Here is a 72,089-nt window from a genome sequence, read left to right as displayed (position 1 = left end):
TGTTGCATTCATGAGCTATAGGGATGAATGAAAATAGGTCCAATTTCCTTATTAACAGTACTTGATTCTCTCACTGCTTGATAAACACAGAGTAACCCAATCTTTATCACTCACCATATTCACGCTACTTCTGCATTCAGATAGCAGCCATGGAGCTCAGTTTCCTCTTCCATTTCCTCTTTGTAGCAACAAGTAGCTCAACAAACCTGTGAGAGTGATTTGTCTCTGTCAATGCCATTTTCCAAATGGCAGGACCATTTCATTTTCACAATCATCTGTCAGACTGTGTTGTATGTCACCCTAACAGGGGTAATTGCAGTTCCCAGCATGTGTCTATGTACTCTCTAGGTGATTCACAAGTGCATACAAGTTTCCAGCTCTTCTGTACATCAAATTTACTGCAAACGTTTAGGCCATTGGTGCAAAATATTTTCAGGATGTCCAACACATCCAGGAAATCTAAAATGTATTTTGCCCTCTTTAATCCATCCTACAAGTATGGCAATGAGGAGATGTGACATGCATATTGCACACTTGGTGCTTCATTCATGATCATGCCTGGGCACCACAAATTACAGTGTGAAGTTTTCAGATTCCACCTGGAAAATATTTCTTATCAGGGAAAAAGACAAGCCCAGAAAAACCAACATGCCTGGCAGCGTCAGCTATATCAGGAATTGCTGTTTTCTACGTTGAAAATAGGGACAGAATGCACTGTGAACAGTTACCAATGTGGCACAGTGCTTAGTAGGCATGAATAAGCCTTACTGACATCTGTGTTTGAGTCCAAGAAATCTTGAATTATTCAACATGTGCCGGTGTAATTAGTGTCATACACATGAGTTAAATGTGGCACACACTGTGAGGGACAATCCCTAGCCACCAGCAGAAGCTGTTGTGAATTAGTAATGCTTACTCACGAGCTTGGTAATGGGCATGTGGTTGGCTAGTTAGAGAAGATTCATTAATTACCCATATATGGATCCTGTAGAACTGAGTACAGCCTGGGACATAAAACTGTTCAGTGACAATTTTCTGGAGAATATTTTCATATATCTGCTATGCAGTAAGGATTAATTTACCTAAATTAATAACTTTATCCTGTGGTTTTTGTTATTCCTGGTGCCTAACCTTATAAACACTAAAAATACTCTGAAACAAGAATTTTCATGGCTGTTAATATCTTGCTATTATGATATCTACATAACAGCCACACTTTCTACATGTAAAAACAATGCCCCTGCTGTGGTTTCGGAATGGTATTCTCCAATTTAGTGCTCCCACTTGAAACTACTCCAAACCATATGCCACTCTGACTTCTCCTCTACCTCCCCTTGCAGTGGGTTGGAGAGGAGAAATGGAGGCACAAAAGGTTAAGATTATGGGCTGAAATAAGAACAATTTACTGGAAGCAGCAATGAGATAAGAAAATGAACAGTAACAGTGATACTACTAATGGCAGGGGATACAAGTAAAGAAACATTATTGCTCAGCCTGTGGAAAACCCCTGACAATACCCAACCCCTCCTTTCACCAAGCTGTCCTGACCTGGAAGGGAGCCCTTCTCTCTGTCCCCCAAAAATGTGAGGTGGTATAGAATAATCTCTGATATGTCCCCTCCTGTCTACTGCAAAAATCATCCTAGCTGGAAAAAGGAAATCCTCATATTTGTAATATAATTCCCATGCATGTCATAAGCCCAAAACACTCAGCTGTGTCAGAAGTAATTTTTGTCTCAAATTGTTGGAGATAAATGATTATTTTACAACCAGTTCCTGCAACCCTGTAGTTACTGCGACCCTGTAGTTATACAGTAGGCTGCCTGATCCTAACCCAGTACTACTGCTTGATGTCCATACTCTCATGCTCTATTAAAACAACCAGGAAACTGATCCAGATGGTTTTCACTAAGGCTGTCTTGAAAAGTCTCTAGGAAGCTGGAGCAGTCATGGAGGCTTGCAGTAATCATGAGGGACAAGACAGAGCTGAATAAGGAAGGTCAAATATCCTAAAGTGACTGATATTTGAATTCTAAAACAGCCATCACACAGCTGCAATACAGGCCTGAGACAAGGGCAGCTCCTGGGACAAGGCGCAGAAGCTCCAGACAAAGCTTTTCACATCTTTTTCTACCAGCTTGGAGGTTTACACAGATCAGTGTGATCTGAGGTTGCACCACTGTGTCACATTGGAGCTGGCCCTGGAAGCAGGCAGTCAGTGCCCCAGAGGAGGCACTAAAGGAGAGGCTGCAGTAGGGTTGGACAGAGACAGCAAATCTCTCTGACATCTCCTGCTCAACAAACAACTTCCTGCAGTATCTTCTGGTTCCTTCTCATAGTTCACTAGCCTTAGGAGCATCATGCCTGTAGCACAAGCCTTTCCCTTGCTCTATGCTCCAAACAGGGTACATTTTTAAAACTTTTATATCTGGAATGTCTGACATTATTTGTTTTAACCCAATCCTTGTTGTCCTATTGTCCAGGATAATATTTTGTCCTGGACATCTTTTAACATTGCTTGGAGACACAGGAAATTGCTGCTTCATGGTCAGGGTTAACAGGAGAAAAACATGTTGTTGCCTGTGGTGCTTTATGAATATCCATACCCATGGGCCAATAGTTTAATGTTATTTAACACCTATGCAAATTCAAGTTTATTTTTATAGAGTAAAAGGCATTGTGGAGTGTATGTGGAGCTATCATTTTAAAAAAAGTTTACTGTGACTCTGGATTTCTGTCATACAGATTTTAAGTATTTTCCTACTTTGTATTAAGAAAAAAAAAAGGCTTTAACAGGATGAAATAAATCAATAGGAAAGCACTCAGCTAAGTATGTTTTTCAGGCTTTCATCTTGTTGTTGGTGGTGGAAAAACAAATTGGAGAAAGCATCTTTAAATTATATCTGTGATTAATTTCCAGGAAAGGTATACACTGGCCAGGGTTCTATAATTTACTGTGCAAGACAATGCATATAATTGTCTTCCATGAAAATGTGCAAATTATGTAGTTATGTGGTCATTTGCAGATTAAGAATCAAGAGGAAAATGTGGCTGACAGTGCAGTTTTGTTTCAATCACTTTTACTTTTCTGCCCTTTGCTGTTCTTTTCTCCAGGCTCTCTTTTCTTCATCTCTAGCGCTGTCAACTTGTCTTTGTAGGAGAAGTGCTCCAGCCCTCTGATCATCTTGGTGGCTCTCCTCTGGACCTGCTTCAACAGGTCCACATCTTTCTTGTGCTGAGGAGTTCAGAGCTGGGTGCAGTTACTCCAGGTCGAGCTTCAGGAGGGCAGAGTGGAGGGGCGGAATCACCTCCTCTGGCCTGCTGGCTACTCCTCTTTTGACACAGCACAGGATCCAGTTAGCTGCCTGGGCTGCAAGCACACATTGCTTGCATGTCATGTCCAACTTTTTATCCATGAGAACCTCTGCATCCTTCTCCTCAAGACTGCTTGATATGTATTCTTCTCCTAGTCACTATTCATGTCTGGGATTGCCCTGTGTCAGGTGCAGCACCTTGGCCTCGTACTTTTTCAACTTCTTGAAGTTCTTGTGGGCTTACTTTTCAAGTTTGTCTAGGTCCCCCTGGGTGGCATTCCATCCTTCAGGTGTGTCAGCTGCACTGTTCAGCTCCATGTCGTCTGCCACCTTGCTGAGTGTGCATTCAGTCTCACTGTCCATGTCATTGATGAAGACATTGAAGAGCACCAGTCCCAAGACAGAGCCTTCTTACCAGCCTCCAGCTGGACACTGACCACAGCTCTCTGGCACTGCCCATCCTGACAATTTCCTATTCACTCAATAGCTGACCCTTCAAATTCATATCTCTCCAACTGGAGATAAGGATGTTGTGTGGGACTATATTTAAGCCCTTAAAAGGTGTTTGTATTATCATAGGACACACACAAAAAAAGTGATTTGTTTTTGTCTGTTTCATTGTAGTGAGTTTGTTTTGGTTTATTTTGTTTTGCTTTGCTTTGTTTTCTCTCCCCTCCCATAACTGAATTTCCTTTGTTTGACTTTCACATAGATTGAGTTTTGCTGTTGTCCAGGATCAATTGAATAAAGACCAGGCAGCAAACTGACATTAAATTCAAATAGAAGACGTTTTGTGTCAACATTCAAGTGTTGCCTCAAACAAGAGAAAGTGCACATTAGGTTTGAAAAGAAGGACAGAGTGATAGAGCAGGATGAAAATGTTCCACTGTACATGAAAACCAGCCTCATGGCACCTTTTAATGGAAATCTAATGATGTTAAGCTAAACGAGAGATAGAAAGAGTGCTTCATTCTCTCAGCAGCTGACTATTGGGAGTGAAGATGTTGAAATTCAGGAAAAACCTCTGATTTAAAACAGATGGGAGGACAAATTGTGGTTACAGCATCTGTCCACAGTTTGTCTTTACAGCTATCAATACCATAATATTACAGCTGTCCTCTATTATATAGGACAGGTATGGTGCAGTTCCTTCACTTACAAAAGCCCACTTTCTATAACAGAAGGGAAACTGAATGGCAAAGAGCAACCTGAGGTGACAGCGTAAGCAGATGTTAATGTTGCCAGTGATGTCTCACTGATACACAACAGACCCATGTCAAGTTTGTGTGGAGAAACCCCACTGAAGAGGCCTGTTGGGTTGTCCAGCTCTTGGCAGATTGTGCCACTGGTCATTGTCTCCTCCTGTTTCCCTGACCCCGGCAGTTTCCCTGCAGCATCTAACAGAGCTGTATCTGAGAATCTCACAAACAGCCTTCTTCCTCTCAAGTCACACATAGCAGCAAAGGTTAGAATATAATTTAAGTATAACTCTGCCAAACTGCTTTGTATTTAGCACTTCAAAATGGCAAAAACAGAGCAAATGTTTTCAAAGAATGTTTCAGTTTTGTTAAAAAAAACCCAAGAAACTAAAAACAAAAGTCAAAGTCCTATTTCCTTTTGCCTCCTGCAAAGAACATGAATGTTTCAATGCTTGCAGTTGAATAAATCCTGAAATATGCTCCTTGCATATGCCACTTCATGTACTAAGCCAAGTGCAATAAAATAACTCATTCATCACCCATTATACAGTGAGTTGGTTGTTACAGCAAACCATTACAGGCTTCTCAACTTATGTTCAAGAGCACAGCAAACAGGGCAGAGTGAGGATCTGAATCCCATACATCTTGAAATCCTTCCAGTCTGCACTGCTGCTTAAAAACAATCTTACGGTAGGTGCCAATGAAAGGTGCAAGACCTTTGTAATGGTCAAGTTGTATAAAATACCTTTGTGTAAAAGAGAAGCTGGGATGAGATCACCATCAGTGAAACTTCAAAGATCAATGCAGATAAAGCCAGATGTTGGAGATGCTATGAGAATTGCTGCTCTGGCTTCAGTGATGTGATGTCATCTTTAGATTATGAGTGTAACTCAACACTTTATGCCTTTTTCCACAAGTCCTTCCTCTTTGTGAAGGGCTTTCTGCCACCTGCCACTGAATCTGATGTTACGGTTATAAATCCCCTGTTTGAGTTGCCGACAAGTTAGCCAAAACGTAGCCAAGTGCCCTGCCTCAGAGATATTAGTTGCACATGCAGTTCAACTTATACAGCAAGTATGATCTAGTAAGACATCTCAATGAATCACCAAGCCCATAACAAGCTGCTATCCATGTAAATTGTTTATAACAATAAACAGAATTCAGTGGAGGAATCCATTTCTACTACTCATGCTGACTGTGTACTTAGTCAGCATCTATTATGAAGTCTGGCTGTGCTTTGGGGAATAGTCCTGGCAAAGTTGATTGCTGCTGTATCCCTGGATGACTTCAGATAAATCATACAGCTCCATCTGTGCCTCAGTGAAATAGCACTCTGGAAAGCTTACATTTCTTGTGTGTGCCTGAATACCTGTGATCATCTGCGCCACAAGAAATTATATTTAAAGTCCCCTGAAGCAATAACTGAATGTTGCAGGAATAAACTGCTCTCGGTAGAATAGCTCTCAGCATGTCTATACCATCAGTTAAGTACATGTTCTCGAGACAGATTTCCTCACAACTGCACATTATAAATCCCCCAACTTCCACTTATTATTGCTCATCCAAGGCAAAGCTTGGCTTTTTCTGCACACAGGCCCCTAATTATAGGTGTAGGTTTCCACTGCAGTGTCCTGGATAGACTGAGGTGGTGCAGGGCAATATGTTACAGCTCAGTCAAGTTTCCCAAGTCAAGCACAGATGCTTTGGCTCAAGGCTTTAGCCAGCAGAGCAGACTGAAGACGCTCCAGTGTTCTCCTCTGTCGAATGGAGACAGAGTCCAGAGTGTCCAGAAACCGGAGCCTAGCTGCTGCAAACTTGGTGCTAGTGAGAGGAAAATGGAAGATACTTGGAAAATGGCAGGAAAATATTTAAGTGGGGGGAAAAAAAAGAAATTTCAGCATTGTGAATGTTTTATAATTCAGTCTTTTGCAGAAGTGCAATTGTGCACATCTTTAAGGCTTCACCACATTCCCAAGTTTGAGATTCTGGGAAATGTTTTAAATGCCAAGTATTTATTATTGCTTTTGCATGTATAATCTGCAACTGTTTAAAAGGAACAACTAAGAAAATAAGTTGTTAGGCTGTGACCCAGAATTTTGAAGTAGCAGGCAGCAGATAACTCCCACCTCCCAGTGTGTTCTCACTCCTGCCAAGATCTAGACAAAGTGATCTGAAGAAAAAAAAGTTTAAGAATCCATGGGATTATTTCCAGCTTTATCAACTCCTTGGTCTGGTTCACAGCGAAGCCTCTTAGGCAGCTGTGCCAATACTATTGAGGAGATAACGTGCTGTGTCAGGAGTCACTGGTGCTGAAGGCTTTGTTTTATGAAATTGGTCTCAAGTCTGTCTACACTTTGAGCAAGGATTAACTCTAAAAAGTCTAGTCTCTTAAATGATCAGTGAATGAAGTCTCACTTCATAGTGAGCAGGGTATCAAAAGGAGGGACTGTGAGCGAAGGATTTATTTTTTTAACTTGTAACTCTTGTTTGATTAGCTGTTATTAGGTTGATTATCTGTGAAGTTTTGGTCAATTAGTGATAAATCTTACATTTGTAACTGATTCCTATCAACCCGAGTCCTGTTTCCACTCTCACTTAGCAATAGTAAAGTGCAATTTTACCATCTATTTAGAATGTTTAGTTGCAATTGCATAAGATGTTTTTATAATTTAATTTCATAATGATACTAAAAGTTTATAATTACATCCCAATTTGATTTGTGGTGTAGATTTGAGTTAGAGTGGTAATTTTTAAATTGAATAATGACAACTCATATTTAAAAGTGAAGAGAAAATAAAATAAAACAAACATAAATACAAATGAAACAGCTGGGATTTCATGCACCCTCAGCAAGTTTGCTGACGACATCAAGCTGTGTGGTGCAGTTAAAACACTGGAGGGAAGGGATGTCATCCTGAGGGACCTTGACAGGCTCAAGTGGCTCCATATGAACCTTATAAAGTTCAACAAGGCCAAGAAGAAGGTCCTGCACCTGGGCCACGACACTCCCAAGCATAAATACAGGCTGGATGGACAAGGATTTAGAACAGCCCATAGGAGGAGGACTTGGTTGTATTGGTGGATGAAAAGCTCTGTGTGACTTGGTGCATTCACAGCCCAGAAAACCAAATATGTCCTGGGTTGAATTAAAAGCAGCATGGCCAGCAGGGCAAGGGAGGGGATTCTCCCTCTGAAACCCCACCAGGAGTACTGTGTCCTGCCTGGGGTTCTCTAGACTGGAAGGGCATAGGCCTGTTAGAGTGAGTCTAGAGAAGAGCTGCCAAGATGATTGGGAGGCTGGATCAACTCTCTTGTGGAGACAGGCTGAAAAAGCTGGAAATGTTCAGCCTAGAGAAGAGAAGAGAAGGCTCTGGGGAGACCTTATAGCAACCTTTCAGTAACTAAAGGAGGCCTGCAAGAGAGCTGGAGAGGGACATTTGAGAAGGGTATGCAGTGGTAGGGGAAGGGGGACCAGCTTTAAACTGAAAGAGAGTATATTTAGGTTAGATTTAGGAAGAAAATCACACGCTGTGGGAGTGGGGAGGGATTGGAACAAGTTGCCAAGAGAAGCTGTGGATGTCCCATCCCTGTAAGTGTTCAAGGCCAAGTAGAATGAGGATTTCAACACACCAGGTCTGGTGTGTGGTATCCCTGCCCATAGCAGAAGGGTCCCTTTCAACCCAAACCATTCTATCTTTCTATGTTTCTATGAAAAGAAAAGACAGTGAATGCTGACCTGCAGGCCTGATTACTGCTGAACAGAAGTCTTTGTAGTTTTTTCCTGTCAGGTGTCATGTGATTGATAGCTGAATGCAGTTCAGATTAGCTAAGAGTAAGCAGTCAGAAGACCAGTGGCAAGTGGTGCTTTTTGCAGAAGGAGTTGCCAAAAATGAGCCAGCAGATACTGAAGTTCTAACCTGTGATGAACCTCTTTTTCTGGTCAGTTGTGTCTGAACTGTCTCATTTGATGCTTTAATCCCACCTTGCTCCACTTTTTCAAAGATGGTAGAAGTGAGCTGTCTTCTTCTTTCTCCTTTCTTTTTTACTTGTTTCTTTCTCTTTTGCCCTTTTCCTAAATCACAGAGTTTCAGCAGAGGTACTTCAGGCCCTTCACTGTGTGAAACTTTAACAGTGGTTGGTAGTGGAGACTTTTGTAAAAAAGAAGCAGAGCTAAAAGCTTTTATTTTCATTCAGGGCTCTAAAGACAGTGTGCAAATGATTTAAAGGGCAGGATTTAAAGAACAGATGAATTTCTAGGTCAGACTCTCAGGTGCTTTTCACAATCTGTGTGCATGTACAGCAGTACAAAGGCCTCACAAACACTTGAATTGTATTCTTCTTACATTGCAGGGCAATAGTTGATCATCTGTTGAATCAGAAACCTGAGGGCTTTTATTATATTTGTGATATAATAATATATACTATTCTAATACAGATAATGTAATATATAATAATTAATATTATAGTATAATATAGTATAATATAATAAATATCATATCATATATCATATAATATCATAATTCTGATATAATAATACAGCAACCTGGGCACTGAGGCAGTACCCTTACCTCTCTGCACTGGATAGCCTGCATGTTACTGAACATGGAAACCATTTAGGAACAGAAAAGATAATATTTTCTCTGCTTGATACAGTTAATCTCCCTGCACATTCTTATTTTATTCCTTAGATATAATTTTTGCTATGAACTACTTGGAGAGCGAGAACTGTCGTGTATGCGACATGTTATCTGTGCTATAAGTGAAGGTAATATAAGTGGAGGTTTAATACAGCAGTATGACATGATGAGTTGCTGTTGTATCCTTTGGGCATACCATATGGTGAAGTTGACCTACAGCTTCCTAAAAGTTCTATTTTTTTAATGACTCCTGCTGAAAATGCCTACCTGAACAAGAAACTGTTTACAGAAGAACAGGAGGGCAATAAGAGAAAATTGGGGCAGGTGTGTGTGTGTGTGTGTGTCTGCTTCTTCATTAAGGAATATTTTTGTAGAAGTATGGATGGCTTTGGTTTATTTATTTCTAAAATCCCCAAATTAATTTTTTCAAGTGAAGAAATCAAGCCTAAAAATTGCTGATGATATATAGCAGGCAGCAGAAGGGAAGGGGAAATAAAAAGTGCACTCAGGAGATAATAGGTATAATGAGTGCTTGGCTGCACATTTTGAGCCCAAGGCCTAAACTATTTGCATTAGTACAGATTCTCGAGTTCAGCTTAATTAAGTTTGCATAAGCAGTAAACAATTGTATAGATCTTTTTTACTTCTGTAGTGCATTGCAAAAGATATTAAAATAATTTTTGAATGTTCGGTTATTCAATCAAATGGTCTTGTAACCATTACCTGGTCTTATATAAAGTTCTCTTTCAGTTATGAAGTTAGAAAACTCCACAATTAAGCTTCTGTAAATTACTAAAACAAGCAAAGTGTCTGCCTTGTAGTCTTTCCTTTATCTCTTCCAATAGTTTACTATTTTATTTTAATGATTCTTTGACATATAACATTGAGACTGTGTCATAGGTTTTGTTCTGGCAGGCTTTCTGATTTGTTCTTGTATTCAAATGGATCCTGATCCACTAACATTGACACAGTTCAAACATTTTTATAATGAATTTTGGAATTTTCACAATTTTAAAATTTACACCTAATGCTGGTTTCTGATCTTCTGGGTCACATTCCCACTATTCTTGGTAACAATATTCCCATCCAAGTCCATCTGTGTCCTCATTGTTTTCAACTATGCTGTACACCTGGCTCCGAGCAAAGAGTGGGGCTAATCAGAGCGTGTGAGTTGGGTTTGGGGGTGAGTTGTACTGAAATGCTTCTAAGTCCCAACATCCTTTCAGGGCATTTGGCTTAGTAAAGAAAGGTCCCCGTGGCTCTTTCAGGCTGAAAGTTCTCTCCTCAGCAGAATCAGCTGCCTATTGCCTAAAAGCTCTTATTATTACTTGTCAAGATCCTAATTCTCATCTCATCCTGCATTATTTGCACATGACAGGCCTTATTCTTCATTCTTGTGTAGCCCTTTTTTTTGCCATATAAATGTACTATTAAGTCAGCCTATTTTCCGAGCTGCAAATGCTCATGGCATGAGGCTCTGATTTATGTCTGTGTCAGAGAGACTCTGGAAATCTTAGAATTTGGCCAGGCAGAGGGGACTTACAGACCCACCTTCTTTCTATCTTTTCCTTTCCTGTGGTGAGCAGTATTCTGTCTGGACAGGGAACCAGTGTGATTCATGGTTATGGATGCTATTCAGAGGAGGAAAGACACATTAAGTAATGTATTTTTTACAGCTTTTATGTTTGTTTTTCTACTTAATTTAGGCTTCAGATTTACTGATCCAACACCAACTCCCCTTTTCTATGTATCTCTTGCTACAAGTTTTCCACACACAACATCATTAGGTCTTGAATTTCATTATGTGATTACTTCCATGGTAGGATAACTTGTACTGACATTATGCCACTCTGATATTGATTCACAATAACAGTGTCATAAATATTGTCATTATTCTGGCATTGCAATATCATCTTTTAAACTTTCCAGCTCTTTTTGAAGTTGCTTTTCATTCAAAGAAAATTGAAACTCATAGGAATATTGCAGACCACATTTCCATTCCCTATGTGTTCCACATTAGTTGTTTTGAAGCATGAAGATCTATAAAGAATACATACAATCCAGAAACCCACACGAAAATGTTCTGGAGGGCTCATATCCAATGGGGTTTTCCTTTGTTTCTTCTTCAATTTTATCAAAAGCCTTCTTGATTCACATATACATTAGCAAAAGTGTTCCCAATAAGAGTCTTCGGGTTTATATTACCATAAAATTTAGGATGTGCAGCTGAATTAAAGTAAGTACACATAACATAGGGAGTACATACATATAACAAAGCCCAGAGATGCTTTGCTTTATTAGCTTCTTTCATTACATTGACTTTGTCTCCTGCTACTCCCCAATGTTATTAACATGAAATTTTAACCATGAATTACTAGTATAGAACAGAGCAATAACTTGTTGCAAATGTAAGAATGTTTTACATAATCACATCTGCCCTTCTTTCCAGCAAAACTATTTTATTCCTAAGAGTGTGGAATGTGTCAAACAATGCAAAATCATAACATTTTCAACTTCTGTTATGGATGTAGGCACTAAAGTGAAGGTGGCATGGCCTCAGGAAAAAAAAAAAAAGTGAGCCCCAGACTTGAATTCTTCAGCTGATGAGTCACAGCTCCTTTGAGAGGGTCTGAAGAGCTACCAGAGGCACTGTGAAGCACTGAAAGTTTTATTACAGCAAGGAACATTTCATTCTCTGTTCCTCTGCACACTGTTAGCTTTCACAGGCAAGTGTTCTGTCAGCTTCCTGATTTGGTGACATAATTTTTTTTAACTTTGTCTGTGACATAAGTTCACCTATATTTTTACAAAAAATGTGAAGTGTTTGGCTAGAGTACGAGATAAGGAGATTTATTCTCCTTATACACTAAGGGGAATTTAGTTACTTTGCATGCTTTTTCCCAAAATCCTAAGGTACAGATAAGGTCATGATTGCTCCCAAGTCTTTGCCTCATGAAAAACTGTATAATGCCAATATCTGCAGGGTTAGCAAATAGACTCCATGGGTAGTGGTTCACAAAGTGTGCCAAAGCATTCTTCCTACTTATCTGGAGTGGGTTTTTTTTTTGGGATAGGGACACATTTCTTCAAGTGTCATGGCTTCAACAAGGAGGAGTGAGAACCACCTCCTCCAAGTTATCTTGTTATCTGATGGAGTTAAGGAAGAGGCTGATACTCAGACCCTCTCTGTAAGCCTATTCCTTACTCCAAAACTTTTGATGTGATATTAATTTCAAATAATTTGAAAATAATTGAAATTTTCTGCTCAACAAGTTCAATATTTATTGACAAGAATTAATGAAATGAAAATGATGGAAACCTTATTGTATTTTAGCTGTTAAATGTAAGATGGACAAACATTAAGCCACTTGCTTTCCATTCTGATAAGACTCTACCTGGAATACTGAATCCAGCTCTGGAGTCCTCAGTACAAGAAAAACATGGGCCTGTTGGAAAGAGTCCAGAAGAGGGTCACCAAGATGATTAGAGGGATGGAACAACTCTCATCTGAGGAAAGGCTGAGAGAAGTGCATTTGTTTAGCCTGGAAAAGAGCCGTCTTAGGGCTGACCTAACTGTGGCCTTCTGGTTCCCGAAGAGAGCCTAGAGGAAAGAAGGAGAGGGACTTTTTACAAGAGCATGTAGTGACGGGAAAAAGGGGAATGGATTCAAGTTAAAAAAGAGTAAATTCAGATTAGATATTAGGAGGAAGCTATTGGTGGTGAGGTTGGTGAGACACTGCAACAGATTGCCCAGAGAAGTTGTGGATGCCCCATCCCTGGAAGTGTTCAGGACCAGGTTGAATGGGGACCTGAACAACCTGGTCTAGTAGGAGGTGTCCTGCCCATAGATGATCTTAAAGATTGCTTCCAATACAAATCATTCTATGATTCTAAAAGTGTTTTATAAGATATAGCATTTTGAGTGTTACGTCTGGGAAATAATCTGAAACGCATTCCAAACTGCTGCAATGACCTTGCCAACTGATTGAAATGCTTTGACATGCTCAGAGAACCCCATTTGTTTCAAGCAGTTGAATGTTTATCTAGTGTGGCAAGAGAGAAAGACAAGTTACTTCTACTTCTTTTGAACAAGGGAGGAGGAGGCAGGACTTGTTGGTCATAAATATATGGTTACTTTCCCCTAATACAGAAATGAAAGATGTCTATACTGAGATGGGAAAGAATAAATTTAATTCTAATTAATAAAGAGTTAATTTAAATGCAACTGATTTTTCTGAGTTTAAATAGCTCAAAACCTTCTCAGATGCCTTTAAGTGTGATAATGTCTCATTGTGTCAGACTAGGAGGCTCTGAGAATTGAATTCAAGATCCTGATTGTTGGAATTAAGTACTGTGGAAACTCATGTATGAGCTGAAATGGGGATGAGTTAAAGCAGCCAAGAGTAATTCCTTAAAAAGGACAAATTTGGTTTTATGTTTGCTGCTAGTTCTTTGTAAATCTTCAGCATTTAGGGTTATGCCACATCTAATGAGCCTGAGCAATGCACTAGATTATCTGAGCTACTGAGGAAGGCCAGCTGTAGTGGCAGTAACTTAGGCTAACTAAAACTTTTCCAGATCTGACTGTCCCATCCAAAATAAGGAAGGTGACAAAAATGCTTGAAGGAGGCAGCCTACCTCCACAAAAACTTCAAATGATATTTTGAATGAAACAGTATCATAAGAAGCATAAACTTAACTACTGAAATTGTTCAGAGGAAAGGCATTGGAGAAAATACTTGAAAGATGTAAAGATCGATTGTTCCTTTCTAAGTTCTCAGGCACCTAAGCTGTTGCTTTAAAGAAGACTCAAAAATTACCTAGTCTCACATTTCATCATTTATGCAGTTTTTTATTTAGACTGCTAAAATATTCACTGATACATCTCTTCTTCCATTTCAAACAATTCCTAAACAAGTTGGGCTTTTATAAACAAAATGAAACTTATTTTTGATGCCTTAGTGTAGCTGCTGAGTATTGGATAAAGAGATGAAGCTGAAACCCATATTGTTCCAGTGTAGCCTGTTATTCTCCAGCTAGAAATAGATTCTATTTATTATAAGCGTATTACCATATTATAAAGATACGTTGTTATTATTATTATTGCTCTTGCAAGCTGTTGCTCAGTGAAGTGCCAGACTGAGTGTTTTAGCAACCCAAGCTGTCATCAAGCTTAGGAAAGCCAAGGACAGATATTCAGATGCACATGGCTTCTATCTTGACACACGAATGTGGGGTCACTGACAGCCACATTCCTGTAAAATGTTGGGATGTGGTAATTGATAACAGCCAGAAGCAGCCCAATTTCTGTAAGCAAGGAAATGAGAACAAGCTGTCATTACAAGTATTGAAATGTTTACACTGCTGGATAACTTTAATGGCTAAAGCAACTCACTTTCTCTGCAGTTTGGAGGTGCATATGTATATCTGCAGCCTGTAATTACAGCTTGTTCTGACTGTAAACATAACACCCCCCTGTCTCTCCAGAGATGAGCTGTCACAAGAAGTTCCACAAGTTAAGCAAATATTGCAAGTAACATATTGGTAATTGAATGGGTTTATCACTTAAATATTAGAGGAGATACAGTGGTGCTCTACAGATGGAAGGTTTGTGGAAAAAAGGGTGTTTTCAAAACTAGAGTTTGATATGTCTGCAGAAGCTTATCAAAATGAGCATTAGGGTGAGAGACAATGTTTTAAAGGGATCAAAATACTAGTAGTACTGAAGGAAAAAAGATAAACATTAAATAAAAATTAAATTATGCTGATTTATTACTAGCAGCAGCTCAGTTGCTCCTGTGTAATGTAGCAAAAAGCAGCTGTAGCTGCTGGTTACTATTTTATACTAGCCAAGGAACAGTTAAAAACCTCTAATTGCAGCAATGGCTTAGCTCCCATGTGATGGGTAGAAAATGAACTAAGTTCTTCCCAACAATTACATCTGATTCTCTCTTCCCTACCCCCTAGGAGAAGAGTTGCTAGCATCAGTTAAAGGTGGTAGCTTTTCCTCTCTTTGGGGACAAGGAGTTTTACAAAGGCAATGAAACCCAGAAAAGGTTAGGCTTGCAGGGAGCTTGAGAAAATCTGACTTAACAATCAAGAGGCTCCTTCAGAGGGCATGTCTGAGCACCTGTGTTTCAGAGCCTCCTCTCAAATGCACTTCTGAGAGCATGTTTTCCTTCCACAGGGACTACTCAGAATATTTACATTCCTGGGTTAAAGAAAGTCTTTTTAAATAGCGCCACCTCACACTGGATTCACTACAGTGACACCTTGATTGATGTTTTGCTTTACTCTTTTTGAATCTTAATGAAAAAAAACAGATTTCTTCTGAGAATGCAAATTTACCTCTTTTCCAGGCAGGGAAATTGTTTTGTCTTTGAAAGCACAACACTGATAAAAAATGGCTCAGTAGGCTGGAAAGGAACAGGTCTCTGGGCTTCATTGCTTCAGCAAGCTGCCTTGCACTTTGGGTGATGAGCTGATGCAGAAATTATGGAACTACTCTGACACTTTTTCACCCTAATGATGGAGTAAGCAGCCTTGGCTCCTGGCTCATTAATCAATGGCTGCATGCTCTGTTACTGATCCCCTGCGTGTTGTGCTGCATCTTACATGTGAAGGGCTGTGGTAGGATTGTGTGCTTGTCTCATAAATGAGTGGCAATTACATTGTGTTAGATCAAGGGTGGCACTGTACTCTGTGTTGGAAAACATGTAAGCCAACAGATTCAATGGTAGTTGGAGTCCCAAATGTGCAGAGTGGGCACTAAGATCTCAAAAATTCTCTCTGCAAGTTAAATAAATTGCTTAAAATTAAAGAAAAAAGAGCAAACTATATTAGGTAATTTGTTATTTTTTGGTTTTTTTTTTTTTTTTTTTTTTTCAGTTTTTTGCATTTTTGGGCACCAGCTTTCCAGGAAATCTTTCTGTTATGCTAGGAAATACTGTCCCAGACAAAGTGTAAAAACTAAAGTTGTCTCTTCTCTTCCTTACTCGTCATTGGTATAAGATCCCTTGATGTTGACAGAAAAGGAAACCACATTTATTTAGCCATGGCATCTGAAACATAAAAAGAGAAGAACTTTTCTACATGAGCATACAGTGCCTAACTCTGCGAAATCTTCATTGCAAATCCCAGATTCTAAAAAGCTAAATATATTGTTAAAGTAGCAATGTCTCTTCTTGAACTGTTAAAACAACACAGGTGAAAAATGCTGTCTTCCAAAAGAGAATACTCATTGACAGTACTCAACTTTGAATATCAAACATTTGTAAATAAAAACTATATTTTTAAATACATCAGTTTTTCATTGTAAGAAAAGTGTTCTTGGTTCTATATATCTTTGAACAATTAAACAAGTATTTGGATTTTGTTTGATTTTTTTTTTTCTCTTTCTGTAAAGCATGAGTTTAGAAGGTCTTTGGAAAAAAATTAACTGGAAAACAATGAAAAGCTGTGTCTTCAGGGTATTACAGCCTTCCTCAATATGAAGTGAATTCTTAAATAACTTCTAAAATTGAGGGTTTGGAGCACTGGAATGTAAAAATTGAGGATGGCTCTGCCAGAGAGATTGAGGTGGTTGACAACATTTGTGTAAGGAGTAGTTGATGATTTGGAGTAGATGTTTTTTGACTTGCTTTAAAGATTACAGCTGCTTGTGAAGGACTGTTAAGTGATTTACTGGTATCTTACCAGAGTAGAATGAAACTCTGTTCTTCAATGTCTTCTTCCTTCCTTCCTTTTAGGCAGATTTCAGGAGATGAGTATGGATAATTTTTTTCCCAAACATCATTCTAGTGAGGATAGGGCTGGTCACTGGTTGGACGAACACTCATTTGTGGTTTGTGTTTGTCTCATCAAACACAAAAGGAGCCATTTGGGAGTTAATGTGGGATCTAACTTTGGGGTCAAAAAAATCTGGCCAAATCTGAGCTAGACAGTTTGACCATTCTCACAGTGATGAGAGAGAAGCAGGCTTTGAAAGCAGGATACACTAGGTCTAGTAACTTGTCTTCTAGACCTGCTTATTACTTTTCATTCTTTTTTTGTGGAAGTATGGGAAACCAGATTGGGCTTCAGGTGCCTAGAAGTTAAATTAGATGAATCACACCCTTAGGAAGTACGTGATATTTTTTTTAATCTATTGATCTATTGTCTAAATCTCTATCTTCCACTTATAATGGATGATGCAACTCCTCAGTTCACAAAGAGCAAAGCAGAGATATAAATTAGTTGTCTGAGGATCAACTCAGATTAACTGAGATTGTGATGATAGGTTGCAAAAGTAGCCAGAGGAGAAAAGTAATCTTAGCTCCTCTGTAGGAAAAATGCATCCACCATTAATTAAGAGCACCCTCAGCTAAGATGTGATTGTAAATTCCCAGGTGCTATTTGAAAAAAATGTCAGACCAGAAACCCACACAGCCTTGAGTTATTGGTGTTTGCCTAAGGAGCTGTGACCTTCCTTGCGGATACACACCCTGGCAGTGTCATCCAAGTCCTAATCACTTAAACATTAAATTATTGCTAAACATTTGACATTTATAGGGGGATGCTAAAGGGGATTCTGGAAGTCTGATTGAGAAGAGTAACTTGATGAGATCATAGTTCTTCTCAGGTTTGTACAGGCTTCCTGCAGATCCCAGAGTGAATGGAAACAATACCTGAGGAAATGCCTAGCTCTTGTTCTTTGCCATTATTGCTGTAGTTGGTATTTCTTCACATCTTTGACTAAGACAGTATCAGTACTCAGGAATTTGGTACCTCTGATCTGACATTGCCAAAATTTGGTGATGTCCTTACCTTGATGAAAAAGTCTTTTCAACACTCTTGAGTATCAGAAGGTGACAAAGGAGATGGGTAATTCTTTGAAGCAAGTCAACTTCCTAGATAATCCATTTTGGCACTATCTACATTTAATTAGTTTTAAATAATGAAAGGGTCATTCTAGGAATGTATGTTAAATTCTATAATTGAGTGTATCTGTTCTAAATATAAATGAGGATTTGTTCTTTTAAATGACACTTTAAATCTGAATTTAAACTTAGATAATGTTTATTCTAAGTCTAAGCAGAGTGCATAAGCAGTGTTCCTCATTGTAGATAGGAACCACTCTCAGATGAAAAGGGAACACTTCTGTCTACCCTCAATTGTTGCTATCAGATCCCTGGCAAAAATTCTACCTCTCTGTAGAAGACACAAACTTCTGCTGCCACAACTTCACAGATGCCATGCTGACTTTTGTTATACTGATCTCAGTCAAGAAAATTTGTTTGAATGGTGATCAATGAGTACTCCCTGGCAAGCAGTAGCTGCTGCACAATCTGTGCATTTACAGGTAGGATGAAACTGGGATGTTTGCCATAGGAAACCTCTGTGGTGACAGACAGGAATTTTGCCAGCAAATCACTAATGCATAATGGTAACTGTTGACATTGGTTGCTTTAGAAGAAGGATAGCAGTTTTCATGTGAATATGGTGGAAAACAGTAAAATACAGTGTTACCACTATGTCATTAGCTTTTACTCTCAGGAAATGAAAGCATGTAGCAGGTTAGCAGCTCCCTCCTCTCTTCTGCTTTCCTATCCTTTTTCAGAATACCATTGAGACTAAAAAATATTTGAAAAAAATGAAAGAAAGGGTGAAGATGGAAAGGAGTACTGCCTAATGGTGTTTGGAACATTGTCCTCTACCTCATTACAGGAAACACAATAGAGATCAGGAACAGTATGGGGCTTCATTAGCTCTGGGAATATTGGTACTGGACTGTGGGGGGCTTTGTTAGGTTATTTTCAAAAGATCTTTCTTTAGGTCCACAGCTATTAAGCACTCTCAAATTTAAACAGCTGGTAAAGTGAAAAGCTTGGCAACATCATCTGAATTGTATATGAAGCATTGACTCTGGTTAGCAGCAGTAAAATGTTAATTTAGTCTTTGATAGAGCATATTAGCATGATAACTCACAAAACACTTCTGGTATGCTAATTCTGAAATAAAAAATGTGTTCTGATTAATGCCCAAATCAATATAAAACCTAGTATCTGCTTGAAATGACAAAGCTGATCAAAGCTGCCAAAATTGTGTGGCACATATATTAACAACAGTAGAGGCTATTTGTTTTTTTTGCCTCGTGTCAGAAACAGTGCGAAAGTTAATTATAAATGGAACCTATCAAAACACGTAAGTTTGCAGAGTTAAACCTGTGTGTTCTGTCCTTACCTTAATCCACAAATTATCTGATTTTGCTGTCACAGACTTTGCAGCTAATATTTGTAATGAGTTCTCACAAGTATTAAACTCTTCTGAACTGACATTAATGATTTTCTTAAGAATTTTGCTAGTCATTACTTCATTAAATATTGCTTTATGTTGTTGTTTGAGAAATTAAATTACTACTTTATAGTATGGATGGTTTGCTGGATGTGCAAGGTACTAGTGTGTGAAGAAGATCCTCACAGAGCGTGTGTTAGGCATCCCATTTTGGCATGCTCCCTGCTTTGTTTACAGTACATTTTTCTTAGTATTACTCTGGCTTAAGTAGCAGAATCATGCTACTTAACCATGTTAAGTATCATGGTTTCCATGCTACTTAATGGCTTCCAGGTGCACATGGAAAATTCATGTCTGCCTTGAAAAAACTGTGTGCCCAACAGCATTAGAGGAAGAACAGTGAGGCACACAAGAAAATCTGTGGTACAAATTAAAGCACTATAGGAAGATGAAGTACTTTAAATTTAATTTCTTAATATTAGAGACCAATGTAAGCTTTTCCAGATGTTTCTAAGACTCTAGACTGCTCAAGATTAAGCCTAGGTTGTACAGTATGTTATACAAGCTTGTAGAGTGATATTCACAGACATGGAGTGCTTAAGGCCTGGTACAGAGAAAATTCTGCTTTAAGCCAGCACTTGAGAACATATTTGTTTCAGCAGTCTTGAATAAGGAAGTGGCAATGCATGTTCTCTCCTCAACAGCCCCTTGGGGTATTGCATTAGGCAGCATAATAATAATTGTACAAAAACCCTAACCCTCCCATTCACATTTTCCAAAAAATTATGACACCACATCATTACCATGTTACGATCATTTCTTTTAATTTACTTGGAAGAATGTGTGATAAATCTTATTAATGATGTGCTAACACATTTGCATGCAATTAATTCTGTGCTGTATAATTATGGTGTAGAATATAGAAGTTTAACACTATGAAGTACAGTAATATAATTACATTGCAGCTTATTCAAGTCAGCAAAAATTCTGTCATTGATATCAGTGATGAAGTGGAAGGTAAATGAGAATATTTTTTTATTCTCATGGTGTGATGCTCTCAGGAGGGAGAAGGGTTTAAGTTAATCTGCAGGTCAGACCAGCAATTAAAAAAGAGGTGTCTACCCTCCTCTGCTTTAAAAAGGGGAGGGGTCTTTCTGACAGAATGGGCATTTAGGAAGTCCATAAAAATGAATCTGATCAGTGCAGGACAGCTTGGAAAAAATCTCCTGTGCTCAAAGCAGGCACTTCTTTCAGGGATGGATTTGGGTGTTGGGGCTAAGAGTACCCACACAATAGTCTTGTGAGTGATTGATTACTGATATTAAGTAGTAGAATTGCTCCACTAGGAAACATTTATCTTCTTTAATTTTGTAGTTATGCCTGAAATTAAAGTGTTTAAGAAAGGTGTGTTTGGCCCCTTCTTTTTTTTTTTTTCCCCAAAGGGGTTAGACAATTTCAATCAGCTAAAAAAATCCTGCATATATATAATGTAACTCACTTTTTCAGAAGAAGTAGAAGCAAGGATTCAACAGTAGGTACTTTTGAAAATGTCACACCTACTCCTGAAGGAATTTCTGGGACTATGGATGCTATTGCAAGCAGGAAGAATATCAACATTTTAGATGGTTTTCAAGCATATATTCTTGCTTTACTTCTTGAGGCAAAAAAAAAAAAATCAGATCTATCTTTCTAGTAGAAGCAAGGAGTCCTTCTCTTTGGCCCATGGGCAGGAGACTGATGAGGAAGGCCACTTTGAAAAAAACCAATCCCTTGATAACTATGACTATCTGGTGAGAGAGGAAGGGAAAGAGAGACATGCCTTGTAGAAGTTATGAATCCTGTCTTTTCTATGTTTTACCCTTTTTTTATCATGCCTAGTGATTTTACAGATGGAAAATCATAGAATGGTTTTGGTTGGAAGGGACCTTAAAGACCATCTCTTTCCAACACCCCACTACGCACACACACGCTGGTCAGGGCACCTTCTACTAGATCAGGTTGCTCAAAATGCCAGCCTTTCCCCATGGGAGAGGTGTTTTGTCCCTCTAATCATCTTCATGTCCCTCCTCTGGACTTGCTCCAACAGGTCCATATCCCTCCTGTGCTGGGGACCCTAAAGCTGGATGCAGTACCTCAGATGGGAGGTTGCCCTAACTCAGGTGTAGCACCTTGCACTTGGCCTTGTCAAGTCTCATGAAGTTTCCATGGACCCTCTTCTCAAGCTTGTCCAAGCCCCTCTGGATGGTATCCTATCCTTCAGGTGTGTCAACTCCATCACTCAGTTTGGTATCATCCACAAATTTGCTGTGGATATGCTTTATCCTTTTGTCTCTGTTATTGATGCAGACATTGTATAGCACTAGTCCCAAAACAGACCCCTGAGGCTCCTGTCAGGACCCTGAGCAATTGACCACTCCCCTCTGGATGGGACCATCCAACCAATTCCTCATCCGAACATTCTGCCCATCAAATCCTTCTCATTCCAATTTAGAGAAAAGGATTTTCTACAGGACTGTGTTCAAGGCCTTTCAGAAATCCAGATATTCAACTGCAGCCCTTCCCTTGTCCACTGATACAGTCGCTCCGTCATAGAAGGCCACCAGGTTGATCAGGCTTAGCTTATCCTTGGTGAAGTCATGACAGCTGTCTCAAATCACGTCTCTGTTTTCCATATGCCTTAGCACAGCTTCTAGGAGGATCTATTCCATTATTTTTTTGGGCATAGAGTCCGATTGGTCAGTGGTTCCCAGGGTCCTCCTTTCTGTCCTTTTTAAAGATGGGTACTAATTTTCCTGTTTTTCCAGTAATCTGGGATTTCTCCTGATTGCTATGATATCAAATATGATGGAGAATAGCTTGGCAATGACTTCTGTCAATTCCCTCAGGACTCTGGCATGCATCCTACCAGGTCCCACAGACTTATGTACAATCAGATTCCTCAAGTGGTCATGAATGTGGTTCACTCAGTGGGAAGCACTTTGCTCCCCCAAGGTCCTTGCATTCCACTGACTTAAGAGGTGTAGAAAAAGGTGTTCCCATTGAAAACAGAGGCAAAAATATTGTTAAGTACATCATCCAGTTCCCTGTCTATTTTTTGCAGTTTACCATCCTTTTTTATTGGGAGGGGGCAGGGGAAAGGAGCAACAGGTGCCTTCTTTGACCTTCCTCTTCTGTCTGGCATACCTGCCCTTCTTGTTATTTTTGTGCATCCTTTGCCAAATTCAGCATCAGCTACACCTTGGCCTTTCTCACCCCACCCCTACACAACTGGACTGTGTCCCTAGACCCTCCCCAGAATACCATGCTTCCATTGCCTGTGCATTTGCTTCTTGCCCTTTAATTTGACTAGCAGGTCCGAACTCTTATCTTCCTTGCCTGATTTCTTGTGCTAAGGAAGATGAAGGGCATGAGCAGAAAAATAAAAAGTCAAGAATCAAGTGACAAAATATGCAGAAAAGTGATCGGAAACTTGGGTCCTAGGAAGACAAAAAGAAAGAATTGGGAGAAAAGGGAGAAATAAATACAGAATCAAGGAAGGGAGCTGGAAATTGTACACAAGCCTAAAGAGAAGGAGTTAAGGAAATGAAGGGAAAATAAGGTAACAAAGAGGAAGAAAAATACAACACAGAATAAAAAAAAATTGTATCAAAATTTGTCACTTTCTTAGATCTGGGGGAGGGATAAATAGCACTGTGGAGTAATATGGGGGAGAGATGAAACAGGAAGAGAAGAGCATAATAAAAGAAGTGAGAGCTTAAGTAGAAACTGTGAAACTGTTTCTTTTGTAGAACAAAATTGCCAAGGGAGGCAAATAATTATATCTTTCAGTACTTTCAGTCATAGATTAAAAACACTTCACTTTTCTTTTAAAGATATGACACTTTTTTCTTTTTACATTCAAAAGTATCCTAAAGTGATAAAGTAATATTGTAATTCTTTCTGACGTGATTTTAGTGCCTAAAGCTCCCCAGCCAAACAGTTGCTAGCACTCCTATTTTTTTTTCTTTTCTTCTTTCTTTCTTTCTTATTTTCTTTAGCTTGCAGTAATAGCATGAACAATTGGTCTCCAAAAAAAACCTCCTGGCCAAGTTGTCTCAGCCTTGACAATGGAAATCTTCTTTTCGGTGTGGGATGTAGAATGTAGAGTCTATTTCTTTATTTAGCTTCCCTCTTGGATTGCCAATGTGGATTCCACTAGCAAAAGATGTAGCAACATCAAAACTCTTTTTCCTCTTCATCCCATCTTCGAATTCCTTTTATATGTAATTTCTTGCAGTGTATGAAATTGAGCTATTAATGATCCTGTGTCAATTAGGGCTTCTTCCCTTACCCTACTCACAGAGAAGTGCTCCATTCAGGAGATAGAGGGGGCAGTCAGTGCTGTGGCATTGCTGGGACAGGAACCCATGGCCCCAAGAATCTGAAACGGGATCCTGGCCCATGGACAGGGGGGATGAAAGTCCAAGGGGTTTGGGCAGGGACAGCCAGGCCTGGGTGTGCCCAGGTTTGGAACTTGTCTGATGATTTGCTTGAGTTTTACTGAAATTTAGACAGATTTGCGTGATGCAAATTAAGACAAGTGATCATATCCCCTTATTTAAATTTCTCTGACACCCAATTTAATTTCCTTTCTGTGTCATGTGGTTTCTAGAAATCCATCTACATTCTCAGATATAGAAGACAGAAAAACATCTTTTACTTTTCTTCTCTTCATAATGTCTTTCAGGATGCAAATAATCTTTTTATTCATTTGAAGGCTTTATTTATTTTTTCTTTTAAATTGGTTTATTGATTTGGGTTTTTTTTTTTTTTTTTTGTGTCTCTATGGCCAAAAAAGCATTCATTAACTGCAAAGTGGATGGATATAAAGTGAATTAGTCTGATTTAAGTAACTTATGTTAAATGGCTCCAAATAAAATTCAAGGAAATCCATAGTTTTACTTGAACACTTTGTACAAATTTTAGCCAATTTAGTAGCCTCTTATTGCTGCTGCTATTGCTGTTAGAGCTGATTCTTGAAGCTGTAGCTTACTCCGAATTTCAAGACCAGAAGGACCACCTAATACCAGCTGATACATGCCTGCCTTCTTCATTAAATAGTTTGCTGACTTTGTTACTGGTCTAAGATATAAATAGTTCCACCAAACAACATATCCATAGTAAAATATAATAAATTTCATCATTCTTGCCCATAATATTCAAATCTGCCAGTGTTGTTGGGTGATCCTCTGCATTTGTTTTGTTCTTAAAACATAAATTCAATGTCCGGTCTCAACTATTTAAGCCTAATTTTAAAGCTTGATCCTGTCATTCATCCATGCAAATGTCTGAGCTTATTAATTGACCTAAGCAAAACTTATGATAAATATACTGGAATATTTAACTATCCCTATAATCTTGAATGTTTCTCTTATCAGCAGAACTCATTACTTTTTCCAGAATTAGCTGTATGTGGACAGTAACTAATCTCCATAATCCTAATTTTGCAATGTCTACTAATCTTTGAGAGTGCATTTTTCATTTTTAAAAAATGTTCTAACACATTCTAACACATCACTGATTAGTCTCAGGTATCTCTTCAGGTATCTTTCAATGAAGATTAAGGAAAAAAAGGATCACCTTCCAATGAGCTGGTCTTTAAATAGCTGGTGGAACAATTTAGGCTGGGAGAATTCTGCTCCTCTGCACAAGTATTTAGCTTCTTTGGTCCTACTTCTCCACCAAATAAGGAGGAAGCACTGCCTGTGCAGGCACAGCTATGGTACTCAGAAGCTGAATTCTGATTCTGGAGACAGTGGTTTTATCCATCAATTTGAAGAATAGCCACATCTTTGTGTTCACCTAAACACAGATGAAAAACTGTTGTTATTATTATTGTTATTATTATGATTTTTTTCCTCTGGGTCGTTCCAGGATCATGCTTCTTTCACCATTCTACTAAGACTTTTATAGACTTGAGTTCCTTTTCTAGTAGCTGGACAAAATGGGGACAGCAAGTTTTTGGGGGACATATTTTGCCAGACACTTTTTTTGCTGAAGTCTTTAGATAGGTAGTTTCCTGTCTTTTAACTGGAAATGAGTAATAAGGTGCCTCATGTTTTGTAATGCGTGGTCTCTATTCATACAGTATGGATTCCTCTTCAGCTGCGGATTTCATGTCCCCTGCATTCTTCACATGGCAGAGTCTATTGTGAATTGCTGGCCTGAAAAGAAGGGAATAGGAAGGCAAAGGCCTTTTAAACAGGTGACTTTCTACAAAGGTAAATGAATAAATAAAGAGCACTAGAAAGTTATGATGCATAGTATGTATAATACTTGTCTCTAGTTCTCTGGATAATCATCCTAGACTTGCTTCTGTCCTGGGCAAGACAAGGAGTAGGCTGCTCTGTGACTTGTGGGGATGGGAATCTAGGAATATACTGAGATGTATGAAAAATTTGTTACAAGCTAATGAGCACCCAGAGATCAGCTCTATTGGTCAAAGCACAGTGCTAATAATGCCAAGGTTGTGGTTTTGATCCTTGTATGGGCCTTTCACTTAAGGGTTGGACTTGATGATCCTTGTGAGTCCCTTCCAAATCAGGATACCTGTGATCTGTGGTATCTGTTTCTCATAAGCACTTTTTTTTTTTTTTTTTTTTGAGAGAGAGGAGAATTCTACAGGTGAACCAATAGATCCACTTAGCAGAAAGATATGGGGTCGTAGAGTTGCATGCAAAAAACCAAATCCATAACAACAAACCAGCAATCTTCTGAATTGTTTTGTGGAAATGGTCTGTCTGCCTTTCTCCACCTGATAACTTCTCTTTTCAAATCCTCAAGAAGGATAAAACTGAAGAAGTCTTCATTTTTCAAAGTTGTCTCATCAACATCTTATAAAAGAAAAAAAAAAATCAATGTTTCACTTCCGAAGTTGCCTTCTGTCATTATTTATCTGCTTTCTTTGCAGCTGTTCTATCTCCCTAAGACTGCAAAAATGGTGCAAAATGGCTTGACTGGGCTTCTAATGAGCTGCATCAAGGTGAGATAGAAGAAAGCAATGACACAAGCCTAACCCCAGACTAGGAATAGTTATATATCAGCTCTTTTCAGCATCTGATGGGGCATGAATGCTGAAGTAAACTTAGATGATATTCTCCTGGACATTTTAAAATAATTGTTTGTGTAGAAGTGCAAACTAGTCTTTTTTTCATCTGTGTCCTCTCCATAAAAACTCATGCAAAAGAAGAACTATGTTACAAGATCTCTAGTTGGAAAAGTTGCCTTCATAATATCTGCGTGAAAAAAGTTATTCAAGATACGTTACAAAATCTCTCTTCTCTGCCTAAAAGCTCCTGACAGATTAAAGGAGGAATGTTTCTAGCTGGAGATGTATTTTATAGTAAGCAGACACTTTTATTCTTTTATCTGTTTTCTTAAGTGAAAAGGGAGGAAGACAAGGGAGAGAGTACTGGATTGTAGCAGATGTGAAATTAAATAAGACACAATGGCAGACTAAGGAAAAATATAATGGTTGTGAATTAATTCTAGTGGAATGTCTTGCGAAAAACTTTGATGCAGTACCACTGGGTCATAGGCATTCAGCACAGGAATCAAAATCAACTAAATTGTGCAAGTAACAAAACTGTGTTGCAGCACTTACCTTAGACTGATGTGTTTCTGTCCACTGGCATACACCTTGAGCTGTGTCCTGGTCTCCCACTATTAGGGTCACATCATTTCACCTCATAGTACCAGTCCCTATAATCTACACTTCTGCATGAAAAAGAAAATTAAATCCTGGCTCTGATGGCAAGAAAGAGTTAAATGGCTAATACTACAGCTAACATACTGTTCTGTGTTTCTAGTTGCCTAAACTTCATTTCAAGCATCTGCTCCCTGGCATCCACTCACTTCCAAAAACTATTATGCTGATAGCTGTTTGTCAAAGCACAAAGGGAGGAAGTATAAAACACAGTTAAAAATATAAAATAAGAAAAATTATGAATAAACAGATCATACATAAAACTGGAACATCAGGATATTCCCTGTTAGTGAGTAGGGGGAGGTTAGGAAATTAGAAGTAGTTCTAATTTTCTCTAGAGCTGTAAATTAATTGCGTATATATATATATATATATTTATTAAGCAAGACTTTTTTTCCACTTTATTTTTGACACTTTAGTCCTATTCTCTCATCAGTTAGTATTTTAAAGATAAATATTCATTAAAGAAATGCAATGATGCCATAAAAATGTGTGTTCTTCTTTACAAAAAGGATATTTTTGGGCCAGTTACTCTCATACATATAAAATAACTGTCCGATTGTCAGTTTGGATCCTCTTTCTCTGAAACAGGGGAATATTTGAGATTAATTATAGATTAAAAACAATATTACCCCACAGTTATTTCTTGTGACAAGGGACTTTTCTGAAGTGACTATGTGAAGCACATGGATGAATTAATGAAATGATCTTATCTGTCTTCCCAGTACATTCGTTCAATTCAGTGTCACCCTTTGTTTTCTTTTTTTCTTTTTCCCAGTAAACGGAGGCCTCATAGAACAGAGAAGTACTGTACTGCCTATGGGATTGCTAAGGGACAAAGGGAATGTATTTTGATGAACCAGTGCAGAAATGTTCTTAATATTTTTCCATCCAAAAATGGAGGAATCATGCTGTAGCAAATTTTTAGGGGATCCAAATGTACTGTTTTGATTCTTTACCCCAAGGATGATCTTTACACAGGCCATGAAGAAACAGATCATGCTACTGTGTTTGAAGATCCCAGCTGAGGCTTACTATTGGGTAACAGATTTTGGCAGATGTTGATGAAACTGTTTGTGAATTACTAGTATGAAGCTTTTCTGAAAACACATATTCTGTTATTATTCTGTTGTTTAAACATTAATTTTATAATTATATTTGTTTATAAGCATAATTTGAATTCCTATCCCACTTCCAAAGTCTTTGTTTTCTGATTTGGTGTCATGTCCAGTTTTAACATACATTCTTTTCTATTCCATTTTTTATAGTATTGTCATAAATACTAATTGGATAATAAATATCAAATAGGTGAGACCACTGTGTGAGCTAAAATGCTCTCTTTACTTTGACATTAAACTTAGTAACTAAACTCATTTTTTCAAGTTTTTTTGTTTTTGTTCTTTTTCTATGCTTACAGGACTACTTGAACTACTATCAAACTAGCATTAGTTTGATAATATAAGCATTACTAAAGTCAAAAAAGATCACATCTACTTTTTCCTATGTCTTCTAGGAAATTTGTCCTATTATAAGGTAGTAAGACTGTTTTGAATAAAACCTGGCAATGACTGACAAATGTTGGCCGTTCATTATTACTTGATTATTCTTGGGGTTCTTGCAAATTGATTAATAACATGGTTCCTATTATTTTTGCAGGCATCAATATTACATATTGTATAGGGCTTATACCTCCTTTAAGTTTTCTTCTCCCTACTCCCTCCCTTTTCCCCTAATGGGTACTCATTGTTTGCCTTTTTTTCAGTCCACTGAGTCCTTATGAGTCATCCAAGATAACTGCCTAAACCAGTTGTTTTAAGTGATTGTCATCAGAGAATAACTTGAAAAATATAAGTTAACTTAGTATAATTGGGTTTTTTACTGTAATATTACCTCTTTTCTTCATCCTTTTTATCAATATTAACCATGCTAAGTGACCTAAATGTGAACTAAACTGTCTATGTAGAATAAAGCAACCAAACAGAAGCAAGAGCACTCTGTCCCTCGCAATAACTTGCCTTCTCCCTTTAACTAACAAGCTCTTCTTTCTCTCATCCTGTTATTACATCCGATGCATTTCAGAGCATTCCCTGATTGCCTTTTATGTTTTCTTCCAGCTGTTTTGTGCTGTAGGCTTTTGTGCCTATCCCGCCATCATATACTATTCTTCTACATTGTTTTTCTGGCAATGAGTCCTTGTTTCAGTTATGCTCAACTTCTTCCCTTCTTCCTCCTCCCACTTCAACCACTGAAGAGCTTCCGCTGGACTTGGTGTCTTACCATATCTATCAATAATATATAATAGCATAGGTTATCTATCTGTAAGAGCATAGGTTAACTTCAGACTTTGCATTCTTATTATAAATAACTACTCTATTTCACTAAAGAAAATCTACAAAATCTATTATTAAAACAAATTATTACATGAACGAAAGTCAGTAATTCCTAAGGCTGTATCAGGAAATTATTTTAAATTTTTATTCATAGTTGTATATAGAAACATTTATGAAAACAGTATGATAGACACATCAGCATGGATTCCATAAAGTAGTGCCTCTACCATCAATAAACGGTGGTTGATATGAATTCTCAGGAATGAAAGTAGCCTTGCTCATTGCTCAAATCTTGCAATGTACATACTCTGTGTAATGAAAAGGGTGAAAAAATAGTTAAAAGAATAAAGAGATGAACATTACAAGTCTCTGAACATCATATTTGACTAAGATTGTGAGACAGGGCACTGACTCATGTGGTCCTGTGGGACCATTTGTGTTTCCCTATGAGAAGCTTTGAAATCTCAAAGAGTTGTATATGATTAAGCAGTTCCTTCACCCTTCCCTGGTGAGCAAATCCTTTTTTTGAGTTTCGTAGGCAAGTATTGCAACCCAAGAGGAAATGGCTGTTACACAAAGAAGCAATTGAGATTTTTCAACACAAATTCAATGCTGAAATAATGTGGAAAGGTTTTTATTTGTGTGGTTAAAGGAAATAGACAAAATTAGAAATACTTTAGGTCTTGATGGAAAGAAACACTTATTATAAGTGAACAAAACCCAAGTCTCTTCTATCATTTAAAGGAAGATAAAATAGATTCTAGTTCCAGATTCTACTTCCAGATCAGAAGAGAGAGAGTCAATCATATGTGTCTTAATTTATAAGTGTAATGATCAGAAAAAATGGTATTTTCATTACATGATACTTGAGGGTGTAAAGAGAAAGTGTGTTGAAAGCTTAGCTGGCTGATATTTGTTGAGTGATGAATAAAAAGTTATAGGAAATTTTGCATATTTTACTCTGTTTATATTAATAGCAGCCAAACAGGAAAAATACTGAAATATGACTATAAGATGGATCATTTCCTTCCAGAGGAGGATGCAGTCACTGAAGTGGCTTGTGGACTCAAGACATAAGCAAACATTAGTGGGTTTTGATTAATTGTTTCTGTTTCTTGGCTTATCAGTTGCCAACCAAGATTCAGATGAGAGCAATGAATTACAGAAAATCAACCCTTATATTTTAAATACTTTTTATAAAAGTTGCAGGCTGCATGTTGATCTAGAAATGTGTTACCCTACCTCAGTCCACAGTGCAACCATAGCTCCTGAATAAATACAACAATTAGTGACACTTATTCAAGTGCTGAACAAGCCAAGAAAAAGATGAATTAACAAGAATGTTAGACAAGAGGGAAGAGTTGCAGTCTGACCATAGTGCAAAGGGCTGGTGAAAAATTTGGGGCTGTCTTCTGGTGCTGCTGCTCCTGAGCAGAACTGGATGCCCTCCCACATGAGGCCACCAGAGGTTTCATTTTCTATACTGGAAAATTGTCATGGTTTTGCTGATAGCTTGGTTTGAATGGCTACAAACTCTCAGCTGTTTCAGAAGCCCAGAGGCACTACTCCATTCTCTGTAGCTCGTCAATGATTGCGGATGTCACCAGATGACACAAGGAAAAACGACACACCACAGCTATGGTCACGATGAAGAGACTAATTTATTTCCTCTGACTCCAATCATTTATAGTTCTCAAAAGGTGCCAGTGGATTGGAGGGTGAATGTGCCACCTCTCCAACGACACTGGACAAACTACCTGTACATCAAATTTCTCCGCCTCTATGAAAGAATGCAAAACAATAGGTTGTTTACAGAAAGTTGTGTGAGAAAGTTCTCTACAAGAATGTAAACTCGGAAGGCTTTAGAAAACTCTTAAAAATCAGGGTGACATGTGTTCATCACTTGGTAATTCTCATTTTATATTGTAGCAGACTGCTTCTCATTTTCCTGGCTCAGTGGTCAGCCACTGCAATATTTGCTGTAGCTCTGCCAAAGTCGAAGAAACAAGACTTCTTTTTAGATCTGACCGAAGAATTACACCAACACTGCAGGATCTGTGCTTGTAGCCATTTCCAGCAGAGAGACTGGTAAACATGGAGGATCAGAATATGGACAATAAAAGAGAGATTATTGGAAATTAAATGCTGAAAAATTTAAAATTTTCAGTAAAAGAATCTTCTGTCTGAAATATGAAAATATAACTGGCAATTGTCATCCCACAGGGCACTGTAGCTACATTTTACAAAGAATCAGCTGTTCAACTCTGATGTGGAGCAGTCTGGTACATATAATGAGTCTTTTGTGACAGAAGATGATATGCCCATAGCACACCAGCCAAAGGTGTTCATAACTTTGTCACGTCAGATGACATCTGTTTCAATACTTCAGCTACTGTAAAAATCTCTGACAATAGACATGGCTTTTTCACCTACTCCCTCTTTTCTGAATTGATTGATGAGCATTTTCAATTAGGAAGAAAAAGACACACAAAATACTTTTCTTAAAAATATTTTGTTTTGTTTTTAATAAGTCAGTTTTAGCAACAGTCATTCTCCAAGCAGCAATACAAAATAAAGCATTGATCAAATACTTAGAGATGTAACCAGAAGAGGGCATGAATGGGGCTGAAAAGTAACTCCACCTCAAGAGTAGAAGTTTCTGGACCTTTACCCCACATAACCATGCATTTATACTAAGTAATGTATGCATACATAAGTATACTTAGGATGCATGACAAGACTCTTGTTCCCACACATAGAATGAAGCAGAGAGACAATGACAGATAGGAGAATCCCAATAACCCAGGCAGAGACAGATGTCCCTGACCCCAACTTCTAGGGCATTCCAGGAGGACATCAGCCTCATGGGTGGAAGTGAGTCCTACCACCATAGATCGCTGGGAGTTCTACTGGGTAGATTGTCTAAACCAATTATCTACATTGTGTAAGTTTTTAACGGGAAAGGTAATAAAGAGTGTAGCAAAAGCCTGAGATATTTGCGAAATACTGCAGCTTATAGGTAAGTAGGTAAAAAAGAAAATGTAAGAAAGAAAAATATTTTTGGACCAATAGAAAAAAAAAGGTGTCTAAATACATCCATAAAATACAAAACAACCCTTGAAATTTACAATTTTGGTCAACCTGTGGGAAAAATGTGTTATTAATATTGTAGATTTTTAACTCCTGTTTTATTAGTGTTGAGATGAAATTACTACAATTAAAAGGAAATTTTAAAAAATGGTTTATTTTCTTAGAAAAAAAATCTTAAATGAAACTGTTTGAATGTATGTTATTTTGATTTGGAAATAATAAAATATAATTTTTTGTCTTCAGGCAACCAGAATGCTTGAAGTTCTTATTTTTAGACTCATTATTGTTCACATTGAGTTATTTTTTTGGTTGGTTTGTTTGGCTTGATTTTGGGTTTGGATTTTTCTACTAAGTTTCAACCATCTAAAAATTTACTTGTGCTCATGGATGCATTCAAAATTGACAAGTCCCAAAGATAATATTTTAAATCACAGGGATCAATTTTTCATACAGAAGAAAACAGGACTAACTGGGCTTCCAATTTCCCAAAACATTTTTAACTGTGCAAGGGAAAGGGCCTGAAGGTGGCAAATAGAGAAGCAGGAAGAAGTTGTGCTCCACTGCCCTGGTACAGTAAGTCAAAGAAAGGATTAAATTTCTGTTTTTATTTCAGATAACTTCATATGTTTTTGCCAGCCTTTAGCAGCTAAAAGCACTAGAGACTAATGTCTTGGTTGGATCCACAATCAAAGACATCTAAGCTTAACATTTTCTGAGCAGTAGAAATAGTTACTATTACAGTTGATTTTATTGTCTTGTGGTAAATTTATCATTCTTCTCATTGCTCACACAGGGATTTGCTGATCCCTATTTGAAGCAAGAGCTGGTGCTTGATGATGTGGGAAGGGTGCTATGCTCTTATATTTCTCTGTTTTTTCTTCTTTTCATGAATTCTGTCCTCTCAAGAAACCAACTCGCACCATGCCCCGAGGCTTGACTTATGCTGCCATGTGTGTCTAAGAAAATGTCTTGAGCAGAAGTATTTTTTGTTCTAAGAAAATGTTCAGCTTTACTGTGAAGTGATACAAAAGACAGCTCATCTTTGCAGAGGAAGGCACTGTCTGGTTGGGCACCTAGAATTCTGATAAAGGCTTCTCCACTCCTGTTTCCTGGAGCTGCTGCACCTTTTAGTGACACTGAAAAGAGTTGAAAGAAAAGTCATGATCCTCTTATAACTTGATGATAAGACATTTTTCATAACAAAGATGTTATTCTATATATGCAAATTGCGCCATTTTAATTAGGATTTCATCAAATGACAGAACGTAAACCAATGAAATCTGCTGGGGTGTACTCTTATTTCAGCATGATAGAAGGTGTGTGGTTTACTTGCAGATGACTTGGTTTAAAAGTACTTCTTTTGAATCATGCCTGATTTATGTAGATCTTAGGTAGCTAGAATATTTCCATTTCCTAAGGAGCTGGATATATGGTATTAAGGAGCCTATTTTTCAGCTGTTTATTTAAGTGGTAGCCAGTTGTGTTTAGACCTGTCATTTTAAGAGCTTTTAAGTACTGCACAGAGTATAAGTGGTTTTTTTGTTTTGAATCAAAATACCAATGGGGAAAACACTACTGGTATCCTTTTCCTATGGATCTAATAAATATCAACATTTTTCACTATTTTCTTACTCCGAACAAGCTGAGAAACTGCTGTTGAACATCAGACAATTAGAATGAGGCAGGAGAAGGCTGAAATTTCAATAAGAATTGGTTCAGAGAGGAGAGGCAAAGACACTTCACATACATGACCAGGAGAACTCCAGCAGCGGCACAATTGCCAGTGTTTTATCATGATGCAGATGAAGGCACACCATGGAGTCAGGTGTTAACAGGTGGAAAGAACTGGTTGCAATTTCAAGAACTACACTGACATAACTGGACCAAGATTTGGCAGCAATTCCCTGACTCTGCAGAGAGATCTTCATCAGTCCTAATGTTATTTACTGTGGTCAATACCATAAAAATCTATAAGTTCAATTATTCAGATTAAAAATTCAGATCTTCTGCCTAATGTTTCTGATGGCATGATGATATATAGGTATTTCTGTTTTAACAGCTCTCCTCAAAAATCTGATGTTTTGCGTTTGAAGGGTTTTGCACAACTTTCTTAGCAAAGCAGTGGGCCCTCACATGACAAGAAGAGAAGTAGTGGAGTTAGTTGCGGCGTGGGTTTTCGCTCTCCCCGGCTGCACGCGGCTCTTGGGAGCCCGGCTGTGGTGTAGCTTCCACGTGCTGCCGGGGTTTGCTGCCGCGGGTTCCCGGACACGGCTCCGTGTCTCGGGCGCGTGGGCTGGCCAGCCTCTGTTACCGTGCGCTAGGGACCCGGCAAAGAGGAAGGAATTTGTCCATTTACTCTGTGCTTGGCAGGAACGGTTTATTGGTCACGTGGCGCAGTTCGATGGAAAGACGCGACCGCTCCCCACACTCGCATGGGAGAAAATGGCACCTGGGTGCTGGCGGGATAGGATTTTATGGAGGGGCGGGGCGAGAGGATCCATGGCCTGCCGGCCAATAGGGGCGGCTGCCGTGGCGGTGACGCCAGCAACAGCAACCAACCAGAGAACCCCGCAGGGGCGGGCACCGAGCCGCGGGCTGAGCGGGATCGTGTGGCTTGGGGTGGCCGGCACGGGGTTTCCCGGGGCCGGACAGCAGGGTGGTTACAGGAGCGGCACAGGGGTAAGAGCCGGCAACAGGCAGCATGGGGGCAGAAACCGCGGGGGGGAACAACACGGGGGAAACGCGGGATTACAGAACTTGACTTATTTTAACATAAATCAAAAACACTAATCTAAACCCAAACTCCGGGATGCAACAGTTAGTGATACTTGCCTGTTCTTCCCAAACACTGAGTGAAGAAAATTAAACTTTTGAAATAACTGAAGGAATCAGAAGTCAAACAAAAACCTAGAAACCTTCCCTGGTTACATTCAGATAATCTAAAAACTATGTTAGAGGAAGGAAGTACTTTCAGAGGAATTTCTTTCCCTTGAGGTCAGGGACAGAAGTTTTCAACTGCCTATGCAATTCCCAGGCATTCTGTGGCTCTGACTATTATCTTGAATAATGAATAAAAGCAGAGACTCAAGGTAATTTTGAACTATACAATTCCCACTAAGGTGAGTGTTAGCTGAAGTAATGTTTACAAAGTAAAAGGCAGCTTTGTCCTAGATCAGGGAAAAGCCTAGACAAAAAGTGCCTTCTGAAGGTCTCTTTATATAAAGGGATTGCAAACCAGTTTAGATAGGTTTAATTTATTCACAGGGCAAAACCTTTTCTGTTTTTGGATAGGACTGCACTAGCCACTCATGTTGGCAAGCTCCAAGGCAAAAAAAAACCTAGAAAAAATAAAATAATTTCAGAGCTCATATTTTATAGATGCTGTTTTGGAGTTAGATCACACAGAATTAAGACACTGGATGCTTCTTTTTTGCTCACTCTCTCATCAGCTGTTTAGTAAGGTGAGTGCCTACACATCACAACATACTGTAGGACCTGTAGCAGTTAAACATATTGACTGTGGGTTTCTTAACAAAATAATCTGTCCTAAACTCAAGTCTGTTTACAAATAAATATTGGCAGGGTATCTGTTGCACCTGAAATTTCTGTTTTCACCCAGCACACCTGGTACCACTGTATTTATTTCAGCCAGCTTAGAGAAACTTGAACCAGTCTCAAGACCCAGGTAAAACCTGAAAAAAATAGCCCCACTCATACTATTGGGAGCTGAGCACAAGCTGTGGCTTTCCTGGATTCAGAGCTCTTTTCATACTGAACTATGGCAAAATTCACAGTTTAAAGCTATTTATGGAATTTGGGATTTGAGATTTCTCTTCCAACTTTCCTTGGTATGTAATGTGAGCTCCAGATAAGAGAAGCAATGCAGATTCTACTGCAGCTCAGGATAGCACTACTGGTGCAATATCCACTACAAGAACACAAGGTAGCTACAGTCTCAGCCTTGGCAGGAAATGCAAGGAAAATTTTGTTCCACAGCAACAAACAGTGACAGACTGTCCCTTCCTCTTTCTACCTATTGGGAACAAATGGTTCAGAAATTACTGAAACGACTATAAGAGTAAGTGTTGCAATTTCAACAGTGATTTACTACATCATTACTTATTGTTCTGATTTAGTGAAAAACAAGCCTATCCAAAAGTCAAAGAATGTATGTGAAGTAAATCAGTGGCATAATATAAAACCTTATGACAGTACTGAAAATAAGGTTTTGCTCACCACCCAACACAACCCACTCATGCTGGTTTCCCAGAAGAGCTTTGTAGAAAAAGGTGTCCTTTTTAGAATGACCTAGAGGTTAACTAATTCTAGCTCTGTGGAAGGATGGGAAAAGAAAGTTCTGGAGTTCAGAACCTTTTGGCAGAACACTCTGTTTCAGCCCCTCACAATTATATCAGGGCTCTGTTAATACCTCAGGCAATTTCCACTGCACTGCTATTCACCTGAAAAAAATATCTGTGATAAAGGGAGACTTACAGGAAGCGTGAAATAAGTGTTTATGGGTACAAGCAAAATACATTATTTTTTTCTATGGCTAATATTGGTTTAGCACCCTGCCATTGCTTGTTATGAAAAATGATAGCTATTAATTAAATATTACTAACACAAAATCTTTGTGCTTGGAATGTGTATGGTTATCCTTAAACAGAGATTTTGTTTATTCTTTATATTATGGTAACACCTAGAGGCAGAGCTCCACTGTGCAAGGCACTGCACAAACATACACAAGGGGCTGGCTCTTGCTTTGTAAATTGCAATTGTAAGCAGCAAGTGAGTAATGCAGTGAAATGTAGCACAAGAACAAGCAACATGTGGTCAATATGAAAAACGTGATGGCAATGACTCATCTGTTGAACTGTAGTTGGGTTTTTTAAAGCCCTACATTGGAGAAGTCTTCCCAGGATTTATTTGGAAGAAGCCTTTGGACCCTAGATGGTTTTGTCAGGAATTACATTGAGCATGTGGTGAGTTGGATACATACACCAGCATCCCCCACTAGCTTCACTTTTTAAATATTTTGATAGGATTTTCATTATCTTTTCATCAGTGACTAATAGTCTATGAGTTAAAAATGGGCCTGAAGATGGTGATCCCTTATATAAACAGTCAACATTGGATTTACATATGACCTGAAGAATGAAAACTTTGAGTTTTCAAGTTTTTCCTTTCTGTGATACCTAATATGTCTGAAGAAAAGTTATTGACAGTGTTGAATAGCCTTAGAACTACGTTGTCCCTGTCCTCTGCCTTTGTGTACTGAGTTGATTACAGAAGTCTTCAAGAACTATAATGGTTTCAAAAGATGCCATGAATTCATGGAGAAGATTACCACTGATATCTGTTTAAACTTCACAGCAATTGCTCTCCTATTCTCAGCTGGAGAATGCTATCTAACCTGCCAGTGACATGGGGCCAGGTTTAGGGGCTGAGTGTTAGTATTGGATTTGGTTCAAGTACTGAGCCAATTGTAGAGGAAGTTTATTAGTGTCAGTGACTACCTTTTTCTATTTTTATAAAACAACAGTGAGAGCCTCCTTGGATGTGGATGACATTTGGCTAGTGAGTTAACTCAGCCTAAGAAACTCAAAAAGTTGCAAGTTTTGTGATATTTATCACATGCCAACATTTTGCTCTGGCAGCAAGTCTTCCATGGAGCATTATTCTTTTCATTATCAATGGCACTGGACAGCTTTCTAATGTCTTCCCTGAACAATTTCCAAAACTATCTGGCTGGCTGGGAAATACTCAGTGATGCACAAAGCTCACATATGCCAGCTGTTGACCCATCTGTGGTGCCTGGCACAGGTTCTCCCACATGGACTGGTGTGAGATGGAAATTGCAGCCCACAGTTTGGGAGGACAGTCAGAACAATGTCGAACAGCACTGAAATAGGCCTGGCTTGTCATGTATCACCTGCAAGTCCCACCTCACTTTGCCTGTTGCAATGAAATGGTTAAAGAGCAAAAGGGTTAAGAACTCAACTTTACAATGTAAACACGAAGTCACACAAACAAAATAGATGACAGAGAACTTTATAGTGTATGTTCAGCCCCTTTTTTGTCCAGCAATGCTGCCTAATTTAATTCATGTCTTTTAACTCATCCCTCATCTCTTCTAAATTACATTTTTCTGTTTCTACACTGCTATATGTTCACTACAGATATTTGGAGAAATCTTCCTCCTAAATCCTCACAAATTGATTTCAATAGTGGAGTCACTATGAAACAGGCTATCACAAATCTTGAGAAATCTTGAGCTGATCCTGGTAGCCATCAGCAAAGATATCTTTCTAGACTCACTACTTCAGACTAAGCGTTACTTCAGCAGCATGTTTGTCTGATTTTTTATTTTTAAACATTTTTTCTATGTGTAAAATCAGAAAAAACTGTCAGATGATGAGATGAGACAATACAATCACGTTCATTTGATGAGAGTATGAATAATACAAGCCATGTTTTTATCACAGATAATTGAGTGTTATTAACTGTACAAGTGTTTCTGGTATCAAACCTGATGAGGTCTGGAGAAAACCAATACAACAGTACATACTGCATTTCAGGCAGCAAAAAAGTGGTGCACCATGAAGACAGCTGAAGATATGATTTTCTCCAATGGCATATTACTGCTAGTGGAAAGTTAAAGTTTTCTTCTCTCATCAGCTTTCTTCTGAATATGAAAACAATGTCAGCAGACATTTGACAGCAAAGGCTCTGTATCAGGGTGCTGTTTTTCCCACTTTCCTGCTGTTTCAGAACCTTCATTTTCTTTCCAGCATTACCAGGCAGAGGCAGTGAGGAGGGGAGCAAGACTCACATCGACCCTTGGTGAAAGCAGAAGTCTCCTTCACCCTCATGCTTTTCTGCACTCACTCCAGATGTGAGCTCATATGCTTGCAGATTAATACCCATGCTAGCTCAAAGATTGAATGCTGTTCTTCAGGTAGACTTATGGATGCAAGTGGCTGCCTTTCCATATTGTATTGCATGGTGCAAACCCTTTTATGTTTAGCCTGGAAAAATTACATCACAGATATTGCAGACCTAAGAGTGCAGCTTTTTGATTTCTTGTTCTGGGCTCCCTTCAATCTCATGCACTGTCAAAGAGATTTCATTGTCCAAATCTTGTTTTCAAGCATTAGTTTATATGTCATGTTGTGTGTTCATTTAGGGCACAGAGGTGCCTCCTTCAAAAGCTGAAAAATGTCTTTTACTCTTGAGGACCAGGAATAAAATCTCTGCTTTGAAGACAATAGCTCTGATTCCTTCTTCCTGTTATGGCACTGGGGAAGCAGAGGAGAATCAGTCTCACGAAATGTCATTTCATGGTGCTTTTTGTTCTCCAAGGCTTGAGAATCAAAGGACCAGGGAGAGAATAATGTCCTGGCTCTTTTGTGAATGGACCAGCACAATGTATCACCAAGCTGTTACTGAAGAGACTAAGAGAGGCAATTTATTCAAATGTGGTTTGTTCAGAAGCTCACTTGCCTAGTGCTGGCATCTTACTAATATTCCTATCAGTACAGTTCAAATCCTGACTTCAAATGGAACAATGTATTATTTGTACTGGATGATAAGTTGTGTATCAAAATATACTTTAATCATCCAAGTGAACCCATTTCCAGTGACTACACAAACCAAAGAGGTAAATTTTCCTAAATGGATATAACAATTTTTTATTAAGTATCTATGTCATAGTTCTCATTCTTTACTATCATTCTTATAACCTACAGGTTTTGTCAGTAAAAGATAATGTCTGCAGTCACCAGTCTTTAACCATTTAATTAATACTTTACATAGTTATATAAGTAACTATAAAGATTACATAAGTAATCTTTAAAATTTTGTTTTGTTTTCTATTTAGCAAATGCCTGACAGAAGCCATTTCCTGGTACACAAAGACCTAAGCCAGTACTCCTCCCAAACACAGCCATTCAATATTTAAAGCATGTTTTGCTGTTGTTAAATCAAAACTGCTTTGTTTTGGACTTGTTCATAAATGTGGGGCATTGTGCAAATTTGGCAGTCCTGGGAAAAACTCTTGAGTTATTCATTGTCAAAAGTGTAATAGTTTTCCTCCTTATGGTGAATAAGCCCAGGCGGTCAGGACATTGGTGAAACACATGAACTTCTCATTCCCCATAAAGAGGGGACAAGGAGACAGAGCAAGCTCCTCTGTGCCAGGCCCTCTGAGGTTTTGCTGCTCAGTGAGACTTCAGATAGTAGCTTAATATTTGTCATGACACAAGAAGTAAATAAATACATTGGCACAAAGCCTGGAGTCTGTCAGCACTGCCCCTGCTACAAGCTCCTGTTTGAAATGCAGAACTCTATCATCTTTCACATAAAGCCTGTTCAGAGGAAATGACCTAGGATATGTTAAATTTCCTTCTTTGACTTCTCAGTAATGTCATCTAGATAAACCCCAAACCCAGAGACCTTCACTGAGAGTATTAGGACAAAGTAGCTGTGAGGGCTGTTACTTGCCAAAGTCATTTAATTTATAACGAAGTGCTTCATAGTTGGTCTGTGCAAAATCAGCTTAAGCAAAAGGCTGTGTTATCTGTGTTATTTCCCCTAAATGCTAAAGTATGGAATGGATACAGCAGCTGTTTAATGGAACATTTCAAAATCATGAGGATTTTCAGTCCAGATAGGAGCCCCAGTGCTGAGCCTTTTTATCCCTTCAGTGCTGTACATTTTCCTAAGCATTCTTGCTCAAAAGTAAAACACTATCAAAAATGTACCGGGAATAGGAAAGTAGTTTTTATCATTAGTTTTTCTCCAGCAATAATTTTTGTGTTCAAGTATTATGGTGGAATTGGGTATATGTCTGATGGGGGGCTGGGTACATGGGAAAGAAGGAGAGAGGTGAAACCAAAAATATATATTGAAATCAGAGAGTAGAAAGAGAAGAGTGGTATCCAAGGAAAGATATTAATGAGAGTTACTGAATCAAGTGTGACCTATGGATTGAGAAAAAAAAAATAAACAATTGAATTTGGATAATTACCTGTAGTAATGTCCTGGAAACGTAATACATACTGTTGGAAATCTGTGGTTCTGGAGGTCCTTCCCCTTCAACACCTTGGATTTAGCTACTTTGAGAGGAGGCTTTCAGGATAGAGAAATTTTTCACAGCCTCAGCTGTAGATGATGAGGTCCCCAGAGTGCATACCAGAAACTATCTGCCTCTCAGTCTATACGGTGAACCTCTTTGGGATGCGAAACATATATTAAGGAATCTGACAAGGAAGACAAAAAGCAATAGTACATTAATAGAAAGCTGTCCTTGGACTATCCTTCTGGCCCTAAATCTGAGTCTGTGAATAACTGTCTTAGGAAAAAAAAGGGTTCTCTGGTACCCCGTTTTTGGAAAGTATTTATTTTTTTTTACAAGACAAAATAGAGGTTTTACTTCTTTCATTGAAAATGCTAACCTTTCAAAACCAACAGGAAACACAACGTAACCCAGAATGTCAATTCTCTTTCACCTCTGATGGCCATTTATAATTGCTATTCAAATAGGAAATCTGCTTCTGACCTTTGGTGCTGAAATATACTTGAAATTCACGCCTCACTGTGCTGTCAGCTCCTTTTCATGCATGCATTTATTTGTGGGCTAATAAATATAGGTTTGGGAGCAAAAGCTCTAGCAGTGAAATAGTGAAATCCAGCTTGTGACTTTGCTGTGAGGCATGCTTGAAAGAAACTTGTATAGAAACTGAAGGAGAATGTTTTTTCACTTAGAGCAGCTTTGAACATGACATCACTGTTTATAACTGACATTACCAAAAATTTTAACACCATGCATATGAGAGTATCACTAAATTTTACGTAACGCAGAGATGCATATTTTAATTAGTGCTCTTTACTGAAACTTATCTTGCCTGAATCTGTAATATAACAGTTTATTTTAATATTTTCCAGGCTACACTTTTGTTATTATAATACGTTTCATTTCAGTTTGTGCACATAAAACCAAACCAGTGACCTGTCTATTCCAAAGAGTACAATACTATGAAATTAACTCAGCTATCTCGGGCTACATGATTTTCCTCTACATCTCCAAAATAATATACCAATCAAAAAGAAATTATTTATACAGGTGATGCTTGGCAGACACTGTGAGATAATGGGATGCATGAAATCCTTTTGTCCTCAGAGCTAAGGCTAGGGCTCTTCTTTAGAGTCTTAAGCAGTGGATATCTATGGATTCTAAGGTGGATAGGAGCAGTAATTTCTGCAAAGGCACACCCTAAGCAGTAGTTGCTAATGGTATATCTCAACCTTATACCTTTGGCATACCATAAAAATCCATGGATACCATAGATAAAAATCTTCTGTATATCAATCACACTGTAATATGATAACTGAATTTTAAGGCTAAAATAAATTCAGAAAAGAGTGTCAATTAAAATAAGGCAATAAAATAACCATTGGTTTGTAACACAGTATTATGCTCCTAGATGTTGAGAAACACAGGAGAAGGTTATTTAATGATTAAAGTTTTGTGTGAATAGGCAAGGCTTTGAGGAGACAATCTCTTTGTCTTACCTGGAAGTTGCCAGTGAAATCACTGCAGGAATCTATCCTTTATGGCAGAACAATATTTGAGCATTTGCAACACCTCTAGAGCTTTTAGGCACATAAGGACAAAATTATCCACGGTTCTGGTTTGAATGTAAAACTTCAGGAGTAGGGATGTTTTTATTTTCACTTTTCTGTGTCTTCTTCATGCCAGATTCAAATGAAAGCCAGTATTGTCTTTCACAGCCAAATCATGTTTTAAAAACCAGGCAGACTGTCTGTCCCTTTTATAAACTCACATGACTTGTGTAAAAATGCTTCAGTAGAACATAACACCAATTACACTTAAAATTACTGTTGTGATAAAGAATTAATTTTAAAACACATTTTACTGTAACAACTTGGTTATTACTTCCTGTAACAACTTTCAGCAGCAGTTGAAATAGCTGTAATGAAAAGAACAAAACCACTGCCTTTTAGAGACGTATCTAAGAGTCCACATATGGTTTGGTGTAAGGATGATGGTGGCTGAATTGTTCCTGCAACTTTAACAGGCAAAGAACATTGAGGATTGGAGTTAAGAGAAAAACTTGTCATTTGGAAATGATTTCTGCTTGATTTGGTTCCGTATAATGTCAAAATCACTTTTTTTTCACTCTGAAGTATTTGTATTTTACTTATTTGGCTTTGGAAATGGAAACCTCAAAATCAAATATTATTTTTCCCCTAAACATTTTCATATTTGGATCCAAATGACAGCTGTCTTTGCAATGAATTCAGTAGGCTTTGGATCAAGTTCTGATTTCTCTAGGGCTATAGCAGCTGGCTGGGGCTGGTTGTGGCTTGTACTAAATATTTCCTGGTTCTCAGTTCAGTTGCAACCAGACAGGGGTGCAGACACAGTAGCTGATACAGGTGGCAGGGCAGGCACTTGGGGAATAGTGGTGTTGCCAAGAACTGAAAGTCTGAACTCTTACCTCTAGGGAAGGGTGTACAGGACAAATATAAGGCAGAAATTATCTGGTAGTTTGAGAAATACAAGATCTTTTTGTTTTGAGAGCAGACTCAAACTCAAAACTCAGCCCAGACTCTTCTATATGCCATCTATTTTACTTTCAGTTCCTCAGGGAAGTAACGGTCTAATTGAAGTGCCCTCACTCTCCTGTTGATCTTATTCCACTGTGCATAAAGCACTGACATTCTTATGCAAAAGTGGCTGGAATTAATATCAATGACTCCACAAACTGGTAGCTAGGACACCTGTGAAAGAGACACTGTCTCAGATTTGCTCATGGCTGATTGTGAGCAGGTAATGTAAGAAGATCCCAAACCCTTAGGAAACGTCCACAGTTATGTATTCCTAGGGTCATATGAGCAGGTCTTCCTTGATCTCACTTACTGGAGCTATTTGATTTTGAATAAAATATTTTAAATATTCATCAGCTCAGAGAGTCCCGGGGAATAGTGCTTCATCCTGGCAGGTACAGTATTTGCTTGAGAGGTGGAATATCTGTGTGCAATGAATTTTTAATAATTTTATGTACGGTTGAAGAGACACAGTAAGAGAGTTTGGGAAGCCATGATCATTTTGCCCTGGAATGCCAGCAGTCAGGTCATTGTAATAGCTTTTCCCAGGCAGGTGGCAGCTATAGTGACCCTTGTCCTGGCTGCTGTGCATGATCTGCTGGCTAATTAGATAAAACAGGCTGACAAATTTCTTCCCTTGTTATCCTGAGAGAATCAGCAGAAACCATTGACATATGGTGAATTAGAATCAACCATTTCAGACATTTTTTTCTAGTTTTTATTAAACTCTTTAGTTTACAAAGTAAAAAAAAAAGTACTGAAGCATAGAAAAAGATTGACAGGTAAGCCTGAGCCTCCCTTCTGGATTAATAAAACTGCATTCAGAATATTCTTCACTTGACCCATTAGTTTTTAACAAAAGAGTAAAACACACAACCATTATGGGAGTGACAAAGCCATATGTTTTATATTTCAGTGCTTGTTTTGAGCTCTTGACAGAAAATACTTGATTTGAAGGTCAAGGACATGTGGCTAACAGTGAAAAAAAAAGATATTAATTCTAAATTGGAATGTATTTTTGAGCATTGTAGGATAATTTTGATTCTTTTTTATGCTGTCTTGTCCTTCATATCCTCTGACTTAAAACAATTATACCTGATACAATTTTTCATTCCCTTCTTGTGGCTTGTTTTATCAATTTTCTTGCAAGTTTAACTATCCTATTCTTATTTGCCTTTTTCCAGTCTTTTATTATCTGGAACACATAATTTCTTCTCTTTACTTAATTCTTCAGCTGCTTTCATCCAGATCCTGTGACCTGGATCCTGTATTCTAAATAAGGAGACACAACTGGTTTTGAACAGCATCCTGTCATTTCATCATGGGTTTTTGACATTTGTGTGTACATTCTACTACTTTAGCTTTTGTGACAAGTGTATATTGAGTCAAGATTTTTACTGAGAAGCCTATAAGGGTGCTTCTTCATTGATTCAAGCAGGAAATTTAAGTTCCTCTGTTGTTTCCATTTAGTATTGTTTGGCATACCTGAATATATTTGTGTAGTTCTATACAAGAAAAAATATTTACAAAATCCAGCATCTGAGGCTGTAGAAATGCCATTGTGTAAGGCCCTAATCATGCTTAAAAACTTTTTTTGACTAATTTACAACCAACAAGCCTGTGATGACTGTCCAGAAAATAGCATAAATAAGGAGGGAGGCTAAATGTCAGTTCACTGGTCTGTTTTTAAGTACCAAGACATTTGCATAAGATTGTTTTTATATTATGTCTGTCCCTCTGTCTGCTTAGCACTTTGCAATTGCCAAGTTACTTGTCTGAGGAGATGCAAACTGGCAAGGTAGCAGCAATAGTTTATAAAGTATTTGTACTAAAAGCATGCTTCAAGGAGAATTCAGTCCTGATGTGAGTTTCAAGAGACTATAATAATGCAACTTAGAGCAATGTGTCAGCCAAGGAGGAGCAGGATTTCTGTAATGTAGCCCATGAAGTGATATTGAGATGAAACTGGACAAAAGCTATTTAAGCCTGACTGCTGATGTATTTTCTAATGGTGACATCTATCAGAGTGATACAGTCTCTAGAGGGAAGCAGTAGAAACTCCAGCAGTGAATCATTTAAAAATTAGTCTGCTAAACCACTTGAAAATGTAGTAAGTTGAAGAGGTCTGTGTTGGCAGAGGACAGCTAAAAAAAACCAAACCATGTTCTTCCCAGTTTTCAGTACTGTGAGTCTGGGACACCTACAGCACTCTTGCCTTTCACTTATCCAATATATCTAACCAAATGGGCTTATTTTGTAACACTTGGGAGAGGGAGCAATGTACTGTATTAAATACTTCTACTTATGAGCTGCATATATGTCATGAAATTTATGGCACTTCCTTTCTTCACAGTAGAGGAATTTTTTCTTATAGTATTTTCCATCAAAACAAATAATTCATTTGGATCCAGGTGCCAAAATAAAACATGTAAATGGTCAAATCCAATGGTATAATTTGATATACTTCAATGTCTGTAAATTATATGTGTTCCAAAATAGGGTTTGGAGTACCCTGTATAATGGAAACTAATTTCAACTTCATTTTCTAGCAACAACATATAAGCTACAACAAGACAAAAAAAATTCCTCAAATATATTTTCACACTGTGTTAAGTTTTCTATTCCTTTGTACTGGAGCAGTATTTTTTGTTTTATTCAAAATGGATTGTTCTCCAAATAAAATGGAAATTTAAATTATAGGCAATGGTTTAGGGATTTTGCAAATAGTTAATCACTTTTAATTATTGTAGAAAGAAGTAGAACTAAGAGTCAGATGGATATAGTGTTTGTGTGGTTACCAATGAAGCATTATCAAAACACTCAACCATAAGTATGATCCATTCTGACACCAACTTAAGCATAAGCTCTTGCCATCTGTACCATGAAGAAGTGGTGGTAGGTTTTTAACTATGGGTTCACCTGTAGCACAAAAAATGAAAGGTAAATTACAACAATCCTTGGCTTTGCTTAAAGACAGAACCATTGCAAACATTGATTCTGTTATTTCTTTTATTTTTGCCTACTGCAGATATATACAGCTGAAGAAGGTGCAACTACCGTAGAGGATTAACCCTAAGAATTTCCAACCCTGCATACAGGTTGAAGGAATTTTTGTTCATCGAATTCAGCTAGGACTTTTTTTCCAAGGTCTACAGAGAGAGATGCCCTCCTGCCTCTGCAATGAGTATTCATTATCCAGGATACCAGCTCCCAGAGATCTCATTGGTGTTGGACAAACTACAGACATAAACTTTGCTTTAATCTCTTCTTTGAGAGCTTTTGCAGCCTACTTAAAAGTTGATGTGCAGGTATAATGAAAAAGTGGACATGATCAAAAAGGAGTGATGGGGAAACTACAACAGCACTATGGCTTATCTTGCCTATGCAGAACTGGATAGGTCTGATGTACTTTAACTTCTTAAATAGGTTTAAAGAAAGACTTCAAACCTGCTGCCTCTGTGCTTTAGATTTTCACATCTTTACATGCTGCCCTTAAGCTTCCCTTTACCTCTATCATTCCCTTCGCCTTAAATAGCTTATTTTTACATTTTTCCCATGAGACAAATCTTTTGGCCTCTCTCCCGGGCACAGGATGCTGCAGAGAAGGTGAATGTTTCATGGCAGAGCTGCAGAGAGGGTAGTCATCTTTTTATGGGGCTGATGAGGGTCAACTATTCCCCCACAGAGGCCAAAAAAATTATGTCTGAAGCTTGACCATTGCCCAGGCCATAGACTAGTTCACAAAATCTGAGGTCTCAACTCAGCTCAAGGCCAGCAGCGCTCCAAAGTCAAAGCAGAGGGAAGAGGTGATAAACTTTTTTGTTCTTGAGGTTCATTGGTGAGATCTGAACCAAATATTGATGTTGTTGCTGTGCTGAAAAGCTGGACTTAGAGTAAGTACTATGTCTTACTCAGAAAAGAGCCTGGTGGCTGGGTGTCACAAATGAGTGTTTTAAGGTAGCTTAAGGAATCGCTGGCAAAGGCAAACAGATTTAACATAAAAGCAATAGTGTCACAGAGTTCATTGGCAAGGTTCACTCCACTACTCGCTAGATGGTTAAAGCACACAGAGGAAAAAAAAAAACAAATGAAAAGCTGGAGTCAATAAATCAAAACTGAAATAAGCTAAAAAATATCTGTGTGGATGTGAGGGGCCAGGGGGAGTGTGTGTGGGGGTGAAGGGGGGAATGGTGGTGGTGGTGGATGAGTAGTTGGATGTGTGCGTGAGACAAAGGGATAGAAAGGGTAAGGATAAGAAGGAATACAGCCTAAAGGCCCAACAGCCCTTAATTTGACATCATTTAAACTTAACAGTACTTAACAGCACCTTAAACTTAACAACCTTTAACAGCTAACAACTTTGTTTAAACAATTTAGCAAAGGATTCATATAGGATTTGCTTAAGATTTTGTAAGTTAGGCGTGTAGGTAAGATACAGGCCTAACTTACAAAATCAGTATCTTACTTACAGGCCTAACTTACAAATCTCAAGTACAGCATTTCTCTCACATTTTTTCTGTCATATGCAAACTTGCATGCTCCTAGACATAAAGAGTCTGTACAAGGTACAAAATTACCCTTGAAGGTAGTGAAATATTCACTTTGGAATCCTTTTGGCTTGGAAACATCTTCTTAATGGGTTCAGGGTCAAGTGTTGAGGAATGGGGGTACCAGCCCAGGATCTGACATTGTTCAGCCATCCCATGAGTACAGCAAATCTAAGAGCTCGCTGGCTCTGAGAGGCCTCACTCAGAGGCTGGTCACAGCCCACTGTGGTCCAGGAGAGCTAAAAAGGTCTTATTTTGGACCACTGTTTATAGGGCTGCAAGTGAGTAAGCTTTAGTCATAACAATGTTTCCTCTGGGATGCACTTTGTGATTGGAAACTTTCTTTGAAAGTGTGAGAACAAAAATGTTATGCCATTTGGACAAAAAAATAAGTTTACAAGGCTGTTAATTTAAAAAAAAAAAAAAAAAAAAGCAGAAGGTCATTAGACAACATAAGTTCCTGGGACCAGACAGTGTTTTTAATCAGGTCGAGAGCCCAGGTGTTGTTGGCTAACTCTGAGGCCTGACAAGCAATTCTCAGATCATGGTGCAGCCTGAAGGTGGGGGAGGATGCACCACCACACTGGGCTGTATAGAGAGACCTTATTCTGCTTTTAGTTACATTTTCTGGTTATACTCTTCTTGGTTATACTATTACCCATGTCCTGCAAATGTCTGCAGTCTTTTGTGCTATCAACATGCAAATGTAGTTTGTGTTTTCTTGTTTCCTAGAGCGTGTATTCCTCAAAACAAGGGGAAGGCTGGTGTGCCACATTGCTTAACTAGAAAAGATATATGATGATCAAGACTTAGTGGGCCTTCTGGTATAGTTTTCAAAGGTCTCTCCATTTAAAACAGCTCCTGGGGAATCAACAATACTACAGGACTACACATAGTGAGATCTCTAGTATTGTTTGCTCTTTGAAGGAAGAAATAGGGAAGAAAAAACATACGGACGGAAAAAGAAAAATATTTGGAAGGAAACATGTTTTAGAAAGCATAGTGGGTTTGTTGGTTAGGCAGTTTTGCAGAAACTGGAAACTGAATATCCTAGGTAATTGTGAGTACATACTTCGTTCAGAGAGAAACAAGATTCCTGTAACAAATCTTCCCTTTGCCACAATAGAAAAGAAGGGAACCCTGGATCATTTTGAAATATTTCTGCAGAGGAGCACATTAGGCCTAATGACTGCACACTGGGTGATGGAAGACACTTCACTTATCTGGAGAAAAAAATGCTTTTTAATGACTTCATTTTTTCATTTTTAAAAAACAGTAAATGTGTCATGTTATAATCTCCCAGAGATGCTCCCAGGTGAGCTGTTGAATGGTAATTTCAGCACACCTAGGGCTTCACACTCTAATATAACCCGTTGTGCCTTACAGTTTCATCACATTGTGGCATTTAGAAATCATTCATAGTGGCTGGCAAAAATGTCTTGCAATAACACCATTACTGCAACTTACATTTTTATAGCAATTTTTACTTCTTAGGCAAACAAACTGAAGTAGTCTACAAAACATTTTAAGTACATAACAGGCATTGAATCACTGAGCATTATGAATCCCTTATGACCTAGAAGCATCCCTTATATAATAAAAGTATATCACTTTTTCATAAGAAGTTATCATAGTCATAAAACATGCATATAGTTTTAATTTAGATAAAACTTCCTTTTCCAAGAGATCATACTGAGTCATGGATTCAGATAACAAAGTTTAAAATACAAGGGAATTCCTTATATCCACTTGGAGACTGGCAGTCTGATAGGAATCAAAGGTTTTAAAGAAATCTATAACACAAACTGTGGTAAAAAGGGCTTCTAGCAGACTGCTAAGCTTAACTGGGGCTTACTAAACTCAGAAGTGTACAACACACACAATTCAGCATTTAATGTTCTTGTTGCTCAAGGAATAGGCTGTCAGCCACATCTGGGAGGAATTCAGCTATTGATATGTCACAGTGGAATATCAAAATGTCCCTTCACCGGTGTGAAATATTCAATTTGCTAAGATTTTTTGTGTCATTTATAAAGCTTTATATGTTCTGGGTACCGCAGCCAAAGAGCTTACTATTGTTCATGTTCCTCTGTGGCAACTGCATTAGATTTATTCACTGTGACATGGCCCCTTCTACACTGGCTGCCTTCTCCATGGATTCTTGGATCTCATTTCCCCTCATGGCTGAGAGCACCCAGGGCATGGTGACAGACAACAAGCTTGTTCCAGGGCTTTGAGGTGCTGCAAACTCTCCTCAATTAAACAAAAAAAAAAAATCACGGAATCAGTGACTGCAAGCCTCAGAGATCACCCAATACAAAACATGACTTAAAGCTGCCACCTTTATCACTGCAATATTGCCTTGATAGGCTCTGAATCAAGGCAGTCCTTAAATAAATTTTGGTCAGGGTATGTTTAAACTTATAGGAGAAAACCAAAGTAACCTTCAAAATCCAAGCTTTCCATGTGTGCTCTGAGCACAATAGAGAAAACCAGTGAGCTGACAACCAAATGGAAATATATTATGGTAAGTAAATATGAGGAGGCTGCAGCAAGGACAGCGAGACAGATAAATATTGCTGATCAGCTCACCCAAGGCAGAGGCATATGCATGGCATTTTTATACGTGACAGCACATACCTGGAGTGGTCTCACCTACAGCAAAATAAAATCTGTCCCAGACCCTGGGCTGATGTCATCCCCGCAGTCCTCAGCTAGTTTTTTCACTCTTGTGCCATTGCTTCCCTTTTAAACATTTTTCTTTATTGGAAGAAAACAAGGAGAGATTTGTAAACAGCAGAGGAAAGAAGGCAAGAATGTTTGCCCTCATGTAGCTCAGATGGAAGCCATGGGCTTTTAGTATTAATGAGTGATCTAACTTCAAGGTTTTGTATCTTGAATGCTCAGATGGAGCCTCTGTACTTTACAGGGGAGGCTGGAGGCAGGCCAGGAAGGGACTGTTAGTTTAATACTGATTTTAATTTCTTACATGACCTAACTGAGATTAAAATTGAACGGTTATTGAACATTACTCTGTGTATGAAAACCAACATCCTTCATTATTATGGATATTAACATCAGATTTTTTAGAATTTTTGATATTTAAATATTTACCAAGAGCTATAATGTATTTGGAGTGTAATTTCTTCTTTTAGGCCTGAGAGTATGTTCAGAAGCTTCAGTTCTGAGCACAAGGTTTCTGCAAACAGCACTGAAGTCTCCATGACTCCTCAGAAATATTTGGGTCTAACTGCTGCCATTGTCTCATCACACCTATAAGCAGAAAATTCAGTTACAGAGGGATTATGACTAAGTTGTGCCCAAAACACAGGCCAGGGATTTGGGATCAATATGTACCTAAAAGTCATGTCCCTGGACACCAATTTTTCAGGGTCTTAGAAGTTTTGAAATAACAAGTCTTAGTTAATCAGGTGCTGAGTATTTTTATGATTTTTAAATGTCTTAGCAATCACCAAGAGCAAGTTTCAATGCAAGAATGAGAAAGAAGAAAGAGTGGATTAACTATTTAATCATAATTTCAACAGTTCTGTACTTTTAAAGAACAAAAGGGAAAACTTAAAAATATAAAGTTAGACTTTCATGTAAATTAAGATAAAGAAGTGTGCAATGTTTCGCAATATAGTAACTTTGGCTGATTCCTACAAAGCAGTTTTGGCCAAGGGTTTTGTGAATACTTTTGCTGCTAGTGAAACCAGATGATTTTTCAAAGGAGAAAAGCCTTAGGTAAGAGCCTAAACTTGCAGCACTGCTGCATTACATTTTCTTAAAGCCTTCTGGGCATTGTCCAGAAGAATTAGAAGAACAAGGCTGGATCCAAAGCTGTGCAGTTACCTTAAGGATCATTTAAGCACCTGTGAGCCAGAAACTCCTTGCATGCTCAATAGATATTTAAATAGCAAAGTTGTTGCAGTTTTGGGTTTGGTTGGTTGGTTTACTGGAAGGCTGCCACTGTGTATATAAACATACATTAGGAAAGCTTCAGCCTTTTGGGCTCCTGTACACGTTTCTATCTTTCCCTCCAAAGTGTCCAAACTGAAAGCTAAGCACCAAGAGTGAGTACTGCACCAGTATCTGTACCAAATATAACAGTACTGGGTATTTTCCTACAGGCTGGCTAAAAAGGGAGAGAGAGAGAGGCCACTTACATGCTGTTTCTCTCCACAGCTCTTACCTTTCAGAAGAAAGCAGTGAGTAAGAAGGTTACAGATATCTTGCAGGCAGAGAATTCCTGTAAAAGCTGTTTCACTTTCCATCAGCTGTCTGGGATTCATTGCATCAAAAAGAAGAACTGTGACTTCCTAGTCTATACAAGACCCTGATAATTTGCTCAAACATGAAACATATAACACATGGGGCCTGAGCCATTCTGGGGGGTAATCATATTCACAGTGGAAATTTGCATACTATCAGTGAAATCTAAATGGAGCTCTACATAACAAACATTTACTCGTGTAAACCCATGGGATTACTTATGCGATTAAGCATCTGTCAGAACTGAGCCTTAAATATGTCACACATCCAATCTGAATGTGGGTGTGAATATATAATGATGCAAAAATATAAACACACACATATGCCATCTTCTGTATAGCTGTCAGTGACTGATAGAATCACCTGCTTATCCAAAATGAATTCTTAATTAAAACAGGAGAGTCTTCTTCATGCTTACATTTTTTTTTTCTGGATGGCTGGAAAATAATTAGAACTCTAATTAAGCAATTTCACCTGATATAGTTATCTGAACATTAACTCATCAGCAGCGCAGTGAGGGATTTTGTGTACTCAGGGAAACCTGCTCATATTCCTTCGAATCCCTTGAGTTTTGTGCCTATCAATTTTATGTGGCCTCCACAGGCTTTTGACCAAGGATTGCACAGACTTTTTTCTGCTATATTTTTCTGGAGTTCATATAAAGCCAAATAAGACCTCAGATGTTGTGGAATTTTTGCAGGACAATGGACACATTCAGTAGATGCACAATCCAGCCTTCTGGTAACAAAGTAACCAGTTCAAGGATTGGGGACAGTGAATACTTGAATACAGAAGAAGAGTCAGCGAGAATCACCAAGTTGTCAGCAAAGTTCAGGAAAGTGAGAAAAAGAGGACTAAGGGTGGGCCAGACGACCACAGCAATATGCGAGTAGAATTAGGTGATCTAAAATTAGCATTTAGTCTTAGACATGTGGACAGTTAGGATTGGTCAATTATGTATTAGCTAGAGGGATGTGGACATTATAATGTATTATAGATTTCTCTATAATAAAGGTGGTTTCACTTCATCACATTGATCATGGCGTGATGTCCCATTTCTGATCCTCCGCACCTCACTGAGTGGATTTAATTTTCTTATGGATGTTTAGAATTTTGGGCAGGTTTTTTTTTTTTTTGGTTGTCATTTCATATGTGAAGAAGGCACAAAGTATCTGTGATAGCAAGGGACAGGATCTGATGAGTCAAATGAGCTCTGCCCAGGTCTTCACTCCAATTTACAGTTTTCTTGCTATTGCCACTACACATGAGCTTCTATGAACCAGGCCATTTCACTGTATTGTATAATTATGTGTGTTTTCTACATTAGCTGCACAATAAAGGCCTCACACAAATCTGCCTTCTAGCCATATTAGTTTCTTAGCATGTTGTTCAGGACAAACATTCAGCATTACTCTGGCAGGTGAAGCTATATCCAGCTGGCTGTGCACTAGTGAGATAAACCACAGACCTGCACCACAGTGTCCTTTTAACTTTAAACTGTACACATGAAAAATGCTCTTCCTCCCGCTATAAAAAGAGAAATGAATACCTGGGCACTTGGGATTTTTTCTATTTAAATGCAGATTACAGCTTTCCCCACAATCATTTGGAACCATTAATCCTTTTAGGAGATTTCTCTTCCTAGGGCAGAGGGAGATGGACAAGGTTGCTGTTTCAACATGTTTTTTTGTTCTGTGAAAACCTTTTAAGTTTTAGAAACTGGTGAATCTGGCATAGTTTTATTGAAAGAAAAAGAAGAAAAGGACCTTAATACTATTACCTCCAGCACTGGAAAAGATTCATTATTTCCAGGGTGTGCCTCCACAATGAATAAGATTTGGAACCTTTATAAACTTAGCCTGGGAAACACTCAGGCTTCTCTAGTAACTCATAGTTGCCATAAGATCGGTAATTACTGAGTACGACAGGTAAAGAGAGATTTAAGCAAATTCCCCATTTACTGTTCACAGGCTTAAGGCTACCTGCAGGCTGTTGTAAGCCAGCCACCCTAACAGATTAATTTGGGTTAAGTGGAGTTGTGCCTGTTTCCAGTTATGCTCAAAAGAGTAATGAAACTAACACTTAAGCCTCCTGCCTGCTGATATCTATTTGGAGGCAGTTTAAACAGAAGCAGGCCTTTCTGATAGTCCCCAATGAGTCTTGAACTCAAGCAGTGGGATATGAAGCAAAACACTTTTTTTGCGGCCATGCCCTTGTGTTAATTAACTAAGTTATGATACATCTGACAGTCAACTTAGTTTAGGGTTTTCTCTAATCCAAAAGGTTCATTTACACTCTAATAATTTGACACCAAAATAACTGCTGCTGAACTCTTATCTTTTTTTTTCAAATGATCCAGTTCATAAAAATTTATGATGTAGCTTCAGGATAGCAAGTTTCTGACAGAATCCTCCTATTTCTAGAAAGGTCACTACTCAGGACATTTTTTTTTTTTTTTTTTTTTTTTTTTTTTTTTTTTTTTTTTTTTTTTTTGAGGGGTGGGGGCTCTGCTCTTTTTGCATTAAACCAAATATACAGAGTATCCAAGGCGGGCTGAAAGTCAGCCCATCCCAGGAGCTGAGGAAGCTCACCGAAATCCATATGGTCTTACTCCTTTCTGAAAGATCTTCACTTTCTTCAGATAAAGCTGCTGATTTTTATGGTCTGTACAGAGGAAGCAGTTTGACCTGAGTTATTCTGATGAGGCAAGTGAAGCAATGGGATAGCTCAACACAGGTACTAAACAGTACCTTGAAGGCATTTTAAACTGTGCTTTGTCTTTCCTTCAGGTTTGGATGCTGCACTGTTGAGCATAACAGATGTAAGAATTCTATTCTGCAATTTAACCAGTAGTAAATGCAACTGGGAAAGTAGGTAGTGTGAGGAAGAATATAAAATAGCAATGGCTCTTAATGATTCTTTTGCCCTTTTCCCCCACCATATAAAATTAAACTAATATATTTAGTCGAGTCAGGAGACTGAAACACTGGAATTGAAAAGTAATGCTTCACTGTGAGCAGATTAGAAAGCAGGGACATCTTTTGGAAGACTCTATTTAAAAAGACCAGAAAATTGTGCTGTGCTGTGCTGTGCTGTGGATCCTTTACCTCAGTTTACATAGGAGAGACAATTACCACTGGAGGGGTTCCTGCTCTTGTAACACCATGAGGGCTGGCACATGACAGCTGTAGCCAGCTTGGATCACAGTATTTATCCAATCTGACATTTGCATAAACAAAGTTGGAATGTACTTTCATTTTTGAGATTTCTTGGAAAAGTTCTCCCTTTCCAACTGGAAATGTTACCTTGTTTTGAACAGCATTTCTGGCCATCTGGTTTTCATAGCAGATCCGAACACTTAGATGTAGCTGCTGCATATCCACAGCTCTGGGGCTTGAACCCAGAGTGCCCATAAGGGTGAACAGCAACTTGCTCAGAAGCCAACAAAATGCGCACAATCTTTTAGATGATAAGCAGTTGTGACTTACAGTGAATGTTCTACTGAAGATAACTTCTGACATATGGTATTTAAGCTTTACCACTATTTATTATCTACCCAGACAATCTTTAATGTCCCTTCCAACACAAAGCATTCTGTGATTCTATAATTTTAGACTTTTGGGTGGTTGCATCAATGGTGGGATAATGACAACCAAGACATGTTGTTAATGAACCTTTTTGCCTATCTTTTCCTCTACTTCAAAGAAGTAAAAGGTGCAGCTGAGTACCAGTAATATTATGATATTCTTCCCAGCTGCCTAATGATATGGAAAGATGTTGATACTAGTTCTAGTTAACAGCTGTTGAAATGTAACCCTTAGCAACATAAAGGAGAACATAAAAACAGTCTTCCTAAATGAAAGACCTGACAAGTGGGTGAAATGCTTGATAAAAAAACAAGTACCAAACTCTTTCCTTTTATGAGGTGAAGGTTTCTCATTTCCTGCTTCTTGTGATTTCTTACAATAGTACTTGGTGCTTATCCTATGCTTTTGTTCTCTAAAGCACTGTATAAACATTAAGTAATTAATCCTCCAAACACCCCATGAATTAGGTGAGAAAGCAATATTTCCATATGCATTCCACACTGTAGGGAAAATATTAGAACAGACTTTAAAAGGAGCCCTTTGCTCATTTATATGTGTTAACCTCTGTGTTACATATGTCCAAACAACAGGGTTTCTTTAAGGAGCACACAGTAGAGCAGTAACATTTATCAGCATTTGTTTGATTTTTTTTTTTCATTAAATGACTGAAAATTAAATACATTTAATTTGCCTTCTGCACCTTGAATTGATCTCTCAGTGTTTTATGCCTCACTCATCTCTGAGGTAAAACTTAGCACATGAAGGCAATATATTTAATATGATATTGGACAGTGCCTTGTATCTCCTTGTAAGATTTAGCCCCTGCTTTCCCATCCTCAGCTTTCCTGTGATATTTGTGTTTGTGCTATTCTTGCTCATTTTTCTTCTGTCTCAAAACACAGGTTGTGTTATAAAATTAGACTCTAAGCACTGTGATGCTTGGAATTGCATGGAGACTGGTACTAAGTTCATTCATCCTAGCATTATAATGTCTTGGGATGTACCTTTCTATCTGCATCTTCTATCTGTGTGCAACCCTAGTAGATAAATTTGAGCCCACTTTTCTTTTATCTTCCACTTGCTGGTTAAAGTGCAGTTGTCCCTTTCTGCTCGGAGTATGTCCAGGGGGGACAACAACCTTACAAGACTGTGAGCAAGTGCTTGGGTAGGTATTACCACCTGCAGCCACACTGCTTGACAGAAGTTCATATTTCATCATTTACTTGAAGCCATCACTGCTTCCAGTACCACATATTAAGATAACTCTTGTTTCCCTGTTTGAATTTTCCTTATATTTTTTCACACATTTCTTTCCTGAATTCCTGATGTGATATGTTAGATGAGTGTCAGAAGATGGCAATGAGCATTTCACTGTAGCTGCAGTGAAATTATATATAATTGGGATCTTACCCTATAACCTTTTTACTCCTTAATTTATCCATCAATCACATCAGGGTTTCTGAGACTAATGAAAATTAGGAAAGTTTATTTTCAATGAAATAACTAAATAAATGCTACTGAAGATTATTTAAATTAATACTCACAAAAATTTAATGTTCACTGTAACATCACTGTTATATCAGGTACTGCACCTAATATTAAATCATCTTTGACATGCGCAGGCACTCTGTCTTCTAGAATAAACAATTAGACAGAAAACTGAATAATAATCATGCAAGGAAATGGTTTTCTACATACTTACTATGTATAGGCTTATTTTGGACAGGTTTTTTTCCTTCATTACCAACACACACTCTCCTGCTTGTCCTGGGCCTCTGTTTCAGCATAGATAATGTGTCTTGATAGCCTCCAGGCTATTCAGTAGAGGCCAGATTAAAATATTATTTTGTTGTGGTTTGATTATTGGATTTTTTTTCTTAATTTTGCATTCTTAAGCCATCGATATATACTCTGTTAAACATATTGCTCTCTGCTGTCTTTAATCAGAATTCCTTTTAGATTTGAGAGATTCCCCTTGGCTTGATAGAAGTGCCTCTGAGTTTGAGCTTCCAGCCTTCCTGTGCTAACAGACTAATTGTTTCTTCTCTTCTAAAATGTGGCTCCATCTATAGTTTATCCAACAATTTCTCTTTTTATCAGACTCATTTGCATTTTTATAATGGAGAATGTGCTTACAGCTATTAATGTTCTCCTGAGTTTGTTTTTGACTTGTAAGCCATAGCTGTTTAACTAAAAGCATAAGACTGTGTTCTTAGGACAATTTGCCACTGTCCTGTGTTAGTACTGGTAAGCCTTTTTTGTAGTGTTTCAGACAGCCACATTCACTCAAAAGAACAGACAGGGCAGTTTTTATACCAGTCTGCTCAGTTTTATTTGTTTCCTTCTGTTGCACATCAGCAGGTTTACTTTTTTTTTTAATAATTATTATCATAATTTTAAATTTAATGCTAAAAGAAGAATGTACAACACACTTCTTGGAGGACACCTGTTGTCTACAGGATTTTCATTTTTCTGTCCCAGTTCCTCAGGACCTGACAGTTTAAAGTCGCCTTATCTAGCTTTCCAAACTCTTGCCTTCTCCATAGCTGCCTTAAATTATCATTTGTACTACACAGAATTATCAAGGTACTGGCATAATTTAAATGCAAGAAAAATACCTTTTAGGAAGATATAGCTATAAATTTTATCAAGCATAGGAGAAATTAGATATTATTTTTTACTGTATGGAAGATATTTCAGAATAGCTAAAAATCCTGTTGCAACATAGTGATTTATTATGCCAACACACAGACTGAGAGAATTGCTGCTTCACTTATATCTATGTGGGTTGTCAACTTGGCTTTTGTGGAAGCACTGTCCATAGCTCTGTGAGGAGATCCTATATGCCATAACTCTTGCGTGTGTGCTAGCAGCACTCAGAAACGAAGAAATAATGTTGTTTCTTTTGTTCTACTCCATTTCCCCTATTTTCTAGGATTGCCTAAGCCTGAGCTCTGTCAGAGAAATACCACATTGCAACACTGTTTTGTTCATCTTGAACAGTCCAGTTTTGTGATCTTTCTGCCATAGGTTCTTGGGTTTTTAATTTATTTTTAGAGATTCACTTATGGTTGGATGGTCAGAGCGTGCCCAGAAACTTTTAACTTGCACTATACAGCAAAAGGCAGATGATGAAATCTTGTTCTTCATGCAGTCTTATTCTTAATTATTTTATTCTAAAGTTATAGTTAGCAACTGGGCTTTTAGAAGTTGTAAGATGGACTTTTCAGGCTCAGATCCTCTGAAGGTCCTCTGTTTTTTCACTCTGCCCTAACCTCAGCTGATAAAAATCAGATGCATGTGAAATATATTTATAGAATGGGGAGTAATACTACCAAAGTTTCTTTCAAGACATTAGGTAAATCAGAATCTGTGAAACTGGGCAACCATGAAACATACCTGATGTTTTACATTTACCACTCCCTATTACATGCAGATGAAAATGTCCTTTGAGTTTTTCTTCCTTTTTTTTTTTTTTTTTTGACATTTCTAAAGGGATTCAACTACTCTGATAGACCTTTCAGCACCTCCTTTCTTTAATTCAGAATATTTTAGTACATTTTCTTTTAGTCTTTATCCATATGGGTAATCTCTCTGATCTATTGTTGGTCTCAGAGCTTTTTAATTTATTGTTTCAGTTTCTACTGCCTTTGAATTATGAAACAAAAGCTGCTTAAAAGTGCAATTTCCTTTCAGCATCAACAGCAGTCAAGAGACCAAATAGATTCAACAGACTCCCAAAGTACAGCAGCTTAAAACCACCTTAGTTTCTTGGCAAGGAATTGCAAAATTGTCAGAGAAGTGGAAGGTTTGAAGGCTGTAAGCTTTGGTTGAAATAGGGGAGAAAAGGGAACAAGCCTAAAGGCAGAGGGAAATAAGGCCTGTTTTGTCTCTTCTGTCATCCACAAATCCAAACCTTTACTTTAAGGACATGGCAGTTTTTTCCTAATCTTCTGCTCTTTTTCACTCAGTCCTTTCACAAATAAAAGCCTTTTATGCAAACTCATTAACTACCCCCCTCAAACCCATCTATATATTATATATAATTCATGAAAGAAAGCATAAGGATTTATGAGAAAGACATTGTGCCAGAGAATTAACCACTCCAAAGTAAAACAGATAAAAATGGATATAATATACAAATGTCAAGTGCCTCAAAAATATGTGATTTGTCATTAATGTAATGGAATTTTGTAAATATAATTAAGGAAGCTGTTAAACTTCAGATAGAACTCCAAAATATTCAGAGGGGTATTAGTCATATCTGGAGATAAGTTTTATTCTTTAAGACAGAAATAATTGGGCTGCAGTAAAAGATTTCTGTGAAAACTATCCACTCGGAAATGTGTGCCTTTCCCTGCTGTTAGTGGAAGTGCTGTGACAGGTTTGTCAGTCACTCAAGCTGTGGTGCTGCAAAAGCAGCACAGCACTTCTATTTCAAGTGAGTCTGTCAAAGTACTTCTGTAACAAACCAGCCTCCACTTCTCCTCCAGTACAAACAGCTATCTTCAGCATTTCAATCACATCAGACTCTTTGGTGGAGGGAGAAAATTTCAGCACTATTGTATGCAAAATATACAGAAACTTTTCCAGTTTCTTTTCTTTTACCATCCAACAAACATACCAAAAACCGTGATAAGAAGAAAAGCCTTCTTTAAAAAGTAATCTTTTCTAAGAGTTTAAGAAATCATAGCAACAAGGCAAAAGCATCAGTTCTAATGGATGGTTGGAAAGTTTTCAAAGGCAATTAAAGAAATTATGGGCTGCAGAACTCAGGTGTAGGAGTAGCTGATCTGAAGGGCTGTATTTTTTAATGGACTTTTCTGGTAAGAAAGAAAGAGACACTTTTCCCCCATGACTTTTCAATCATTTTGCTGACTCTCTCCATTTTACTTGCTGTTTATTCAATTATGGTGGTTACCAGAAACTGTTCCTATTTCTCTGAGATCAGTAATTCTCAAACAGTCACCAAACACTGACAGCTACAAGGCTGTAATAAGCAAGATTCATTCTCAATAAAACAGTGTGGGTTTTCTAAGCCCATTCACATGTGATATTTTGACTATAATTGGAAATGTTTGTTTTTTAAATGGAGCAAACTTATAAGAAACATTTTCTATTTTATCAAGAGATGGAAGGAGTTGTTAGTGTTAGTAACAGCAATGTCAACATCAAGAAGGGAGACAGTTAAATCATTACTATATTAACAGATGTGAAACTGGTAAAATAGATTCTCACAGACTGCATCTGGACTGAGCTGGTGCACTCTGCAATGCATCCTGGCTCCTGGTCACCTGAGCCTCATGCTGGGGCCAGGCCACATCAGGCTCCTGCAGGCATAAAGGCCTGGTGAAATAGAGTGATTCTGCCAGCTGGGCCATGGGGGAAGACTCGGATCCATAATCTATGTGCTCAGCATCTGAAGAGAGATTGTGCTTTAGGGACAAGTCATGAATTTCAGAATCAACTGAGAACTCCCTTGGTACTGTGATTTAGAGTGGGATTTTGATGGGGATTGCCTCTAGTGGCTGGAGCAGTTTTAGATGATGGAAGGGCTGAGTCAAAAACAAGAAGCTGAGCAATAAAACAATTAATGTCCTACTTCTGCCTTTTTCAGCTGCATCTCTTCTGAACAGTATTAGCAGAGTTTAGCCAGCTGTGTTATACAATTTCTTTACAAAAATAGAATTCCCTTATCTAGCATGTTGTTTTGCTGTGTAACATATGGGTTTAGGCTGTGGCAAATTTCAGGTTGACTATAATGAAACAATAACCAGCCTAAGTGAAAATAGATGCAAGGAAATATTTCTGTAACTTTCCTGTCCTCAGAAGCACATTCAGAAGTGACCAGATTATATAATTCTCTATTTTGGTCATGGAGTTAAAGTTTCTGGGTGCTAGAGTGACTGTCTTAGGGGATGGGGGAAATTCTAGAGAGAATTTATCTGTCAGTTTTTCCTGTGCTACTGCATAGAATGGGGTTCATAAACACTGGCAGATCAAGGAGCAAGGATCTGTGGTTTGACCCTGGAGCTCTGTAGTGGTTTCTTCAGCCTACTGCCGATTTGCCCAGTCAGTCATCTGGCCCTGGGCCAGTCATCTGGTTCAATTGCACTGTTTTTTCTCTCCTAAGTTCCTCTTCCTACTCTTGTTTTCTTTGTCTGCAGTGTCTCAACCTGTACTCTTCACATATGTCATCCCAATCCCTCTTGCCCATCCATATCCAATGGCCCTTTCTCAGCTCTTTTGATGCTCACTTTCCTTCCTCCTGGATCCTACTCCTAGTCTATCTCCAGCATTTTCATCAGTCTCAGATCAGCTCCATGCTCCCTGGGCTCTTTCAGCAGTCTCACTTCCTCTCTGGTCCCATCCTTTTGCATCCTGGCATGTCTCACACAGTTCTTCTCCCTGTTGTTTCTCCAGTTCCTATTCATCTGTCCCAAATTGCTTCAGCTCTAGCAACAAGCTTCTCCAAGATGTTAAACCATTTGTCTAAGCCAGTCAAATAAGCCTCTATGTTTTTTATAGCTCCCAGTCCCTGCCTCTTTCAGCTTTTTTGCTTGCTCAGCAAATTCCTGTTTGCCTTAATCCATCTCAGGGTTGGGTCACCATTTTCTCACAATATTTCAGCCTAAACAATTTGTAGAAACAGCAAAGGACTTAAGAATATGAAACACTGGGAAATTTGAACAGGGGATGGTGTTAGTCTACAACATTGCAATCCCACTAGAACAACACCCTTGTCTGTTTTGCTGCATATCCATAAAGTGCAGTGGAAGCCATTAGAAGCATTTATTTTTATTTTACTGTCTACCAATAGCGTAAGTAACTGTCCATTAGAACTTAGATCTCTCATACTTTGGAGAAAATTGAAAGCACATCATGTAATAGAAAATGGTAGTTGAAACAATAAGCCAGATGCTAAGATGGTGTAAATCAGTGTGAGTGTAAGGAAGCAATTCTAGTTTGTGCTCACTGCAGATCTCCTCTTTTGAATATATATGCGCTAGTAAAAGAAATGCTAATAGAAAAATAGTTAAACTGAGACTAAAAATCTGCCTCATAATAACAGCAACTTGATCAATCTTGTTTCTCTCTTGAGCTTAATTTGAATGCAAAAACAATAGGTTTTTTATTATCTAAGTAAACTTTCTAATTAAAAAAACAATCAAAGTTTTATAACACAAGCATAAAATGTAAAGAGCTCAGTTCAACTATGCTGATTAGAAACTGAAGTTGTGTCTCCTAATAAAAAATATAGATTTACTTTTTTCTCTTGGTATAAATTACATTAATTTTAGGGTTTTTGTCTTTTTATTTCATTTTTATTTTAATTTGTTTGTTTGCTTGTTTGTTTGTTGGGTTTTTTTCACTATAGTCTAAAATGATGTAGTACTAACCCAAAGACATTTCTACTCCTTCAGAGTCTTTAACTTGCCCTGTTTGGATATTCTGATTTCATTTTCCCCTTCTTTCTCACAGGACTCTTCCTTTCTGTTTATTTTTCCTAATCCTCAGGATTATTGAATAATGGTAGGGGATTTACCTCTTTCCATTTATGGAAACTAGTTTATTTAAACTAATTTCAAAAAGAGCCAATTTCTTTATTTTTTTTTTTTCTTTTTAAGCTTCATCTGTGTAAAATTATTTTATGGTGTTTATAACTACTTTAGTTTTATTTCCAACTCCTGATAGCAACTTTCTTAAGTATAACTCCTGGAAGAAAGTTTTGCTTTGGGATTTACTCTAAGTGGTTGATGGCTGAGTAACACCAGTGCTTTTGCAGAGTTGACAGAGATAGCCACACATCTTGGTGGAGCACAGGGCAGCCAACTATGTAGTTGTGATGTTTATAACTTCTGTTTTTATAACTTCTGTATATTTGGCTTACACCAAACAGAGCATGGATCAATGAGTAGTGTTTAGGGTGAACTTGGTGCTAACACCAAGTTCAGCTTGGGTCTCCACAGGTAGAGATGACAAGAATGAATCTGAAAGATTCAGGAAAAAATACTTCCTTTTGATTAAATGAATGTTTTCATAGAGGTGTTTTATTTTAGATTTTCCTCAAGAAAAAAATCTCCTTTTACCCTTCATTGATCACAGATGTTAATATGAAAAAAAAAAGGAGTTACAGAACCTTGCCGGTTTTTATTATTAAAGCTTTTATGGACAAGTTAAAACTTTTTCAAGTATCAATATCTTCAAAAAATCTTCAAAGCTAAACTTTGATAAAAATACCTGCAACAGATCAATGACCACTTTTCAATATTCCTCCCAATAACATCCAAACCCCAAACATTTTATCCATGACACCAAGCCTGAATCACAAATATGACTGGTGCTGTAGAACTGCTGATTGCAATGGCAAATCATGTCCTCTTCTACAAAGATGTAAGTTTTTGCTGGCTTTAGCCTTTCCTTAGTAATTTCAGAAAGGCTTTTTGCTGTCATCTAAACCTACCCAGCTGCTTTATCATGGGCTGGCAGTGGCACACTACTTAAAATGTAATAAGCTACAGTGTAATTAAACAGCAAATGTCCATAAATAAAGTAATTTTCTCTATTCTATCCGTTGATATTTCCCAGCTTGAATGTGCTTAAATTATTTATTAGTTTGCTTGTTTGCATATTTCAATTCTAAAAGACCACAAAAAATTCAAATCCTCTATGCAAGTAGACGCTAAAAAAAAAATATAAAGGAAAGACCAAGCCACCTGTACAATTAGACAATAGGGGTGAGGAGGTATGTGATGTAAAAATGAATGAATGAAGAATCAAAACATGAGTGTGCTGGCAGCTCTGACTTTTAGTTTTTCCAGTGATTGGCATGGTAAACTTTGAAATCCTAGCTGAATGATGTAAATGAGTGAATCCTTTAGACACTGAAGGTGTGAATCCTTTAGACATAAACTATTGATCAAGTCTGGGACTAAGTCTGGATCCAGCTGCACAAATACTTCCTCTGAGAAGGAGTTTAGAACACGAGAGGATATTTATGCTCATGACTGAACAGGAGGCTCTCCCTGACAATTCTGTCTGACCCTGTCCACTATGCAGTAAATAATCAATGTACCTGGCCATTAAAACTTGCTAAACCACTGGTGCATTTACTGTTGGACTTTGTAATATCAATAGAGTTTATTGTTGTTTCTCTCTTATGAGTTAAGTCCACAGGCCCATCAACAACAACAGGTGATACTGGAATGCAGACAAATATGAGACTACAGTGGTATTGCACAGCTGCTGCCCACCAAATGTCTAATACGGCAGAAGCAGGGAAAAAATGTGGAATACTTCTAGTTGTCTTGTTTCATAGGATAATGAAACAATGCTGCTTCTAGGTGTCATTACAGTGTCTGTAAGTGGCTCAAATATTTTTGCACCTCTCCTTTTTTATCTTGGTGGCCCCTACTGTTCCTATGATATGCAGGAGAAAGTCACTAGAGGATAAATCTAGAGTTTAACTATATTTATTCAGCATAATTTCCACATACTATGAGAAGCTGAATCCATGTTTACAGGAGAAATGGTGTGGAATTCATACCAAGAAAGAAGAAACACTCTGTTAACTGCTGCCTTGCAAGCACTCCTTGTTTCACAATTTACAGTAGGTAATAAGTAAATGTTTGCACAAATTAGAGCTGATTTAAGTGCAACAAAGTAAAAATAAAATAAAAATTAAATGCAAACAGAAGGATTTGTAGTGCATCAGATGATTGATGAAAAATTAAGCTGTATACAAAATTAACATCAAGGCATTCCATATTCTTATTTGACAGCACTGTATGGTTTTCTTTTAGACATTTTTCTTCCTAACTTGTACTTTGCTTGTGTGTCCTCTGCCTGACATGAAAGTCTTAAAAATTAATTAATTCACTGAACACAGCATCCATAGCCAGTCACAGAAAGGCTTTATACCTTTTTTTACTGCCCACTCAGCAGTGTTGGCCAGGCAGTGTTGTAAGATGGGGACGTTCTGTGGGTGTTTGTTCAGCAACTGTTCTGCATATATGTTCATGTTCATGGTTCAACATGACACTATGAACACTTCATAATTTTTGCATTTTCTCTCCATTGTCTTTCCAACACTTTGAAACTAGTCTAAGCTGAATTGCAACATCAGGGAGGCTGGTCTAGGGGTATACCATCCAAAAGAACTCAGGTAACTTTCAGTTTGCCTAGCAACGGTTAGAGTTTCAGCTGTTGGAGAAAACTGTTTTAAAAATATATATAAAGGACAGTGAGAATCTGTTTGTTATCACTGCCTCTTCCTCTGTAGAGCAAAGGTATCCAAAGTGCAGTAGTTGGACCTGGGCGCTTTCAAGGCTGTGTCCAGTCTGATATTGTTCCTTGTGTTCCTGGTTCTTTTCCTTCCCTAGAAGGCCTTTGTTTCTTCCTCCTTTTGATTTTCCTGCCCTGCCAGTCTTGTTTATAAATTTGCAAGTGCTTCCCAGAATTCATTTTCTTTGTCCAGCAAGGAACTTCATCATATCCACCAAAGACAATCAGCTCTTCCCTTGCTCTCCTACATGCTATGCTCTTCAAAATTGCCTCAGTGTAGGTTGTCTTGTCAGTAAATGAGATCAATATAAATAAACCACTTTTTGTTACAAGGTCAGATTTTTACCTGTTCCTTCACTGCCAGCTTATTTGGCCAGGTGGTTTTGGGGTCTACAGCCCTATCTGAATATCAATATCTCTTCCTCATTCTTTAGAAGCGTGCTTGTAACTTATGTGCTTCAAAACCTTTAGGTATATCCATCCACACACAATGAGGGGTATGATGTCCAGCCTCGTCCCGTGGTCCCTTTTCTTTAGCAGTGTAGACATATTCCTCATGGCTGACATTAACATTTACTTAATTTTACATCAAGCCTAACACAATAGTATCTGATTGCTAGAGGCCTCTCCGTACTTCTAAAATATTATTATTTTATAAGAATTATTATTAAATCATTATCGTGTTTACTAATGAAGATGATGATTACAATAATAAATACTCTTCTCCCTCAAGAGCTTTCCTTGCGTTAGTCGGAAAAACTGTGTTGCTAATCTCAGGGCTCCCTGATTCCTCTTAGCTTCAGTGAATGAATTGCTGTTATTCTTTCCTGCATTTGTGAATGCTTCTGCTATTTCCACAAATCTTTCCTACTTCATACGTGGATTTCAAAAATACAATTAGGAAATTTCAGGATACAGAGAAGACACAGAAAGGTATTTCTGATGGACACAGCATGATAGTGTATGGATGTTGTTTCAAGATCTATTTTAAATATGTCCTGACTGTATGCAGTGAAAATGATACTGTGAGATAGGAAAAGGCATTTTAAGTAGATTATGAAGTTGTAGAAAATATTTTCAAATAAAGGCTCTTATTCCTTCTTGCCACTAAATAAAATTACAGGAATATCTTGTCTAGCATAAAAAGTTTGCTATGTCTGAGTTCTGATTTCTTGAATTAAAATGATTGTTCTGCAAATATGCAACAGGGATCATTAACAGTTCCAAATAAATCAGAGCCTTCCTGGAATATGCAGTATGAAAAAATAGTCTTTCTCCCCTCTGCCCTCCAAAAAAAGGAAAATTTAAATTTTATGGCCATAGAGCAGTTTCTCTGATGTAGTATTTAAGACCTGAAAGTATTGGCTTGAAGGGTTTGGTAAGAAGCTAGACTTGTAAGCTCCTTGCCCCAAACAGCAGTACTTTGAGAAATATGTATCCTTCACAGCTATACTCAGGGGAGCTCATAAGTTTTGGACTGGAAACTTTCCTGTTAAACTTACTGCTATTGAAGGATTGCAATTTCATATTAACCACTACAGGTTTCTCAATTACTCTTACAATGGGTCCTTTTGCTCCACTGAGGCAATGGCCAGGTTGCAGAAATTTCCAAAGTTCTATGGACAAAATTTCTGGAGGACTCACGTTATGTAGGAAAAATAACCTGAGAAAAATTCTGTCTACTTTTTTTCTCCCTGAATCCCTCAGGAGGTCTCTGTGGATCACTGCTACTCCTGTGCACTTGTAATCTTACTGCTGCAATTTTAAAACCTTTTTAAAAGTGCCTGTATTTTGTATTGGTAAATAAATAATGGCTACATATGATTTTTCTTTAAAAATTGAACACTCTTTGGGCTTTTGTTATTATCTCTGTGTAGTACTAAATGTCAGGCCAGTGAGACTGTTTTCATCTCTACAAAATTACTCCCAGGTCTGTTACTAAAGAGGCAGAGTTGGCAATAAATATTGTATTAAAATTTTAGTGATAGTAATAATTTACCAGTTGTAGCAGCATTTCAGTTTTTACCTACATGTGTTGGGGGCCAGTCAGTGATTTTTGGAAAATTGTTGTTAAATAGAACATCACTTGGTTAAAGGTTAGAGACCATGTGATATATTGCTGGTTAAACTTGTGGAAGAGCACATGCAGTTTGTGATATCCATATAGAACAGACCTGAGATACAGCCTTAAAAACCTGAGTAAATCCTGGTAACTAAGGATTTGTGATATTAGTCAATGAGCTCCCAGCAGCTCAAGTCACAAGCTCCCTTTGCACAGTGCCAGAATGACTTGGAGCAAGGGACGAGTATCCCTTCAGCAGCCCTCCTCAGGTACAACTGAGGTACTGAGAACCAGTGTGGAGAATGTCCAGAAGAAACTGGGAGATTGGTGACATCATATCCTGCAGAAGTGTTCCCAGTCAGGGCTGTCCATTAATCCTGTTTCCTATGTTCACGGAGCTGTGGTGTTGCCTAAGCATGCATTTACAAGGTATGCATTTGCCAATGGTTATAGCCAGCAGACATCATAGGTCTCAAATCTTTTTCCTTTGGGAAAAAGTACGAAAAGGTGATATACATAATTTATAGGCATCTGAGTAAATACTCTATGAACATATGCTTGAATTTAAATTTTGTGTTGTAGACAGGAAGATGGGACGTAGAGAGTAGATGGGAGTGCAGCAAACTCTTGTATTAATGCATGACTGATCCTATGATTCTGGGATCAATGGTTAACAATAACCATGAAACACATGCTGCAGTCCTATAAGGTCCTTTGGAAATACCAAGGAAAAGGTACAGTAAGTCATATTTAAATAAATTAATTCCCTATCTTTTCATGGCAGGTAACAGGGGTGGTGTTTCATCTTTTCTGAAGGTAAAATTGTGTTCCCAGCACAGTGCGGTAGGATAGACAGGCATAGGCAAATGTATATAATATACATGATTGATATGAAATAATTTTTTAGCATTCTTTCTAGGTTAATAACTACATGTCCATTTTGAAAATATGCATTTTCAATGGGAGAGGCAGCACTAAGAATCAAGATTACTGAAAAAGCTGATGGTTCAGTAACTTAAAAACAAGAAAGGCTTACAGAATACAAAGAGCAATACAGAAACAAAAAAAGAAAATTGGAAATCTTCTAGAAACTAATTTCCTGACAGAGATATTTATTGTTATGTTTGAGATTATGGACTGAGTCCTGCCATTTGCTATGCACCCTGTCCCAGTCTTTAAGACTAAAGCTGTGAATACTTCTATTATGCACAGAACTAAAATGCTTCTTCACACCATGCCAGAGGGCTGACATTGTAACTAAGGCACCCATCTCTCAGTGTTTCCAGAAGAACTGAATGCATCTCTACTTTGTTTTATTAGAAGATCATTGCCATTAAGAAGCTTATTTTTCTTGTTCACATGACTGGTGGCATAATACCAATTTAATTATGAGCAAATATGCAGTGCAGTGTATCCCCTTTTCCCCACGGTACACGAATTACAGCAGACTCACAGGTGCTCTCCTCTGAACCTCTATGGTTCACACATGGTGCTGTAACCATGACTCCCAACATCAAGTCTGAAAGCAGTAATTTAGAATTACTGACTCTTTGCAGCAGTCAGACCTGCAAGTGTCTACATTCCAATTATCAGGGGCTGATCTTTGACTTGCTCATTTATTAAAGATGTGGGACTATAAAAGGGAACCAGTGAAGAAAATTCAGGCTATCCTGTTATACTGCCTTAACCACAAAACTGCAATCCTGAGTTTCCCTCACCATTATTCCCACCTGACAATTTTTCAATATTCAGAGACCAGCTTGCATTCCATGTTGCTGACTGGATAGAAATTGCTCCAGGGATTGCTTTGCATTTGCATTTTCCTAATAATCCTACCATTACCCTTGATAGCTTTGTTGAGAAGGTTGCAGAAAGTAATAAGTATATTCATCTGGGATCTTGTGCTTTCTTGTTTGGCTTATTTTGAATTAACATTTTTTTTTTTTTTTTTGCTGTTGAGGAGAATTAATTGAAATACTGCTTCAGCCTTTATTTGGAAGGCAAAGTTTGCTCTCCTACTGGAAATGCTCAGTGCTCCTCCTGCTATACTTGCCCAGTCACTAATTATCTCTTACCATCTATAAGTCATCCTCCCTCTGGTTTAGATTTGCAAACTACAACACTTGAAAAAGATACAATGCAAATGTTCTATTACACCAACTCATTAATTATCTAATGATCAGTTAATTAATTAATAAGTTGACATGGTGGTGTTTGGTCATAGGTTGACTTGATGATCCCAGAGGTCTTTTCCGACCTAAGTGATTCTGTGTGATTCTGTGATTCTGTAATTGTCCTTATCTGGTTTTGTTCAGCCAAAACTTCGGAATGAAGAGCTAGAAACAGTAAATACCAAATATTGGGAAAGTGTAAGGTACAGTAAGGTGAATGATCTCTCACTTTAGGATTGCTGAAGCAATTATCAATATTATTTGTGTACAAAGCAAAGTTGGTCAAAGATGTGGAAACTGTGTTATGAGCACTAGCTACAGATTCCTGTAAGAAGCCACAAAACTGAAACTAAATACTTTAAGTGATGGCTACACAAAGATTAAAATAGATCTCAGTAGTATGGGTAGAGAAACTGTTTAAACAACTACAAGGCAGAAATAAGAAGAAATAAATGGCAGTGATTTTTTTCTGCTTTCTATGACAATATTGGCATGGAAAGGATGAAAATGTGCATTGAAAAAGGAATAAAGAAATAATACACAGGAGAAAGGTAAAAAAAACAATTAAGGCACTGATGTTTTTCTGTCCAAGGAGACTGCTTGTAGAGGGTGAGGAAACTTTGCCACTTGGGAGTGTAAGACAGAAGAGGGAGTTAGGCTGTGTCATTCAATTCTACCCAATGCTCCTCGTGAGACAGGTGCTGCCATGTTAGAAGGAGCAGAGTACACAAAATAAAGTAGATTTGCACATGGACAGTAAGAAAAAGAGATAATGACCCATACAAAATAAATATGACAGAAGTCTGTTTGAGAAACTCCAAAAATGCTGCACTTAATTCTGACCTTAGGGCAGGTGCTGACAAGTCACTTCATTTTTTTATGCTTTGAGTCTGAGTCTTCTGTAAAATGATCCTGCTTCACCTAACTTGCTTTTAAAAGGAAAACATAGC

This window comes from Vidua macroura, chromosome 3 (genome assembly GCF_024509145.1).
Source record: "Vidua macroura isolate BioBank_ID:100142 chromosome 3, ASM2450914v1, whole genome shotgun sequence".
Classification (NCBI taxonomy): domain Eukaryota; kingdom Metazoa; phylum Chordata; class Aves; order Passeriformes; family Viduidae; genus Vidua; species Vidua macroura.
The sequence above is the reverse complement of the archived record's forward strand: the minus strand, read 5'-3'. Positions refer to the sequence as shown.